A 72089-nucleotide genomic window follows, 5' to 3' on the forward strand; every position below is an offset into this window, starting at 1 on the left:
AATAAAATTCCATTTTTCACAAGAATTTGCAATATATTATACAGAAAGCCAACAATAGAAACAGCACTTCTTTAAGCTTCTGAAGTTCTGAAAGAGTTCCACTTGTGTTTTATTTCAATTAGAAAATACATTGAACTCTTTGGACATGTTGGAAATTATAACATTGATACAAAAAATTATATTGGTTTTTTTTTCTTATTTTTGTGTTGTTCGGTTGCTGTCTCATTTTTATATATGGTTATACATATATCCTAAATCTTCTTTTTTTATATACTTAATCATTAATACACAATGTAGTAAAAATGGGATATTTTTTATTTTGATAATCTCAAAACATTATTATTCTATCAAATAACTTATTTCCAAGTTCACAAATCACCAATGTGTCAGATATTAATTTTAAGACATGTATAAACATGATCAACAAGCAGTTGACAGGATGTCATGCAAAAATCTCACTAATATTAAACTTTCACAAAAACTCCATACTCAGCGAGTACTATTAAAGTTCTTAGTACAGGACAAATTCCTAGTACAGGACACAATGCCTGGCAAACACTAGCATGTGTCAATGTCTAGTCAATCATGTAATCAGGCTCAAAATCTTAGTTTGGCACTGAATTTAAAAATTCACTACATAATGAACATGTGTATGAAATTCAACTTCATGGCAAGCTATGTACCTTAACCTAAAACTTTAACCTAAGAATGTACTATAATTTGACATGATGTTCAGTGATCCATAAAATCAGGGTAAAAACAGTAAATGTGGTGTTTAATGTATACACAAGAGTGCACACGCTGAAATGTTGCGCCTTCTTTACTAATCATTGATATCATGTTGATAGTCCTAAATATAAAGCTTTACTACAACTATCACATAAACTCAACATGATCCAAGAAAATGAATTCAAGGTCATATAAACTTGACAAAAAATATATGTACACCTTACAATCATTCAAATTACTAAATTCAGTTGACCTACCTGTATTGCTTATAGTTTCTAAAAAGCAGACTTAACCAAGAAAACTAAACATTGACCAATGAACCATGGAAATGAGGTGAAGGTCAGATGAACCATGCCAGGCAGACATGTACAGCTTACAATCCTTCCATACAACACATATAGTTGACCTATTGCTTATAGATTAAGAAAAACAGACCAAAACACAAAAACTTAACACTGAGCAATGAACCGTGAAAATAAGGTCAAGGTCAAATTAAACCTGCGGGACTGACATGTACATCATAAAATGTTTCCATACACCAAATATAGTTGACCTATTGCATTTAGTATTGGAAAAAAAGACCAAAACTCAAAATTTAACTTTGACTACTGAACCATGAAAATGAGGTCATGGTCAGATGACACCTGCCAGCTAGACATGTACACCTTACAATCATTCCATACACCAAATATAGTAGACCTATTGCATACAGTATAAGAAAAACAGACCAAAACACAAAAACTTAACTATAACCACTGACCCATGAAAATGAAGTCAAGGTCAGATGACACCTGCCAGTTGGTCATGTACACCTTACAGTCCTTCCATACACCGAATATACTAGACCTATTGCTAATAGTATCTGAGATTTGGACTTGACCACCAAAACTTAAACTTAAATATAAAAAAGAAGATGTGGTATGATTGCCAATGAGACAACAACTCTCCACAAGAGACCAAATGACACAGAAATTAACAACTATAGGTCACCGTACGGCCTTCAACAATGAGCAAAGCCCATACCGCACAGTCAGCTATAAAAGGCCCCGAAATGACAATGTAAAACAGTTCAAACGAAAAACTAACGGCCTAATTTATGTAAAAAAAATGAACTAAAAACAAATATGTAACACATAAACAAACGACAACCACTGAATTACAGGCTCCTGACTTGGGACAGGCACATACATACAGAATGTGGCGGGATTAAACATGTTAGTGGGATCCAAACCCTCCCCCTATCCTGGGACGGTGGTGTAACAGTACAACATAAGAACGAACAATAATAAAATGCTCCGCTGGGGCGCAGCTTGATACGACCGCAGAGGTCGAACCCTGAACAGTTGGGGCAAGTATGGACACAACATTCAAGCTTGATACAGCTCTGAATTTGGATTGTGATTAAATATTTGACACAGCATAGGTTTCTGACACAGAATGAATGTGGTCTAAGAACTTAAAAAATTTTAATTTACCTATTCAAACCATATCATTATTATTTGCTTTTATATATAAATCAGAAATAACCAATTTAAAATGGAAAATTTTAAAGAAAAAAAAAGGAAAAAAAGGGGAAAAAAATCCCCCCCCCAAAATTTTTTGAACCCCCTTATGATTCATCACCCCAAAACTCAATAACAGCCTTCCTTTTGTTGTATGGTACCTTGCAGTACAATTTCAGAGAGATTCATACACTTGAACACAAGTTATTGTCTGGAAACTAGAAAAATGCTTGTTTTTTGGTCCCTTTTTGGCCCAAAATTCCTAAACGTTTAGGGCAATTACCCCCAAACTCAAACCCAGCTTTCCCTTTGTGATATGGAACCTTGTAGTACAATTTCATAAAGATCAATACTCTTACACACAAGTTATTGTCCTGAAACTAGAAAAATGCTTGTTTTTTGCCCCTTTTTGGCCCCTAATTCCTAAAATTTGAGGCAATTACCCCCAAAATCAATCCCAGCCTTCCCTTAGTGGTATGGTACCTTGCAGTACAATTTCAGAGAGATCTATACACTTGAACACAAGTTATTGTCTGGAAACTAGAAAAATGCTTATTTTTTGCCCCTTTTTGGCCCCTTTTTCCTTAACGTTTTGGGCAATTACCCCCAAACTCAATTCCAGCTTTCTCTTTGTGATATGGAACCTTGTAGTACAATTTCAGAAAGATCCATACACCTACACACAAGTTATTGTCATGAAACTAGAAAAATGCTTGTTTTTTGCCCCTTTTTTGGCCCCTAATTCCTAAAATTTTGAGGCAATTACCCCCCAAAATCAATCCCAGCATTCCCTTTGTGATATGGAACCTTGTGGTACAATGTCAGAGAGATCCATACACTAACACACAAGTTATGTCTGGAAGTTACAAAAATGCTTATTTTTGGCCCCTTTTTGGCCCCTAATTCCTTAACTGTTGGTACCATAACCCCTAAAATCAATCCCAACCTTTCTTTTGTGGTATTGAACCTTATGGTAAAATTTCATAGAGATCCATTTACTTAAACTAAAGTTAGAGTGCGAAAACCAATGTGTCTTCGGACGACGACGACGCCAACGTCATACCAATATACGACCGCAAAATAAAAATCAGTTGAAAGAGGCTTAACTCATCAGATGGATAAAAATACAAATACTACAAATACAAGTGGACGTGGCCGGGTACTTGTACATCCAAACAACAAAAAGACACTAAGTACAGATCTGAGAGTACTCGCAGTTACTGACAGCTAGTTAACAAAGCCACTAACAACTAATAAAAAAAATCATGCATCTAAGACTAAGTTCTTGTTCACTGATCCATGAAATGTGGTCTAGGTCAAGTGAAAACTCTCTGACGAGCATGAGGACCTTGCAAGGTAAGCACATACCAAATATAGTTATCCTATTACTCATAATATGAGAGAAATTAACATTACAAAAAATCTGAACTTTTTTTTCAAGTAGTCACTGAACCATGAAAATGAGGTCAAGGACAATGGACATGTTTCAGACAGAATTCGTATCATGAGGCATCTATATACAAAGTATGAAGCATCCAGGTCTTCCACCTTCTAAAATATAAAGCTTTTAGGAAGTTAGCTAACGCCCAAGGGGGGGGGGGTCTCAACATGGGATTTTGGGTACAGTACAGTTGTGCAGCTGGAATTTAAAAAACACCCCCCATTCATATATTGAATAATTGTGAAATCCCTACCTATACATATATTTCACAGCGAAATCATATCCCATTAAGTGAAGATAGTTGCACAACAAACTGAAAAATTATGACCCATTGATATATTTCCTCGGTAAAATTGCACCCCATTGATATATTTGATGCATCAAAATAGGGACCCATTCCAGAGGCACATATGTATATACCTTAATATAGGAAGAGACCCCCCGTGCTAACGCCACTGCTGTAGCCGCCACTGGATCACTATCCCTATGTCGAGCTTTCTGCGACAAAAGTTGCAGGCTCAACAAAAATACATGAACATTTTAAAGTACTAAATTTTGAGTATAAACTGTAAAACCGCAAGTTACTAACTGAAGTTCATGGTGAACTGTAACCAAAAGCTTTAAGTGAATACAATTTAGAGAAAGACAGATGGATGCACAAACACTATCATAACAGAGCATAAAACTTACCAAACAAGATGTTTTACATTTATCCTTCAGAAGCAGGAAAACTGAAGTGTTTCTTTTCTTTCTCTGCCCTCCATGATATAAACTTCAAATTCATTCATGCAAAATATGAAAATCTGCAAAAGTAGGACCTTGTACCTCAGCTTATCCACATTTTGACTTTTGAACTGCTTTGTTCTTTTCATCTTTCTGGCAACCTAAACATAAAAAAAAATGATAAACACATAATTCTGGATTAACTTTGTGTATTTATTTTTGTTGGTACAAACAATTTTTTCCAACTTTAAACTAAATCTGCCTCTGCTTTAAAAACAACTGAAAACCATGTATTTATCTTAATTGAAAACAATTTCTTGAGTTTTTCTCATTTGTATCACCCTGTTATTATATATAAATTTTATTTTTGTCCCCTTTTAAAAATAGGAATGGTTTAAATTCCTCAATGATCATGATAATTCTAGTCAGTCAATTAAAAATGTATGAATAAATTATTTAACCTGTATACTATTAATATCAATATATTTCATTTTTGATAAAAACTAGGCTCTGTGTTGAAGACCATACCTTGACCTATAATGGTTTACTTTTATAAATTGTGTGACTTTGATGGAGAGTTGTCTCATTGGCACTCATACCACATCTTCCTATATCTACAAACAGATTCTATGGGCGAGCAGACATTATACCCTGGAGGTGGTTTTAAAAAAAGCATACGACTTAGATGTACCATAAGCATGGAAAAACAATTCAGCAGTCAGTTTCACAAAAAAACTTACAAATAATATTGATAGTAATTAAGTCATGTACAATACAGTATACTTACGATAAATTGTAAGTTTTTTTTTTGTAAAACCGACTCAAGTATACTTATAATCAATATTAGTCGTAAGTATTAAGTATTATTCATCTTTTGGATAATTTGTTGGTTTATTTTATGAATATACAGTGGCAGATCCAGAACTTTTCATAAGGGAGGGCCGGCTCCAGTCATGCTTCAGTGATCCCTATATAATCAACCAAATTTTTCCCAAGAAAGCCCCCCCTCCCCGGATCAGCCTATGATATATGTTTATATATATCTCTGATATGCCATTTCAAATCAAATGTGTATTAAATAAAACTTTACACTAGAAAAGTAATGGATAGTTACTCATTTGGGAAACTTACAAGTTCACAGCATGCCGGTGCCTGTGACTGTGTTCAAAGTGGTGGGTGTTCACCCTCGTTGTATTGCGGAATAACGATTTATGCAAATTGAGAAAAACATCATGTCTGTGGTTGATAATAGTGTGTGTGCATTAATTTAATTTTCTATACCTTCTTATTAAATATTTTTCCAATTTTGAGTACTGACGGCAAGTGTTGTAACCAATGTCTTGAGACCAATGTGCTATTTACAAGTGCGATCGAGAAATGCAGGGGAAAGAAACTTATCAATTATGTTTATTCTTAAGACAAAACTGAGCCGCCGTAAAAATGAACCGTGTCGAGGAGGTTACTGACACGTAATAGGGCAGAGACATATTTACACATATGTGTATATATGTCTCTGTGATAGGGTCATCCCTCGAGAACATTAACTAGTACATTGATATTTTACTATGCAGTCAGTATCCCAAAAAAAAAGTATGGATGCAAAACGCTTAGTGGTTTCGGCTGACTACTAATACGTGCACTTTGTCTAAAAAATATCCCGGCAGTGTTAAAGTTGAAGTCAGGATCTTGGGGGGGGGGGGGGGGGGAGGGAGGGGGGGCGGGGTTTCTCTTTCTGTGTTCTTTATTTTTTTTTGCTATATTTCTACAAACTTACACTTTTTGCTCATTACTCTCTTCCCTTATATTTTAGCATTTCATTATTCTTTAATCTTTATTGTTTGCCCGTTATTCTCTATTCTGTTAACCCCCATCCATACCCTGTTATGTGGACTTAAGCTTTCGGTAGTTTATTTTATCCTATTTCTGTCTAAATACATTATTTATCACAAAACAAAAACTTACTAAATATTTTTTTATGAAGTCCTCACCAGTTGCGGATCCAAAAAATGTCATAAGGAGGCACTAACTGTCATGCATAAAGAGGGGGCCCGCTTCAGTGATTCTCTAAATAATCAACCAAATTTTTTTTTCCAAAAAAGGGGCGGGCCCCCATGCCCTCACCTTAATCCACCTCTAAACCCTTCCCACTTCGTATCCTCGAATTCAGATTCAATATCTCTCTGACTAAAGTAAGTAAGTCACATTTGCTTATATCAGGTTTTTGAATTGAACTGGCGGATAGTTGTTTCATTACCAATCGTACCACATCTCCTTATTTATATATATACGAAAGCTTTATTCATATTTTTTGGTGTATTGATGAATGCGTAAAGATGCAACAATTGTAATACATTTTAAAATACAGCACAAGAGATGCAGATTATATAAAACCAATCTCACTATACAAAGCCTTGATAAAACTTATAAGTCGAAGACATACTGACAAACGCCATGGCAAAAACTTAAAAACGACCAAATGACGTACAACAGTCTATAAAACTTGACTATAGCATTTAAAACACATAAGAAGCACCCAGACAGTCAAACAGAAATTAAAAGAATAAATAATTTGTAAAGATTTTCAACTAGGCCTACAGCTATATTTTCTTATCGTGTAACAGTAGGCTAAACATAGGTTCTGGTATTATGTGATGTCATTTTTTCATGCAGACCCAGTTTTATTGATACCTTGAACTTAAAATGGTTTTATGCATATCAGCCCAGATTATGTGTGTAATTTTATTGAACAATTCAACAATACACGTTCTAAACAGGTTAAATTCAATTTAAAAATTTACAAATTCAGATCTACTGGCATTCAACACCCAATTACTTACTTGCTGTATATTGCTAACTTTGATTGTATATTGTCAATCCCTCCACATCGTGAATACGCCATGCGAGGTGTTGGATAAGTTTGATACAGGGTGGCGGCTTCGAAGCGTAGAAAAAAATCCAGGTAAATGAAAGTGTAAAATTTTGTTGTTGAAAATTTTAAGTACTAAATTCCTAAATTTGTACTTAACTCCGTTCTACGGGTAACATGGTTGTTTGATATGAAAATAGGATAAAAAGCATCCGGAAAAATTTATTATCACGTTATAAGTATTCGTAAATGGATATGAAAAAACTTAACAAGGAATAAGTATTGGTAAACGGACAGAAAGTCGCAGGACAAAGGTTTAAATTAATTATTTTACAATTGTTTAAATATATGAGAAAAAGTTCTTGACGAATTGACTTTATTTATAGATAAATGTATTTAGTTGAGGAAATGATTAATTCGCCTTCAAATAGTTTTTTTTTTATCAATAACTTATAAAAAGGAGACATTTTTGACAGCATGACTTCAGTTAATTACCAAACCACTTTGGCAGATTGTTTTCTTAACAATCATTGTTCATATTAATATTCAAAAATAAATTTTGTTTACAAGTCCGTTTCCTTTTAAAAATGTTTCAGAAAATACTGAAACGTTTTTAAAATTAAGTTTATTCAAAGAAAAAAATATCCCAAAATTGAATCGTGACTTTTTACTTGTTACTTTTTGTTGTACGTTCTAAGTGTCAATCCTAGCAAACACAAATTTGGAAATAAAATCGTAATTACAATGTAATTTTATAGAAGGAAAAAGGGGGGTAAATGAACAAATTATTACTATACACTCACATACTTCTAAAAAGATTTGCATATGTAAGCTGTCTATAGATAATGTTAAATTATTTCAGGAGTTTCAATTAATTTAGGAGAAAAAAAAAGATTATAAACAGTTTAGTTTTCAACGCCTACTACTACAAAAAATAGTGATTCTTCTTGTAGATTTGGTACTTCAGTTTCGACTCAAAATTTCCTATTGTAATTGTTAGATGCCAAATATTAAGGAAAAGATTGTATTTGTACTTTATGTAATTGTGGTGATATTGGCGACGCGATTCGTTATATTATAGCATGGAAGTAATATTGAAAGGAATAACATCGTCGTCACTTCAAAGGTTTCATCTGCGTTACCGCCCATCTTTCGATAACTCGTTAATTGGTTAAATATATGGCATGGTAATTGACTCTCGACATGTGATAGATCAAATCACTGACACTTTTCGGTCATTTTCGTGTTCCCGGAAAATTACGAATAGACCAGTTGTTGTCGTATGTACGTACGAAGTAACCCGAATAGTTCACTCGTTACATTCCGCTGCTGTACGCTACCGAATAGAGTCAGTCATTCAATGTTGATTTTAGTCTATTTTTCCTATTTATGTCTTTTTCGATCTTAATAGTTTAGGCCGACAGTTATCACATATTGAATTTAAGAAAAAGGGTGGATCATTTTCAATTTTAATACTTAAAACCATGCAGTTAATTAAGAAGACATTTCTGAAAGTTAAGAAGATGATTGTACAAAAAATATGTTTCGACCCCCTTTTATTAAATACGAATAATCCAAGTCCTCCGTGTATACCAGGCAAATTAAATATTCACAATTTTAAACGTTTCTATTCTTTAATTTGTACATAAACAAATTCATATAAAAAAATTTGCGGTTAGACAGATAGCGTCTAGCTCGTATTGTATGGTTGATTTTCTTTTTGCTGTAACGTGCTACATTAATATTAGTATTCAATTGTAAACACTTTTTTAAAATAGATATAAATTTAACATGTTTACGAACTTTTGATCCCGATTTTCATTGTCCAGTTTCAATAACGTAATCAATTACTTGAAAGTAAATATTTTTATAAATCTCGATATACTTGGCACATTTCAACAGTAAAATATTCTATGTCTACATCTGTCTACATTATTTTGTTCAACATCATGTGAAACCTGATCGATTCATCGGTATTTAACTGTTTTACTCGGGATCCGCTTTTAACCGGAAAATACTTTTAGAACAGTTTAAAACAAACGGTAAAAAGCAAAAATATGCTTAATTAAATACAATTTTCCAAGCTAAACTGTTGTAGGTTGAACAATTCTCGTCCGTTTTTCAAGTTTTTTACATCATACAACTTCTTTCTGAAGGTAGAGGTTTTATATGATACAGCGCCACCTTCTTATTAATAAACCTCGGATTTCACACAGGTGCTTTATAATTACCGGACTCGATAAAATCACGTGACTGATAAGAAATTCCAGATGCCATTTTACAACCGCGGTATCACAGATAGTAACCAAAGGGGTCTTGCCGCTGAGACTATAATTGGATAAAATCATATGACTTTAGTACAGAGCTCTGCAGGCTGTTAATACATGCTAATTAGTCGTTGTTATTCCTTTTAAATATTACTTCCATGATTATAGCAAGGATTTGTAAAAATCCTTGATTATAGAATGTTCGGCAATAGACGAAAGTAGACAAACCCTATTTAAACGGGGTTTTGATCTCCAAGGACGCCACATTTTACATCGAATAAGATCTATATTTGTTAACGTTTTCAAATGAAATAACTTGAATTTAAAATTTCCCGACTATGTGAAGATTTCTTATATTTCTAAATGGCTTCAATTATTACATACAAAACGAAAAATTTATTTAACTTTTTTTGTAAAAACAATATTCATGTAGTTTTATAATTTTTCCAAGGAAACGTTTTTTTTTTGTTTGTTTGCAAAGTTTACTTGTATGTGTTTATAACCATCACCAATTAGTCCTAATTATTAAAGATCAAACGTCGTAATCAAAATGATGATTGGTATTGAATATGATCATCGGTCATGCATGACGTATCCCAAATAACTTCTTTAATGTTGGTTTGATTTTATCAAAACCAAAATTATAGAATCAAATATTAAATTATCTATCGAATGTATACCCTCAACGCTCACTAAAACATATATACATGTCCTGAGTGACTTTTTATGTCCTGTCTGCACTCAGGAGGTCCTGAGCGGTTTTTAGACGTACTGTTAATTTATAGGCATATATTTGAAGCTGTTCTTAATTATGTACATTATCTATAGGTATACATGTATCAGACAAAAAGACTTTCCAATGAACTTAGTTCTAGTTATCTTCGTTCCTAGTCACAGGCACTTGTCTCAGATAAAAAATGTCCTATATACTTTTAATGTTATATTAAGCAAGGACTTTCTATACTAAGTTAGTATAGAAAGTCCCTGTATTAAGGTATATAGGAAACAAAATTCTGAGACAAGTGCCTGTGGTCCTAGTGTGAAATAAATCCACTGGGAATTGGCCTTTTTAAACACATCTATATATACGTTTTCTCAAGGGTTTGTACATGTAAAGTGAAATTATGTTTACTCAATGCGTAGTTACATAAGTTTATTTGCTCCTTTTATCTTCTTTATTTTATATAAAAAAAATTTTTTTTTAAATTTTAACATTTTTTTCTTCGAAAGAATTGTAGTGTTGCAATAGGGAATGGACACAGATACTTAACTACATTTAACGAAAAAAAGTTTGTGTAATGTCATCAATCTGTATTACACATAGACAGGATGTTCTCTAGAAAACTATGATATTTCTAATACATTATACACACCCCAGGGTACACGCACTGTCGTAATGGAAAATTACTGCATGCTTTAATTACCTGTAATCAGCCATGCAACAAATCAGTTGACTGACCATGTCATTACAGTTTAAAAAGTTTTTCCTCAGATCAAAACGGAATATTCATTTTAACTTTAAAATTTAAAACTTTAAAAAGTATACTTTGATATAATTATGACGTAAAAGAATTTTACAATTTAATAATCGGATTTTTCCAAAGATTAAGATACAATTATATTTATTATTCTGGGACTGACAGATATATCACAGGCACTTGTCTCAGAATTTTTTTCCTATATACTTTTATTAAAGTATATAGGATTTTTTTTTCTGAGACAAGTGCATGTGAGATATATACATGCATAAGTCCCAGGCATATATAATCGTAAATCAAAATGATTTACATAATTACTGGGAAATAATATAATGTTTCAGTTATGTTGATGTCACAAATACACATGAATTATTTGATGATGCATGCTGGAATTTCTTATCTAACTGCATGACGGTGACCACAGACATATATATATATATATCCATTTACTGATTCTATAATTTCTTGAGAAAAAAAATCAGGAGGGAAGTCAGAGGGAAGTGAAACAAACATTTTAAGCTTTCATTAAAAATTGTTGGGAAAACAATAAAATACGACACTGAGTTTTGAAAAAAAAAGTTTATGATTGGTCTTAATTTTTTTTTTCTAATAAAGATAGAAACAATTTTTTGTCCCAAGAAAAAAAAACAATGCCCCCTTTTTAGCCAAACCGACACACGCTGATGAATGAAGAATTCCAAGTAGGGTCACAAGGTCACATTTTAAAACTTTTTCAGTCGCCCAGTCTCAAAAAAGCAATTTTGACTGGCATTGTTTTTAGTCGAATTATGTTTTTGCAGGTCAGGTTGCAAAGTGGCAGGTCGGATTTGACATTGTCAAGTTGACAACGGTCCTAAAAAATATCCGAAAAAACGTTGAATCAAACGATTTGAACCTACGCAGTTTTATATTATAAGACTGACACACACCAGTGTGCTAACTGTGCTGGGTGAGGTGCTGTAACTTGATATACATGTATCATTAAGTTACAGTACTGTAAGGATTTGCCTGCCTTTTTACAGGGACTTTCTATACTAACTGTTAGTATAGACTGCCCCTGGCTTGAAAGTATGGTTCTCTGCTCATCAACGGGTGCGTGATAAGCAAATCAAATATCTTGTAGCAGTAAAATACCTCCCGGGGGGGGGGGGGGGGGAGGGGCACTTCAATACTTCATTGATAGGGGGTGTCGCTGGGGTTCTGTTACCCCACCCTATTCATATAATTTAGATCTTAAAAATGTATACCTTTTCATATATTGCGTGGGTAAAATTGTAACCTTTTCCCATATTGGTTGGTTTTCGTGGGGTGTGTTGGAAAAGTGGAATATTTAAGGCTAAGATTCTGTATGTAATGTTAACTTACGGCTAGACTTTCGGCTGTGAAAAAATGACAGGGCTTTTCATATACAAGTAATTGGAACTTTATCGACCTTATCATATATTTCTGATAGTTTTCCCCACCTATTCCCATATTTTCAAGCTGGAAAAAGTGACCTATTCCAGCGGCACGTCCTATCACCTTGTATATAGGAAGTGCCCCCCCCCCCCCCCGAGTAAAATACACAAATGTATAATACCTTAATTCAGGAGCACAGTCTGTCTTTACCGTAAATAACTTCGAGAATAATATTTAAGTTTACTTTGCTAATCGATGTTCCTGTAATTCAGATTTAAATTTATTTGTGAGACCCCCGTCACTATTTATAATTCACTCAAAGAAAGGGGTTCTCCGTTACTGGGAAAATACAAGGACGTATTGTGTTAGTTAATCTTATCTAATTCAGGATCAATTTATCGGTTACACTCCCCTATCACCAGTGATTCTTTGTGAACTGACATTCTGAAAAAGGTATACTGTTGACTATCAATTTGCATGATTAGTTACAGATGTCGACTCGGACTACTGCAAAAGACAATAATTCAGTTCACTGATTTAGATTGAATAGTGGTTCGGTTAATCCCCTCTTCCCCAAACAAGTAAGAATTAGGTTACATCTTTTGGTAGTCCAAATAATTATGACGACTAGCAAGGCTATTTTATTTTTTTATGCCCCCGCCGTAGCGGTGGGGGCATTAAGTTTTACCCTTGTCCGTCTGTACGTACATACGTCCGTACGTCCCAAAATTGGTTTCCGTTCTCTAACTTGAGTCTGCCTCAACCAAATGTAAAAGTAAAAACTTATACACAATGCTTATTACCACAAAACACAGATCAAGTTTGAATTTTGGTGGCGTCACTTTAACTGTTCTAGAGTTATGCCCCTTTATAAATGGAAAAATTGCAAAATTTTTAGTTTCCGTTCTCTAACTTAAGTTTGCCTCAACCAAATGTTATAAAACTTATACACAATGCTTATTACCACAAGACACAGATCAAGTTTGAATTTTGGTGGCGTCATTTTAACTGTTGTAGAGTTATGCCCCTTTATAAATGGAAAAATTGCAAAATTTTTATTTTCTTCTTAATATCAAGTAATTTTTAAAATTGGAATTATCTTCCTTTGTCAATTATTATAGTAGAATCAACTACAATCAATGCTTTATACAATGCAATGTTTAATTTTGACTTCCACTGATAAAACACAGATCAAGTTGAATTTGGGTAGTGTCACTTTAACCATTATTGAGTTATGCCCCTTTATAAATTGAAAGATTGCAAATTTTTAGTTTCCATTCTGTAACTTAAGTTTGCCCCAACCAAACATTATGAAACCTATACCCAATATTCATTACCACAAAACTAAGATCAAGTACAAATTTTTTGTTTCCGTTTTCTAACTTTAGTTTGCCTCAACCAAATGTAATGAAACTTATACACAATGCTTATTACTACATAATACAGATTAAGTACGAAATTTGGTGGCGACACTTTTACCATTCTTGAGTAATGTCCCTTTAAAAACATAAAAAATGCTGAATTTTTCGTTTCTGTTCTCTACTTAAGTTAGCCTCAACCAAATGTTATGAGACTTACACACAATGCTTATTTCCACAAAACTCAGATCAAGTTCAAATTTGGGTAGCGTCACTTTTACCGTTCTTCAGTTATGTCCCTTTATAATTTTTCTATCTATCTACCTTCATATTTCCGCACTCAGTCACAACTTTGACTATTACGTGCCCAGAATAAAGTTAAAATAGCCTTGCAAGACGTCATAATTATTTGGACTAATCTTTTGGCAAATATGGTCGTACCACAGGGGTTTGTTACAATTTGCTGGGTTTTCTATCCTTACGAACCCTGAAAAACTTACCAGGCCAGGTGATAAAAAATCTGTCTCCCCTTTTTATCCCACCAGAAAATCAAAAGGTTGTCTCCTTACACCTACATGACAAAAACATATACAAATATGGTATCATTGCCAATGTGACGGCTCTTCAACAGAAACTAAAAAAGTAGAAGTTAACAACTATATAGGTCACTGTACAGATTTCAACAATGGGCTAAAAAGCCAAACTGCGTAATAAGCTACAAAAGGCTAAAATAGATAGACAATATCTGAAAAGGGTAGAAATGTTCAGAATGTTGAAAAAAAAATCTACTGTCCATTTGCATCAAAACTGGCAGCTGACTCATAGGAGTTGTTGCCTTAAATACAGATTTTAACCATTTATTTTTTCTTCATATTTCTTGAATTTGCCTTTTTATCTCGAAAACTGTAATAATTAAAGAGAAACTTAAATCTTATTAAAAAGTTATTGCTTTTCAATGATGATTTTGATCCAGTTTTTGCAAAAACTTGGAAACTTTAAATCTTGGGTAAACTCCTTATGTTATACTGCCTGGTCTCGTGGTAGCGTGTTCACCTCACATGCAGAAGGTTGTTTATTTTGAACACAACCGGGTAAAACCAAAGACTTTAAAGTTGGTATTTGCTGCTTCCCCCCTATGCACGCAGTATTATTAAGAAATAAGAGCAAACACTGGTTTGTTCAGAGTCAGAATAATGTGTCAAGGTAAGGTGACATGTCTCTCTGAGAACTAGTGTAAGAGATAAATTGTCTGGTCAGACAAATATAACTAGTATAAAAAGTCCATGGATACAGAATTTACTAATATATTTAGTCCGATGTCAGTAATTTATGTCCCCAGACTAATTTTCCTAGTCCATGACATCACTATTCCTAGGTAAAAATGTCCAGTTTTTCTAATACTGTATGCAACATGTCAAGTATATTTGGTGTATGAAAATTTTTAAGGATGTACATGTTAGTCTGGCATGTTTTATTCGACCTTGACCTCATTTTTATGGTTCATTGCTCAATGTTATTTTATTGTTTTTTGGTCAGTTTTTCTATTTTCTTATTTTCAAATTAGCAATAGGTCAACTATATTTGGTGTATGGAATGATTGTAAGGTGCATATGTCTGACTGAGAAGTTTCATCTTACCTTGACTTTATTTTCATAGTACATTGGACAATGTTTAGTTTTTGTGGTTTTTTTCGGATACTGTAAGCAAAAACATGAATAAGGCCCCTATATTTGGTGAATGGAATGATTGTGAGATGCACATGTCTGTCTGGCATGTTTTATATGACCTTGACCTCATTTTCATGGTTCATTGGTCAATGAAAAGTTTGCATTGTTTTGTCAGTTTATCATATGCTTTAAGCAACAAGTAAATTATATTTGGCGGATGTAACGATTGTAAGGTGTTCATGTCTGTCTGGCAGATTCATATAACCATGATCGCATTTTATGGTTCTTTGGTCAATGCTAAGTTTTCTTGGTTTTTTATACGACCGCAAAAAATTGGTATGACGTTGGCGTTGTCGTGGTCCGAAGACATATTGGTTTTCGCACTCTAAATTTAGTTTAAGTGAATGGATCTCTATGAAATTTTACCATAAGGACTGATTTTGGGGGTTATGGTACCAACAGTTAAGGGAAAAGGGACCAAAAATAAGCATTTTTGTAACTTCCAGACATAACTTGTGTGTTAGTGTATGGATCTCTCTGACATTGTACCACAAGGTTCCATATCACACAGGGAATGCTTGGATTGATTTTGGGGGTAATTGCCTCAAAATATAAGGAATTAGGGGCCAAAAAAGGGGCAAAAAACAAGCATTTTTCTAGTTTCATGACAATAACTTGTGTGTAAGTGTATGGATCTTTCTGAAATTGTATTACAAGGTTTCATATCACAAAGGGAATGCTGGAATTGAGTTTGGGGGTAATTGCCCAAAATGTTTAGGAATAAGGGGCCAAAAAGGGGCCAAAAATAAGCATTTTTCTAGTTTCCAGACAATAACTTGTGTTCAAGTCTAAGGATCTCTCTGAAATTGTACTGCAAGGTACCATACCACAAAGGGAAGGCTGGGATTGATTTTGGGGGCAATTGCTTTAAAATTGTAGGAATAAGGGGCCAAAGAAGGGGCAAAAAACAAGAATTCTTCTAGTTTCATGACAATAACTTGTGTGTAAGTGTATGGATCTTTCTGAAATTGTACTACAAGGTTCCATATCACAAAGGGAAAGCTGGGTTTGAGTTTGGGGGTAATTGCCCTAAACGTTTAGGAATTTGGGGCCAAAAAAACAAGCATTTTTCTAGTTTCCAGACAATAACTTGTGTATAAGTGTATGGATCTTTCTGAAATTGTACTGCAAGGTACCATACCACAAAGGGAAGGCTGGGATTGAGTTTGGGGTGATGAATCATAAGGGGGTTCAAAAAATTTTTGGGGGGGGGGATTTTTTTTCCTTTTTTTTTCTTTAAAATTTTCCATTTTAAATTGGTTATTTCTGATTTATATATAAAAGCAAATAATAATGATATGGTTTGAATAGGTAAATTAAAATTTTTAAGTTCTTAGACCACATTCATTCTGTGTCAGAAACCTATGCTGTGTCAAATATTTAATCACAATCCAAATTCAGAGCTGTATCAAGCTTGAATGTTGTGTCCATACTTGCCCCAACTGTTCAGGGTTCGACCTCTGCGGTCGTATCAAGCTGCGCCCAGCGGAGCATTTTATTCATTTTATCAGATATTATAAGCATATGTCTACTTGTTGGTGTATGGAATGACTGCAAGGTGTCATATAAAAATAAGAAGATGTCTGTCTGCCAAGTTTAATATTACTGAGACCTTATTTTCATAGAATATTGATAATATCAAGCAAAAATGATGAGCAAGACAAGATACAAATGATCCAAAATTGTCAGTTGCCTACTCATTATGTAATAGTAGTTATTGTCATCAAATGATAATGTTTACCCTTTTATGTGTAGGGCAAGAACATTAAAGATAAAGGGAAACTATAAACAAAAGAAATTATCAACAAAAATAGATTTACAGACGTCAACAAAGCCTAAATGGTAAGTCCACTTCTATAAAAGTTATTGCCCTTGAATAATGATTATTATGAAAATAAGATGTGGTATGATAAATGAGAAAACTATCCACCAGAGTTCAATTAAGTGGATGTAAGCAATGCAATTACTTATTAGAGGCCAATGATGACCTGTAAATAATGACAGGCAAAATATGGCAGGGTTGATATAAAAATAAGAAGCGGTACGATTGCCAATGAGACTTTTCTCCAATAGAGATCAAATGACATTAAATTTAACAAAATTAGTTCACTGTACAGCCTTCGACAATGAGCAAACCCTATACTGCATAGTAATCCATAAAAGGCCATGAAATAACAAATGTAAAACAATTCAATAAGGGCATGGTGTCTATCCATGCTAAACATGCTTGGGGGAAACACCACAAAGGTGAAAGCCAAGTGCCTGATTTTTGCACAAAACAATAAACAAAAAACAAATATGATATATAGCAACAATTGACAACCACTGAATAATAGACCCCTGACTTGGGACAGACACTTACAAAATGTGGCATGGTTTAACATGTTTGCTGGCGCCAAATCCTCTAATTAAGGACAGTGGTGTAAGTGTCAGTTCAATATAAAAACTATAAAATCAGTTGAAAAGGGTTTTTTTCTGCTCTTGGGTCAGGTTATTTTGATACATTCCCGTTTTCATTCTCAATTTTATTAACTCATTAGAATGCAACAAAGCAGAAAAACAGCTACCAAAAACACAGACCGGATGTGGCTGGAAATTTATTCTTTCCCTTTAACAAAAAAGACTCAACATACAGATCTATTAGTACTCGCAGTTACTGACAGCTAATTCAAAGCAAATATCAACTAATAAAATAAACATTTAGTGAGCACCCAACCCACCCCTAACCTGGGACAGTGGTTTTAATAACAGCACAACATTTGAACAAACTGTAAACATTTGTTGCAATTGGCTTAACTCAAAAGACTGCAACAAGGCACAAAAAACAACTAATATGAAAACCATAGACACAAAGCACTGAAATAAGAGTTCTTACAATTTTAAATATTCAAATGAAATTTTTATCAAAATGTACATAAACAAGATAAAATAGCCATTTTATTGCTGTATTTCTCTTCATTTATAATTTTTGAGTTTTGTGTATTTGTAGGTCAGACATCTTGGTTTTCATGATCATCATTCAACAGGTCAATACTGAACAGCAAACTTAAAGTTGATATTTTTCTACATAGTGTGACTTTTTTATTAATTTGAAATGGAATGTGGTTTTTTTTCCTACATAAGAAAGAGGAAATTTCAACATAATGACTATAAACAAAAAGGAGTCATATCATCATGATCATAGATGCTCAAGAACTTAATCATGTAAATGCAACAACGTAATTATCAATTGAAAGAAGGGAGGAATGAAAAAATATATAAGTATTTTGTTGTCCAAATGAACTTGCTTTGTCCACTCATTTAAATCGCTCCATCCAATAAAGATGTACGGAGGAAGATTTTTGAAGAACAGATTGCAAAAATGTTTTGTCTAAGAATTGTAGGAACATTCTAGTGGATGAAATAATTTATTTACTTGACTCTTATATAGTGGACTGAATAATTGTTCATAGCAAGCTGAAACAAGAAAACTAAAACTTAACAGGAAAAGTGTTTATTTTATAAATTTACAAATATAAATGTAATATTATGAACACCACAAAGGAATAAGATTCAAATCGTTTGCATATTCATGTATTGCAATGGAACTATAACAAAGAAAACTTTACCTCATGAAAAGAGTAAACTATTAACTGTACTTTGTCAATTTATTCAGTCAGAATATGAAATATTTTTTTCAGTTCTATTTTTCATAATAAAACAAAGAAGACAAAGATTTCAAATCAATATTTTTTTCTTTTATTAAGACGTCATAATTTTATTTCAGTTAAAGGATTTTATTTTTTGACTTTAAATATTATTATATTTCCAAAATAATAATAATCTTTATTGTCATATAAACAAATTAAAAACATGTTTGTGACAAAATGAAAAAAACCAAAATACACTCATATATATATTATAAACTTTTTACTACCAAACAGAATTCATTGTAACATACACATTACTGTATATTTATAATTTGAATTCCATAGGATTTTATTTTGTCCCATGGGATATTGAAAATCCCATGGGATAATTATAGTCCCATGGGATTTTTTTTGTCCCATGGGACAACAAATATCCCATGGGACTACAATTATCCCATGGGATCCAAAAAAATCCTATGGGATTTAACTAAAATCCCATGGGATAATGGTCAATCCCATGGGATTTGCCCTATCCCATGGGATATTGAAAATCCCATGTTTTTCTAAATCAAATTACAAAATATATATAATAATAACAGCAGAAAAGCAATGAAATTATTGAATCCCATGTAATTCCGCACATTTTGGTTATTTACACGACACTGTAGGTCTAAGGAGAGGCGGCGGCGGATTTGCAAATGAGTGTTTTGCAAATTAAAAGTGTCCAGTGTTGAAAGTTCACAATTCAAAATGGGATTAGCATTCAATCATTTTGCCATTCGGGCCTATTCGTGATGACTTTTACTCCTTTGGGAAGGCTATATGGTGACCTATACTAGAGAGTGTGCACGGGTTGGTTACGGAAAAGAGAATAATGGGCAAAAAATATAAAGAATAGAGAAAATGGACCAAAAATTAAACAAAAGAGAATAATGCGGTGTTAGAATATAAAGAATAGAGAATAATTGGCAAAAAGTATAATGATTAGAGAAAAATGACTTAAAACATTAAAAAAAAAAACCCAATCCAGACCATTATAATAGTTGCCTATACCAACGTTTTCTGTCTCCAGTAGATTGTTATTGGTAACCATACGTTTTCTCTTTATTTTTATTACTATCAATTAAGACGTGAGCTTCAAAAATTTGCTAGCATATGGTTACTTATCTTCTTTTGCTCCTGGTGACAAAATGGAAAAATTTTATTAATTTATTGCGTCCAAAGCACTTTTCTGGTTTAATCTTTATCAGGAGGGTTAGGAGGGGGACAAACAACAGTACATTTCACCTGTTGGTACTGTAGCGTCACTCCTCTTTCATTTTCTTAAGCCTGTTTTTTTTTTTATTTACACCAGGTTAGACTTTTCATTTTCAAAACCTGTCTATCCCCCACTACTCCCCCGTGCAAAATAATATAATTTTATTAATGGTGGCCCTTTATGATTAACAATAATTGAAGAAAAAAAAATAAATATGCATACAGCTACCGACGACAACAACAGAATTAAAGGCTCCTGACTTCAAACAGACCAATATATTCGAGTGATATTCCCCAACTCATACCTGGGTGGTGTAAAAATTAGTTCATAAGAACAGAGTTGTCTTTCACATGAACCACGTAAAACATTGGTTAATAGTTACTTCGGTATAAATGATTGAGAAATTAAGAAGGTAAAAAAAAGCAAATATTAAAATTAAGACAGTATTCATACAATAACTACAACTTGGATACAGTCACTTTGTTCAGTTAAGAGTTTGATTTTGACAAATAGATTTCCGATAATTGTTCTGCATAAAACCCTATGGGAAAGCACATTGACATAGTTTTCTAAACGTTTTTTGGAACCCAATGACATTGCATAGTGTTGCAAACTATAATGTGAAGATGTGCATGAAATTGCGGAGGTTATGGGAATTTCGGTCTGGTCAAACCAAAGTTTTTAAAATTGTTTTTTGCTGCTTCTCTACAAGCACGCGGCATTAATAAATTAAAGCAGAGACTTGTCGGCTCGGAGTCAAAATATTGAATCCGCGTATGATAACATGTCTTCCTGCGAACTATAACATCGCGAAGTAGCACGTCACGCTCAGTGTGTCGGTATAATCAACAGCAGGGTTAATAATTCATATTACAATAACATGTTCTCGTCCTGAATATGCATTTAATTTGCCACTGGACATTAAAAAGCCATCGTTCATTACCATCTCATGCACAACCTTGCATAAAAGAGTGATTTTGCGGTCGTATAATGGTATGACGTTTGTCGTCGTTTTCCGAAGACATTTGGTTTCCAAACAATAACTGGAGTATACATGTAAGTGTATGGATCTTTATGAAATTGTACCACAAAGTTTCATACTACATAAGGAAGGTTGGAATGGATTTGAGGGTTTTTGTCCCAACTTTGTAGGAATTAAGGGGGAAAATACCATTTTTCTTGTTTCAGGACAATAACTTAATTATAAGTGTATGGATCTCTATGAATTTGTATTTCAAGGTTCCATACTTCATAAGGAATGTTGAGACTGATTTTGGGGGTTATGGTCCAAAACGTTCAAGAATTACGGACCAAAACATCGGTAAAAAAAAACTAGGAGTTTCTGGTTTCCGGACAATAACTTCAGTATAAGTCTAAAATGAATCGTTTTAGGAAAAAGGGTTTAAAAACAATACTTTTCTTATACTTTACATACATTGCTCATATCTTGACCAATTCAATGGGGTTTAATTCATAGTCTTGAACTCTTGAGTTTTTTTATATGCAGAATCTAACCGTGTATTTATAGGTTCTTATTTTGGGGTCCGTTTTCAATTTGGTCCACATGAAGGTCCAAAGGGTCCAAAATTAAACTTTGCTTGATTTTAACAAATAAAATAGACTATTATGGTTCTATGCTTTGGTGAATCTAACGGTGTATTTAGATTTTTGATTTTGGGCCCGGTTTTCAAATTGGTCCACATTAAGGTCCAAAGCGTTCATAATCAATTTTTAAATTAGTTTGATTTTAACAAAAGTTGAAATCAAGGGGTCTTTTGATTACTTAATCTACGCATGTATGTTGGATATTGGATCATGATAGGTAAATATCCAATTTCATTTTTTACAGCGGATGACCGTGAGGGCATTCCGGTGTTATGTTGCCACAGACATTTCTACCCACATGACTTGCGTTTTTGACTGACAACCGAACGTATTTCGTATAATTACGCGGATATCATGGAGTGCAAAATAACACTCCTTATCGCTTGTTATATACTAATTTCATCAACAAATATTCATGAAAATAATTTTAAGAACATAGATAAATGAAAATGTTTTGTCGTGAGAAATATATTTATCATACTTGTAGAAAATAATGATATAATTGTACACCTTGATAAAACTTATTTGTACATATATTTATTCATTAAATTTGAAGAATTGGCCTTTTCAGAATCTAAAGAACCATGGGTAATCTCATTGTTTGTACACCAAAAAGAAAATAAATTTACGTCATTGGTTCAATTTCCTTTGATTAGGACGTTTTAAACCAATCATAACGTTTTGGTGTACGCTTTTGAAAATATTACCCAGAATGCATTAGATTCTGAAATGGCGAATTGTCTTAGCCGTGTGATATGACTTTCGTTATCAACTGTTTCCGGTATATATCAACTGCTTCCGGTTTATATCGACTGCTTCCGGTTATTATCGCATGCTTTTCTTAAATGTTATCGCAAAGCATTTCGACGTCATTCTGTAAATTCCGGAAAATAAAACCTCAGTGGTACATTTTAGTGAAAAACATAACTAAGTAGAATAAAAGAACGAATATTTAGAAACAGGAACATTTTTATATTAAAAAAATGAAAAACAAATAATACAATAAATGAATTTTATAAAGTTTTAAAAAGGTTTTCTTGTCTGTATGGCTTCTGCTGAAGTATATGATAAAAAGAACATAACATGTCATTTTTCATATCAGACTCCTTATAAGCCTATGGTCAAAATCATCCCTCGAGCCTGTCGGCTCTCGGACTGATATCATGACCTATTGCTGATAAGGGGTCTGATATGAAAAATGCCATGTTATAATCTATATTTATCATATACTTAGAGCAAATAACATATAGTTTTTACAGTATGATAATAGCATTAAATTTACGTGAATTCCATATTTTTCCGAAATGTTGTTTAGCGGGCTGATATGAAAAATTTATCACATGCTTCAACTATTATCACATGGCAAATTCCGGAAAATACACCTGAATGGTACATTTTTCAGTGAAAAACATTACAATTAAAGTCGGGTACTAAACAATTATTACGATACAATATAATTATAACATATTATGTAAAATGCAAAAAAAATTTAATAAAAATGATACAATAAATGCATTTTTAAAAGTTTCCAGCATAATTTAGAAAGTTACTTTACAAATGTTAACTTTTCCAAACAGTGTTCATTATGTTTTGTTGTATATTTATCGTCAATATAAAAATATATCATGCTGTTGTTCTTTTCCTCTGTTGATGCATATGATACATTGATGATAGAAAGATTTCATATCGGATGTACTACATTTGGCGTCCGTAAACTTTTCACTTTTTGAACTTCTACGTGAGAACCACTAAAAAGTATCAATATATTAAACTATTATTTTCCCCATTGTTGAAGCATATGATAAAAAGATCATAACATGGCATATCAGATGTATAATCAGCCCTCGGTCAATATCAGCCCTCGCGCCTTCGGCTCTTGGGCTGATATTGAACCTTGGGCTTATAATACATCTGATATGAAAAATGCCATGTAATAATCTGATAATATCAATAACAAATCAAGAATACCGAAAATTTGTGTTAACGTATGCGGAAGAATATCTTAGGAACGTTTTGCAACAAACGTGGGAAAATATGAATGCCTACTCAAATCCGATCTATTAGAAAAACTAATTATTACAGAAGAGTGTCCACCATGCACTTACACTGCACTATCATTAGAATAGTAGAATAGAATGATATACAAATGGATGAAAATTATATATAACTGTTTTACAAATATTGATATAATATATAACACCAAACCAGAGTATACAGATAACAAATGATTATATCACTACAATATAACAGTTATTATGGTGAGCTTGAATTTCCTGTCATTTATTCATCATCCACACACTAACTTGTCTCAGAAAAAAAATATATCTATGTACCTCAACCTTACTTTCAGGTATAGAGATGTGATTTTTTTTTCTGAGACAAGTGCTTGTGACCATCCACCAGTACTTGCGGTCATCCGATGTATTCAGTTCTTCAGTACTTTGATTTAAGTTCTCAGACCACATTCATTCTGTGTCAGAAACCTATGATATGTCAAATATTAAATTATTTTAATCACTATAAAAATTCAGAGTTGTATTGCACAATTGATAGAAAGTGTAAGTAGATTCACAGTTAAAAATAGATACCGCATTAAATTTTAATCTTATAGAAGAAATTATGTATAAATAAAGTTTGAAATTTTCTATTCAATAATAGATCGTTTTGAAAAATAATTAAAGGTAAGTTTTATGAATTTTTTTAAAAGATATTGTATTATTGATGAGTGATTTTTTGTGAATTGTTTTTTTTTTAATTTCTTTTGTAAATATTTTTAAGAACTTGGTGGTAGGTTTGTTTTTATTCTATATAAATTAATTTTCAGAATGCTATATATATATATATATATATATATGAGTCTAAAAGATTGTGTAACAATACCGATAAATAGATGGAAAACAAAACACTAAAAAGTGTTGAATATCATCGCACAAATATGGAAAAACTGAACAGATGATATAAATTATAAAATAATTGCAAATATTTCGGCTCAACAAATGGCCTTCCTCAGTGTTAAAAGTTTTAACAATACTGATATATAATGTATAAGGTGTAAACATAGATCAATAATAATACAGGTAAGTTTTGGTCGATTGATTTTAATCCAAAATCCTGAATATCATAATAGACCTTTTCAATAACTCTCGACACCGACTAATGACACCTACAGTTTACAGGTAAAATGAAGGGGTCGTCTCAAAACTAAAAATCATTCATGAATAGTATTACTTTTACACCTTCGATTTATCGTTTTACACTATTTTGACGAAAGAACATATTTCAAACAAATATGAACTATATCTCTATCTTTTGTATAGCATTCTTATTACATGTAGTTATACGACATTTTACGTTGAATTTATTAAACCTTCAAGTAAATAATTACTGCAATCAATTCACATAATCTGCCTTTTTTTTCTTCTTAAATTTCATGATTATGTGAGTATTTAGATAAGCGAGTCTGTCAACGCAGATTGTTCCACATGCCAATTGCGATTAATTCGCTTTTGTAATGCTATTTATGAAATTTGCTGAAGGAACATTGTAACAGGACTACCGTCCGTCCGCTAGAGTTGTGTTTCTCAACCGATCTTCACGTCACTTGTTGAACACATTCAATTTTGGGAGGGGTAAAAGCCTATTTGTTTAAAGGTCAAAGGAAAAGGCCACATCGATAATTTAGTTACGAGAAACTACTCCGCTTTAAGATACCATGTTAAAATTGAGATGTTTCCTTAATGAACTGGAAACATTAACGGCACCATTTTTTTCTGCGCCACATGCGCATTTTTACAATTAATGTCTCTTCAGTGATGCGTATGGTATTTATATCCCAACAGAGCTTGTTGTCATTGCAGTGTCTTTTTGACAGCGCCGAACTGATTGACCGTTATAGGTTGTCCGTGTCCCGAAAGACGTGAACATACCTTTTCCCTGTCGTAGATTCCTTTCCTTTCCTTTCCCTGTTCCTGAAAAATGACCTTCGTGTGTCTTGCAAGAAGCGAGAACTGCTTACCCTTCCCCTTTTCAGGACATAGCTTTGGTTTTCTACTCTTTTCTATTTTTTCCATGCATTAAGGTTTTTAAATGTCATCTCTGACCATACATAGGGGAGATTTAAGATCCCAATTATACTAGTGAAACCCCGCCGCATGTTTTATGTGCCTGAAACAATTCCTAAACAAGTTGGTCATTGCAACTGGTAAGTGTTTGTCACAATAGAATATTTAGTTTACAATTTGATATTTTGACATCATGCTTCGCTCTCATATTTATTTCCTTTTTATTCGATCAAAGATAGTAACTTTGTTTCCTTTTTTTTTTTGGGGGGGGGGGGGGGGGTGGATATTGGGGTTTAAAATCTGCGGTAACTGAATGTCTGTTTTATATGTTGCATTGTGTGATTTTTTTTCCTACTGCAGAAGTCATAAACATAGCAAGAGAACGAAAAAAAGCTTACGATTTGAATCTGAATCTGAATCAGAAGAGACACCAAGGGCCTTTTAAAATCTTGATATCTATTTTGTTATGAGTACCATTGAGACATTGGAAGCCAAAATTAACAGACATTGTAGAAACATGTACCGCCCTAGTCAACAGATATAAAAGATTGATTAATTAAACATCAACTACAAAAATACAGGTATTTTTTTTTTTTTTAATTTTTCAACTCGACGTCTAAAAGAAATGAAACATTGAAGTCCTTTCTTTTCTTCATAGTCAATTCACAAATAAATTTAGTTTTGATAAACAAATACCTAATAAACAAAATAAGGTACGGTACACAACAATTGCTTATATACACGTCATATTGGATAGTGGTCTCATTGGCAATCAAAATAATCATATGCGATCAATAATATTTTTTTAATTTTATTTTTGAGACGACCCTTCATATCTCACCTGTCGTAGTCGTTCTCAACTGTAGGTGTAGACAATTGTTGAAAAGGTCTAATATAAATATATTATGATATTCAGGATTTTGGATTAAAATCAATCGACCAAAACTTACCTGTATTATTATTAAATATATTATGATATTCAGGATTTTGGATTAAAATCAATCGACCAAAACTTACCTGTATTATTATTGATCTATGTTTACACCTTATACATTATATATCAGTTTTGTTAAAACTTTTAACACTGAGGAAGGCCATTTGTTGAGCCGAAATATTTGCAATTATTGTATAATTTATATCATCTGTTCAGTTTTTCCATCTTTGTGCGATGATATTCAACACTTTTTAGTGTTTTGTTTTCCATCTATTTATCGGTATTGTTACACAATCTTTTAGACTCATATAATTTTCCCTGTTTGTGTAGTATTGTCAATTTTGATAATCCAATACCTATTAAGTTTACTGGTTGGTAGATTCTTATAGACTCTATATATATATATATATATATATATATATATATATATATATATATATATATATATATATATATATAAACAAGTCTAAATTGAAAACAACGTTCAAACCTAGTATGATTGCGTTGGATAAAAACCGCAATTTTTATACGTGTGCATGCAAAACAAATTTCTTGTTAGAGGGGTCTAAAGACAGCACAAACAACATTTTCCAAAAGACCAAAAAAGTGGAAAAGTATATTTTAACAAAACGCATTTGACTAAAAGGTCGAACAACAAACGTTCTTAAATCCTGCTGACTGCTATTGGCGATTGCCAAATAAACGGATCACAAGGTGTAGTAAATGGATCTTAACTATAAATTTAATATAAACAGAAAACAATAAACTTGCGGCAAAGATGTTATACCGCAAAACAAAGGTGCAAAGATTTTTTGTACACCATATCTGGATTTCGACAATTAATGTCTCTTCAGTGATGTTAGGAATCGAAACGGTTTTTGGAAGGCCACATAATTTACTTCAATTTAGGATAGACTCTTGAATTTTGAGGAGTCAAAATAGGATGAACGGATCATATAAACCCGAAGGCAAATATAATACAAGCCCAAACGAAAAAATATAAACAAGTCTAAATTGAAAACAACGTTCAAACCTATGATTGCGGTGGATAAAAACCGCAATTTTTATACGTGTGCATGCAAAACAAATTTCTTATTAGAGGGGTCTAAATACAGCACAAACAACATTTTCCAAAAGACCAAAAAAGTGAAAAAGTATATTTAAACAAAACGCATTTGACTAACAGGTCGAACAACAAATGTTCTTAAATCCTGCTGACTGCCATTGGGGATTGCCAAATAAACGGATCACAAGGTGTAATAAATGGATCTTAACTATAAATTTAATATAAACAGAAAACAATAAACTTGCGGCAAAGATGTTATACCGCAAAACAAAGGTGCAAAGATTTTTTGTACACCATATCTGGATTTCGACAATTAATGTCTCTTCAGTGATGTTAGGAATCGAAACGGTTTTTGGAAGGCCACATAATTTACTTCAATTTAGGATAGACTCTTGAATTTTGAGGAGTCAAAATATGATGAACGGATCATATAAACCCGAAGGCAAATATAATACAAGCCCAAACGAAAAAATATAAACAAGTCTAAATTGAAAACAACGTTCAAACCTATGATTGCGGTAGATAAAAACCGCAATTTTTATACGTGTGCATGCAACACAAATTTCTTGTTATAGGGGTCTAAATACAGCAAAAACAACATTTTCCAAAAGACCAAAAAAGTGAAAAAGTATATTTTTACAAAACACATTTGACTAATATATAATTCTTTTATGAACCTAACCCCTTGACAAACTTAGCTGTTTTTGTCCATTGATAAATACTAGTGGATTAAATTCTTGGTGCTGAATCTAACCTTGTACAAATGTATATAGATTTTGGATATTGGACCACATTCTGTACGTGCCTGTCTCAAGTAAGGAGCCTGCAGTACAGTGGTTGTCGTTGGTTCTTGTCTGTCATATTTGTTTTTCGTTAATTGTTTTGTTTAAACTTAGGCCGTTAGTTTTCTCAACCGAATTGTTTCATATTTTTCATGTTGGGACCTTTTATAGCCTACTATTTGGTAGAATGTTTTTTCTCATTGTTGAAGGCCTTACTGTTACCTTTAATTGCTTACATCAACTTATTTGAACCTTGGTGGATAGTTGTCTCAGTGGCAGTTATACCTCATCTCCTTATTTTATAAAAGTCCAATTTTTTAATTTTTCAGGTATTTGACAACATTTATTCTGTGTCAAAAATCTATGCTGTGTCAAATATTTAATCAAAATTCCAATTCAGAGCTGTATCAAGCTTGAATTTAGTGTCCATACTTGTCAACTGCAAAAGCCACCAAGGGACGGTGGTGCATGGCAAACTGGGAGTTAGACGCACATTGTATACATACTAGTATTTATAATTTGATTAAAATACCTCGTACCTGATGAAGAGGGGTTACCATACATTGTATTTTGACTCCAGGCTGCACCAAGGGAACATGTCATACACAATTTACTTGTGAAAAGAACACTGGAAAAAAAAGTGCTTTAAAAAAGCCAATACGTGCAGAATATCAACCGTCAAGTAGCTGAATATGATTAATTTTACGTTAAATGAAAAGACTTTAAACTATATTTCATCTGTAATGCTAATAGCACACTTAAACTTTAAATCTAGTACAGAAATGAACTCCAATAAAGCATGTGCATTATTTAACGTTACGTTCATTTTTAACGACGTTTTTCTCACAATAACTTTAAACCTCCATGATAGAAAGGAAGGATATAGGGTATCCATACATGACACAAAATCAGAACATGTACAGCAAAAAACACAATTCTAGTTCTTACCGTTAGCCAAACTAGTTTAAACACAACAGTTTTACTATTTTTATTGTCGTTCTTTTTCTCCATTTTAAATTAACTTATATAATCGCATTTACTCTCATCAACTCAATCTTAGTTGATCTGCACTGATGTTTAAACTTGTCCGAGATACATATTAAGCTAAGACGAGGAGCATATACGCTTCCGTATATATTTGCTGTCGTTATGTTCTTACATGAAACACGTATCTACTGTACAAAAAGAACGCATCAAATAATTGTAAATAATTTTATAATAGGAAGACTAATGGCCAATTTCCCCCCTGAATTTTATTCACACCATGGCCATTTTAAGCTCACCAATTGGCAAAGTGAGCTTTTCTAATAACTTGGCGTCCGTCGTCGTCGTCGTCGTCTGTTGCGTCCGTCGTCCGTCGTCGTCCGTTAACCTTTATAAAAATCTTCTCCTCTAAAACTACTTGGCCAAATTTAAACTAACTTGGCCACAATCATTATTGGGGTATCTAGTTTGAAAAATGTGTTCGATGACTGAAATAGAACATAGGAGAGAAATGCAAGTTTTTGTCTATTATTTCGTAAACCGTTATCAATAGAGAAAATCTGACATGAGCAAAAATGTTCAGAATGTTGAGCTCTGTTGTCCATACATTTCAAGATTGTCAGGCGACTTCTTATAGGAGTTATTGCCCTTAAATGACAAATTTTACCATTTTTATTTCATTTTTGCCTATTATCTTGAAAACTATAAAAGATACAGAGAAACATTAAAATTCAAAAATGATCAGCAAGAAAAGTTCTACAAATAAGTTCAATTGTCGAAATCGTCAGCCGACTCCTTATTAGAGTTATTGCCCTTGGATGATGATTTATACATTTTTTTGCGTTTTTGCCTTACAAATGTACATCTTTAAAATTATAACAGATAGATAGAAACTTTGATATGCAAAAATGATCAGCAAGACAATATCTACAATTAACAATATTGAGGAAATCGTCCGACGTCGCCTTGGAATTATTGCCCTTTAATGAAGATTTTTATCATTTTTGGGGGGTTTTGATTTACATGATAAAAATTATAATAGATAAATAGACACTTTAAATCTCAAAAATGACCGATAAGGCAAGATCTACTAACGAGTCACTTTCCTGCCCTCTTTTGTGTTTTGAGCAAAAACTAGAGAAGATGGAGAGAAACTGTTTTTTTTTAAGCAGACTAAATGATCAGCAATACAAGTCCAACAAAACAGAGATTTTTGTCATGAATTCTATTCTCGTCTTCTATGTTGGAGAGTGTCCTTTGTTGAATATGCACATAGACCTAGGTTAGCGGCACAGGCTCTTTAGAGCCTCTAGTTAAACAGTATATCAATATGTAACTAAATTCTTAGCACACGTATCGCAACCCAATGTATGTTCTCTATGGTTCTAACAATATAATGGGTAATTCTTAAACAGATTACAAAACTATAAACGCCTAAAGGGTCTGCAAATAGTCCAAACCGGAAAATTTTTGAAAGATGTTGGCAACGTTTAAGTAGTTATCGTCAAAATGAATAAACAAAAATAAAATAGTTAACCAAACCAAAACTCTTGGTTTATTTCAAACCAGGGCCATTTACAAAAAGTCTATCATTCTTAAAGTTTACTTAGATTCATAGTAAAGTGTACATTCTAAGGGTTTTACAATATGATCGCTTAATTCCAAACGTATCACCAACTTATAAACGCCTAGAAAGATAGCTCCAAATCGCGATTTTTGCAAATTTTTGCTCTTTAGTATTTATTCCTAAAACGTACAAGAAGATCATCGTTAACCAAATCCAAAATTGTGTTAGAAGTAAACATATTCCATGTCTTTCACTAATTCATTTTGGCTATCGACGGCCTTCGATGCAAAATTTGACAAAAACATGTAAAAGCAAATTTGTATCTTCAACAGCATGCAACATGTAACGCTGAACTAAACACTAAACTCCGAAACATATAAATGAACTAAAATTACAAAAGATATTTTAGATATACAATTTAAACTTTTTAATATAACATTTCAAGTATGATAAAGATATGAAAAAAACATTTAGGACCCTGCGATTGAAAATAAAAGATATTGAAAATTAGGCTCTGACCCTTTGCAATTTTGTATTACAATGCCTTCAACAGAAACATATAGCACTGAATATATAGTATTTTGAATCCAGGGGAATATGTAAAACATTGTTACAATATAAAACGTCATCTTCCATTTGCAATGTGCAGACCAATTTTAGATTTTGAGTGAAATAAGTCCAGGGAAAATTGGTCTCGTCACTTTCAAAGACCCCCCTACCTTTTTATTCCTAAAAATTGGAAGAAAGCCACATGTTTCTTAAGTGCCTGTGCTTATGGCTATTTCTGTGGTTGACCCAACATGCTGCCAACAATTAAGTTTCGATGCATTACTGCTTGAAAAAGAAATGGTCTAAGTTCACGGTTATGAATGATTATCAAACTATCGTTATTGCCATCACGCAAAGTCAAAACGAACAAAATAAACCACCAATTATTGAGGCAAAATAATAGAAAATGATGTAACTCAACTAGTCGCACAACCTTATGTTTTGTGATTTGTGACTTAATAAAAAAAAGTCGTAGCAATTTTATCACACATATTTTATTTTTTGATATAAGTCAAGTAAGGCGGGAAGTACAATAATGTTCCGAGCATCGTGATAGACATCTTCTTTTGGACTGCTTCCTGGTGACTCATAAGATGGCCTCCTAAACCTCGACTAGGAGTGTGAACGTTTTTTTTAAATAATCTAAATAGCGTATACATATTACCGTCATAAATGCTAAGTTTGAATGTTCGTGTAATATTCGGGGAATGGTCATTATTTATCAGCTGAGGGGGTCGGTTCAAATTTTTCACATAAAATTTGTTGTTGGCAACCCCTCCCCCCCAAAAAAATCATTCTTAAAAACCGCAAAATGACCCCCCCTCCCCTCCCTAACAACATAGTTTCAAAAGTTTGACTACCCCCAAAAAAAAATCCCCATCAATTAACAGTTGTGAGAAGTAGATGACTACCAGCTACATACTAACAGGCTTTGAGAAATCCTGAGTATAACAAAGAGTTTTTCTTCTTGTTTTTTTTTTTTTGTCAAATAAGAATATCTGACACTTGCATGTAGAAAAATTGACAAAATAACCTTTTAAATGAGAAAAAAAAATATTGCAAATTAACTTGAGCCCTCACGTACAGAATGACGTCATACCTATACATATTGTTCCTGATTTTGAAAATGCTAATGTTTAATAAGTAAAGCTATTAAAGTCACTATAAACCAAATTTGTTTCTATACATGAGCATGTACAATGAAAAATGAATGGGATGACGAAGAAAGAAAAAAAGAGAAATTTCTTTTTCCAATTTACATTATTTTACTGCAACCTATAATTCTACAAATTTAATATAGATATAAACTTCCAATAATGATTTTTACTCTTTATTATGAATCAGAACTTTTTATAAGGGGGGGAGCACTGACTGACCTAAGGGTAGGCCCGCTTCAGTCATGCTTCAGTGATTCCCTATATAAGCAACCAAATTTTACCCACAAAAGAGGGGGCCGGGCCACCAGTCCCCCCCCCTCCACCCCACACCCCCACCCCACCCCCCGGATCCGCCTATGGAATGAATGTACATTTGCTGACACAGTATAATTTGAAAATGAAAAAAAGATTACAAAAAAGTCAGTATTCCAATATAGGAAGTGTAAATGGAATAACACATTGCAAATTTTACTGATTTTATGGTTCATTAAATACGTACAAGATTTATTTGAGATAAAGAAATATATATTCAAGTCAGGAACCTCTGGTCTTTGTAAGTCTTGTATATTTTGTATATTTTTAAAATTTTGGTTCATTTAGATGTTTTAGAGTTTAGTGTGATTTTCTCTGAACTAAAAATGTACATTTGGTTTAGGGGCCATCTGAAGCCCGCCTCGGGTGCATGCTTTTCTCACTGTGTTGAAGACCCATTGTTGGCCTTAGGCTGTTTTCTGCTCTTTGGTTGGGTTGTTGTTTCTTTGAAACATTCCCTCTTTCAATTCTCAATTTTGTTATAATATTTCAACGTGAAAATGTTAAATTAAATAATATATTTATAGGGAAGGCAAAGAAATTTTGATATATACCCATTTTAACTGCAAGTAAACTGTACAGTTAGCTAAGCATTCCCAAGGATCAAAACAGTTTTCATTTTAGCAATATCTCAAAAAATAAATAATTTAGAGCGTTTTCAAGGAAGGTACCCTCAGGCGTTTTTTTCAATATTTCGTGCAAAAAATGTTAAGGTCTGCTTATCATAAAAATAAATCTTGAAAATTAAATATTACCTTTTTAATGAACATCAACTGTTTCAACTTAATGTATGGGGACCTGTGCCAAAGTTTTTAACATAAAATATATAAAAACAGCAATGTAAATGTCTTAAATTGAACAAAATCAAAGAAAAGATAACTCTCGTTTTTTAATTTGTCAAAATTTCACACTTATATGTCACTAAAATGTCCAGAAATTTTTGAACTGCAACAAAATTCACAATTGAATGTTAGATTTATTCCTATGTACATGTCTTAGTCTGAATATGAACTACTTCTGGCAATATTCCTCAATTCTGTGTGATATCCTGAAAATACAAAAGAAAAATAACATGAAAATTAAGCAAATATTATTATCATGCAAATATGTGAAATAAAGGAATTCTTATATTTTTGTTTTGTTTGATCAATGAAATGCAAGTGTTATTGAATATGAATTTGTTATAACTCATACTTAGAGTTCTCAAAACAACATTATAATGTTATGAAAAATTAAAATAATGAATAAAATTGAAAATTAAAATGTCAGGTATTGATCCTAAATAATGATAGTTGTCATTTTTTTTCAAACTCAAATGTTTTTTTAAGGAATTGAAAAAATAATTTTTAAAATACACTTTTCATTTGAATAATTATAACCAATTATTAGTCATTACTATGTTGAAGTGTTAGTTATAATGTATTAGTAATAATGTAACAAACAACAAAGTTAAAAAATCATAAGATATCAACATTTGTAAGAGTGTATTTACCATGTTTTCAGAAAACAAGAAAACAAGATAATTCTTTGAACAATTCATGCAAATCAATGTCAGTGTCATAATAGATTTGGAATTGTAACAGAACCGGAACAATAACAAAACAAAAACAGTAACGTAACATAGCTGGAACAGTAACAAAACTGGAACTGGAACTGGAACAGTTGTCTCACCGCCTCAGGAAGAATTTCCAGATTGCCATCTCTGTACTCTTGCTTCAGTTTGTAGGTATAAATGGCTGTGGCACTGCTAATAGTTGCAGTTGATTCATCAAGGTCACAATCATAAACAATGTTATAAAATTCTGGGAATCCTTTTACGACACTTAAAACTCTACCATTCCATTTTCCTTCCTTAAATGTATGAAGAACTTTTTTTCCAACAAATAATGGAACATCTCTAGCAACTCTCTCCTCAGATGGACCTTCAGTGGCATCCACTATCAACTTTATTACATTACTCTTCAGTTTCTCAAGTGATAACGCTTTACCTTTCTCGGAGACAAAATACAATTTCTAATCCACTACAACTTGTTTCAGGACTTTCTGCCTGAATCTTATTTGAGATATCAAGGCTTTCCTTTTCTCTGTAACCGATGTTATTTCATTTAGTATATCATCAACTTCATCTGGTCTTTGCCACAAACCATAGTAAATTACATCACTTGTATGCTTAGTTTTAGTTTTTATTGCAGCTTTTTGTTTTCTTTCCAAGGCAATTTGTTTTTCTCTTAGTTTTTCTTTACGTTTGTTTTCAATTTCTTTCAGTCGCTCCTGATATTTTGTCCTTATTTGCCTACCTTCCTTAATACTATATTCTAACATTCTGTTCCTTTCATCAACAGGTAACACCTCTAACCAATCAGAAGTTTTATTAAAAACAAACATCAGGAAGGCCTCGTTACAAATTGTTGATGCGTTTGGCCTGTATCGCAAGAAAAAGTCAAGTATACCAAAAACACGCTCTGGTATTTTGTTGTGAGGTATTACTGACTTTGTCTGATCTCTGATGTCTTCTGTAGGGCTGAAGTATGCTCCCCTGGCAATTGCTCCTTCATTGCTTTAGCCAAGACTTGATGCAGTCCTTTGAAAGCAAGTTGTGCAAATGCACATGCTTTGTCATCTATTCCTTCATTGGCTTGCACTAGCTTTTCCAACATCTTGTCCTTTTCTACAAGTTCCTTTGGGAAAGGAAATTCTTCGCCAGTAATGAAATCTGTGGAGTCCTTACTCATTCTGTCTAAATATGTTAACAGTGAAAGGTAGTTGGTATTCATATCTAACACATGCATGTTACTTTCTATGAGCCTCCATAAAGGTGCAGTTATCAATTTTGAAATCAGACCAAGTACTTTACAACAAGCCAAAATATACTGTTTTTTAACAAGTTGTAAGGTTAACTTATGAAGTTTATTGTTAGCTCCGTGTACGATTTCAAAAAATGCTTTAATTCTTTCGTGCTGATAGAAGGCAATTTGTCCCATAAGAAAGATTATATTGAACCTGTTTCCCCTGAAATCTACAAACATGACATTTTCATTTTCTCTTTGACAATATGTTTTACATGCGCTATAGCAGCCACTCTTTTCATCAACTCCTCGTCCAAAACATTTCCCACAGAAACGTAAGAAAGATATTGTTTTTGCATCAAAGGCATATATTTGTATATCAGGTCTGTCCTCATCATCAGACGTTTCTGGAATAACTGTTTCTTTTTCTTGCATCCTTTCATTCTGCAAAATTAACCAATAAATGGAGACCACAAAAAAAAAATTATTTACTTTAACTGTAGAGGTTCGTTCTCCAATTGTCAATTCATTCCAATTTTGTAAAAATGTAGGCATTATCTCTGTTCGATAATTTTGTAACAGTTCTGTGAATGCTATATTTGTCTGGGCCCTGTCAGACATAAAATTTCTGATGTTTGAAAGTATACTATGTCCATGTGATGTTATGTCATTGTTTCTATACGTTTCACAAATGTCTGATATGTCATCTAAAATATTTTCAAACATATACAAAGTTGTGCTGGCAGCCTTATCATGCATATCCCGGAGTCCTAAAAAGTACACTTGTTTGTTATCATCACTTAATAAAAATGTCTGGTATGTTTTACCAAATTTCCGTGTTTCGTCCCCATACAAACATGTATCCTGCTGTGCACCAACTGTTAATCCAAGTTGTTTTTGACCAATAGCAATTTTTTCAACGATGATATTGTCAACTGTTTTTCTTGTAGGTACAGCATTCGGTGTTCTATTGGCAAGTTTAAGGACCTCCTTAATAACTGGCCCAACATTATTGGAAGACACATTGAAATTTGTTATGTTCATAATGCACTGTCTTGTATCTGGTGTATAGGACTTTTTGACAGGATCGAAAAGAATAATTTCCTCATGATCAAGTAGCAGTGAATGTAAATAATCTCTCTCCTCAGTCGCAGTTTGTAACTGTACTTTAAGATTAAGTAATGGATCAGGTTGATCTAACAATTGTAATTTATTATTAGGTCTTTCCACTTTTCTGTGGAAAGACCTATTGTATTTGTTCTGATTATTAGGTCTTTCCAGTTTTCTGTGGAAAGACCTATTGTATTTGTTCTGGTTATTATTATTATTATTTTCTTCCGCCAAATTTTGTTCTCGCGTAACATTTTTGTTTCGCAATATGTCGCTAAGATATTTCTTTTATAATATCATACAGTTTATGCGCTTTTTATTTTCACCCATTGTAAGCCGAACAATTTTCTTTGTAAGAGTTATCTCCCCGAACACTGTTTTCCTTGTGACTGCATCTCCTCCGTAACCGCAAAAGGAAGCGACAAATTTATTTTATAAAATTGCTCGTTATATCTTTTGCATGATTTGTCCTATTTTGACCGAAGCGATATGAACACTTCATATGAGAGTTATTTCCCCTTATGCATGTGATATAAGTGATATGCATTTCTATCTTGTAAACCATAAGTGATAGAGACCAAGGATCTTTTGATTTGAGGTTCTTGATCCAAAAAAAAAGAAAATTAGGTCAAGGTCAGAGGTCTAGGTCATATTTTAAATTTTGATTTTGGCTTATTTTCAACGTAATTCAAAAACCGACCGTATAAGATATCGACAACATATTTTTACTAAATTGTAAGTTGCGACATGTCGTAACACATGAATTTTGGTTGAAAGGGTACGCTAACATTAAATTGGAGTTTTCTCCCCTATTATATTAAAAATTAGGCATATAGTGATATAACTCATTAACCATATATAATTAAGACCTATGGTCTTTTGATTTGAAGCCCTTGGTTTATGACCTTGAAATTGAACGCAAGGTCATAGGTAAAATTGACGTTCTAGATTTTGACCTTTGCTTTTACTTCATATGTTTACATGATAAAGCCATGGGACTTTTTGCATTACGATGCAAGACACTTGACCATGGAAAAGCCAACCGGAATGGACCTTGTGTAAACCGGAAGTAGCTATTGTTTGTACTTATTTAATGTAAAAGTATATTGAACAATATTTTTTTGGAATCAGTATCAAGTAAACTATCAAATAAAACCAGAAGTGACATATTTCAAATCGGAAGTAACAATTTATCTCCCTTATTTAGAAAAAAATGTATAGAAACCATATATTTTTGGAATCAGTGTACAATAAGCTATCATTTGACGCTGGATATGATATTTCAAACTGAATTTTCATAGTTTTATATCAAAATTGATCTTTATGGGTGGAAAGACCTTCAATTGTTCTCTGAACAATTGGTTTTTAATTATTATTTTCTTCCGCCAAATTTTGTTCTCGCGTAAAATTTTTGTTTCGCAAGATGTCGCTTAGATATTTCTTATATAGTATCATACAGTTTATGCGCTTTTTATTTTCACCCATTCAAAGCCGAACAATTTTCTTTGTATGAGTTACCTCCCCGAACACTGTTTTCCTTGTGACTGCATCTCCTCTGTAACCGTAAAAGAAAGCCACAAATTTATTTTATAAAATTGCTTGTTATATCCTTTGCATGATTTGTCCTATTTTGACCGAAGCGATATGAATATTCCATATGAGAGTTATTTCCCCTTATGCATTTGATATAAGTGATATGCATTTCTATCTCGTAAACCATAAGTGATAGAGACCTAGGATCTTTTGATTTGAGGTCCTTGATCCAAAAATAAGAAAATTAGGTCAAGGTCAGAGGTCAAGGTCATATTTTAAATTTTGATTTTGGCTTATTTTCAATTCTTTTCAAAAACCGTATAAGATATCGACAACATATTTTTATTAAATTGTAAGTTGCAACATGTCATAACACATAATTTTTGTTAAAAGGGTACGCTAACATTAAATTGGAGTTTTCTCCCTTCTTTTATTAACAGTTAATCATATAGTGATATAACTCATTAACCATATATAATTAAGACCTATAGTCTTTTGATTTGAAGCCCTTGGTTTATGACCTTGAAATTGAGCTCAAGGTCATAGGTAAAATTGATGTTCTAGATTTTGACCTTTGCTTTTACCTCATATGTATACATGATAAAGCCATGGGACTTTTTGCATTACGTGGCAATCCACTTGACTATGGAAAAGCCAACCGGAAGTGACCTAGTGTAAACCGGAAGTAGCTATTTTTTGTACTTATTTAACGTAAAAGTATATTGAACCATATATTTTTGGAATCAGTATCAAGTAAGCTATCAAATAAAACTGGAAGTAACATTTTTCAAACCGGAAGTAACAATTTATCTCCCTTATTTAGAAAAAAAATGTATAGAAACCATATATTTTTGGAATCAGTGTACAATAAGCTATCATTTTACGCTGGATATGATATATCTAACTGAGTTTTAATATTTCAATATCAAAATTGATCTTTATGGGTGGAAAGACCTTCAATTGTTCTCTCAACAATTGGTTTTTAATTTAGTTCTAAGACTGTTCTTTCTTCCTTTTCTAACTGGTACAAAAGTTTTGAATTATTTTGTTTTAGCACTTCAATTTCACGAAGGCAATTTGAAACTTTATTCTTTTCTGAAATCAGAGTTTTTTTTTAAGTTTTTTTGTTTCTGTGTTTCTTTAATGATACTGCTTCGTTCAAGTTTTCGGCGTAGTAAGATATTTTCATAAAATATAAGTTGTTTTGATTTTTTTATGACCTTCAGTTGTTCTAACAGTTTTTCATTTTCATTTTGTATACTTTTGATGTTTTTTGTGAAACCCTTTTGGTTTCTAGTCTTAACCTTTTGGTCTGTGATCGCAGTTCTTCAGATTGCGTTTTCTTTAAACTGAGAAGTTCTCGTTTGTGTTTGGACTCATTTTCTTTTATTTTTACTGCATGTTCAGATTTGATAATAACTACCATTTCAACAGATTTCTTTTGTATTTCAGACATTTCTGTCGCCAAAGATGTGCATGTTTCTTTATACGAATAAAGTTCATCTTTATATAGTTTTCCTTTTGATGCAGTTGAAGTACTTGTAGCCACCGGTATTGAAAACACCTCCTTTTCAAATTCTTCTTTTTGTTTTCCTCGTTTTCCTTTAAGTTTTTCTTTATACCGATGTAATTTTGAAATCAAGGCTGCTTTATTTATTTGGGTTTTGTTGACATCGGAACATTCAGCAAAGTTGCTTATAAGAAAGTCACTATCTGTTTGCAATTTACTTCTATTGAATATGTCTATGGCTAATTTTATAGTTATACTCATCTTGTTCCTCAAATGATTGTATCTAAATTTTTACAGTCATTATAACAATCAAATATTTACAATATGTACAGGAAGGGTAAAAGAATTCAATAATTTGTCGGTAAACCACATGCTCTCTTCAACGCTTTCATCAGCGTTAAATATTGATGTTCCTCGATCTTGTTATCTTTCCATAGATCTTTCAGTATGTTAGATATTTTATTTTTAATATATTCAGACAATTTAATAGTAAGGTCAAATTTCCAATTAGACAAATTATATTTTTTTAAAAATATGAGAAGTCGATCTTTTAGAATTAGAATTTTGTTAGGCAAAATGTCTCTAAGAAACTGATGTGTCACTCTCAGGTCATCTCTACAGATCTCACAATAAAAATAGTCAATTATATTTACCGCTTCGTTTAAAATAATCTCAGGTATCTCCTCAACATGATTATTACAAGTTTGAGTACTTCTGGTCTGTGTTTGAGTTTGTGTTCCAATACTTCTCTGTGACGTGTGTCTTTTAACAGTGTCGAAATCTTTGACTTTGAGTCGGAGACTGCATTGATTTATATTTAAAAACTGCAACTGAAATAAAATGGATTTCAGAATGATTGAACAGGTAATGTTATAACCATGAAAAGACACAGTGGCATAGCATCATTATCATACTTATTCATACTATTAATCATAGCAATTAGCATGCAAAAGTCAGATAACTTTATCATGCAAATTTCCCATTTCTTTTTCAATTAACTCAGTATCACATTATTTGAAAAGGTATATGATAGTTAAATAATGTTACTTTTTTCTTTTTTTTAATTTGTTATCATTCACCACCTGATAAGTTACTCAGCGGTAAAGTTTCCCATATTAAAAGCTTTGTTTACATTTTGTTATTCCTTTCAACTGGGCGCTGCCATATTGAATCGAAAACGAGGCAAATATTTTTGATTTTACCAGGTTTCAAATATATCACTTTAATTATATATACGGGGTTAAAGTGATAAAAAAATATAGTGAATAAATAGAAAAATGAATAATTTTGAATAATTTCATACTTACATTTGCGTATTTCAGTTCCTTATACAAGTTTTTCAAAATTTGACGCTCCAATTACATGTGGTTTCTTATTCTCAAAACTGGTGCCATCAAGTATGATTTTTACGCTTTCCGTAATAATTTATACTAAAGATCCGAAAGATCCCGAACATAAAAATGCAATAGTGTTGACACATTTCAACGTAGTGTATTCCCCCTTTTCAAAATGAAGTTGAAGAAAATTACCGAGAAGTTCCGGACATATTAAACGATGTCAAACGGAGTTATCTCCCATGTGATTTACCGTTACTTTACTTTACACGATTATCTCACCTGGATAATTTTCAGAATTGATGCCATGAAGTCTCGCTTTTCTCGTTCTCTGAATTTCTCTTCACTAGTGGTATCTTGAATATCAAATCTCACAAAAACAAAAGGCTTCTGATGTCTTCTCATTTCTATGTACTCATATAAGAGAACCATTAATGAAATCGTGTGTGGTGTGACCTGCTCCTTCGGTGTTTTTTTTTACCAAAATGTCCAAATATAAGCAAGTCTTTCTGATAATCTGATGCATTTGACATTTTGTCTGTATACTACTGTAAAGCTTTAAGATAAAAGTAATAATGCAATCGTTTGTTTTATCTTGAAATCACCGATTTACAGTACAAATAAAAGTGTATAAATAAGCTTCGATAGTTTGGTAAGCATACTTTATTAGCCACATTCTGTATGTGCCTGTCCCAAGTCAGAAGCCATAACTCAGTAATTGTCGTTTGATGCTGCATTTCATATTTGTTTTTCGTTTATTGTTTTGTACATAAATCAGGCCGTTAGTTTTCTTGTTTGAATTGTGTTCATGGCTTTTATAGCTTTGCTATGCGGTATAGGTTTTGCTCGTTGTTGAAGGCCGTATGGTGACCTATCAGATCTGTACTTTGTGTCTTTCTTGTTATGGGGGATGTATAAATTCCCTGCCAAGTATGATCTGTGTTTTTGTTAGCTGTTATTCTGTTTTGTATCGATCTGATGAGTTAAGATCTTCTCAACTGAATTTTAGTTGGTTGTACTGTTACACCATTGCCCCAGGTTTGGGGAGGGTTTGGCGCCAGAAAACAAGTTCAACCCGTTGAAGGCCGTACGGTCACCTATAGTTGTTAACTTCTACGTCATTTGGTCTCTGGTGGAGAGTTTTCTCATTGGCAATCATACCACATCTTCTTATTCTTATATTTATGTCTGTTCAGTTTTAGTATAAACCCTGCAACTGGTACTATCTTCAGGGAATAATCAATTATAAAGTAATTTATCAATTACAATTTAGATATTACAACATCATTCAATTGTGGTCTAAATCATATGTGTTTTTCTTAATACTATCTTTTTTATTGTAACTTGCTGTAGAAGAAAAGATAAAGGTTGTCTTACAAGGAATACGAAAGAACATGCATCCCTCACAGATGCTAGTGTATTGCTGAAGACAATTTCTGTGGTTTGGGGTGCTGTCTCATTGAAGTATTCCTCACACCTATTTATGTTCAATTCAATTCGTTTTTTTAGATTTTATTTCATGCAATTTTTACATAATTTGAAATTGAATTACTTCTAGCTATGTTTCTCAAATGACCACAAAGTAGTAAGGAATTTTCAAAGATGACATTCAATTCTTTTTTCCGGCCAGGTTTGGTTCAGGTTGGCTTCCTTTCAGAGAAAAAGGTTGCAATGTGATTTCCTTGAGTGCAATGCCACCATGTATGATATCCCTACAAAACATAAGAGGAATTGTTGTCCAGGGTTTCCTTATTTTCATTGCTATAAAGTCTTAAAAAAGACTTTTCCTTACAATCATTAGAATTTACTTTTTCAATTTCACTTATCACAACAGTTTTTGGAAAGAAGATGAAACTGTCAAAGTTTAGAGACAAACAGTTAGGACTATAAGTAATCCTGATAGCTCTCACTGCTCCTTTTGGTCAGGTTTGCTAATAAAGTAGGGTTATCAATTTTATAAATGCATAAACTTTTTACCCCACTCATCCCCCCTTTTATGATAGTGGTTGCATCTTTTAAACAAGTTCTTTAACAGGATTAAAATTATGTCAAGGATTTGATAGGATTTGTACAACACTATATATATATATATGTATAACATTGCTGACAAACTATAAATTCTATATATAAACTTTATTTGTTATGGTTCCTGTTGTACCTGGAAATCGTATTTAGCAGAATTTAAACTACCAAACATTTTTGACATTTGGCGGGTAATTTTGTATCGTTTACATTAGAGACAACCCTCACTTCCGGTGCAAAGTAAACAACTGTGCCGACCTCAAATGAGCAGCAAACTGAGAAAATACATAGCCCAACAACCACAAATCCCAAAAGGATTCAGGTATAGAACACCTATATTAATATCAGACAGTAAAGGTTATACAATTCGAAACGCCTGTGCACAAACGAATTTCCCATCGAATCGTGGTGTAAAGCAGGTGCACGTACATCAGAACTCGTTGATATTATCCAAGAACGTATAGAAAAAGCAATAAAACGCCATAATCAGATCGTAATATATCTATGGTCGGGAACCTGTGATTTGACCATCAAAAAAGGCAAATATATATATCTTAGAAACAGAGACAACAATACCATCGAACAAATAGAAAAACAATACATCAGAGCCATTAAAATAGTAGGAAAATACCCAGCAGCAGAGATTAAACTTATTGACTGTCCAATATTGTCAATTGTGAGCTATAACAAATACAAAGGCCACAACAATCCAGAAACATTTAAAACAGATGATTTTCAAATAACAAGGCAAATTAAACACCTAAACACCAAAATCATCGAAATAAATAACAGGCTGAACAAGAACACGATCAACATCAGCAAATACTTCTTTCGAGGCAGAAAAAGTAAAAAAAGCAGTACACGTAGGTCCGTCAAGATTACAATTAACAAGAGAGACGGAGTACATCCAGGACAACTCCTAAGCCTAGTCATTGCCAAACAAATATTGATAGACACATACAGTGAGTGTTACCATATAACACAGGAATCTGAACTTGTTACACTTAGGGTGGAGGAAGAAGAACTCCTAACTCTTTTCTAAGAGCACCTACCAAACACAAGAGGAATATACTGGAAGAGGGAGCAACAACCGTGGAATTTATAGTAAAGGGTTTAGGTGAGTTTATCTTATCAGTCTTTACTATAAATTGCATATACGGACCAAGTGATGCTATAACTACCATATACCATAACATCAGCACTCTTTTTCAGCAAGATCCCAAGATTGTTTGGTTAACCTTACAGAAATTCGGACCACATATTCAGAGGTAACTATGATCATACTGTTTTACCTAATTATACTTGCCAAAATAACCGAACAGGTACACACCAATAGTATTCTGACCAACAATGATACTTGCATGCCTGTACTCGTAAATGCAAAACAGAACACATCAACTGATATACTTACCTTTAATACTTACCACCTATTTAGGAAAAGATGTCTTGATAGAGTCGAAAGCACTAAACAGAGATCACTGTTAGCATACCTGGCAGTCATACTCATAAAAACATCAAATGACATAAATCTCAACCCAGGACCTGAGTCAACTGTATATCCATGTGGCACTTGTGACCATCCAGTAACATGGGACGATAGAGGAATAGTTTGTGACACATGCAATCAATGGTACCATGTGTCATGCCAGTCGATGAACACTAAATCGTATAATGAATATGCAAATGACAGTGCACTTGCATGGGACTGTATCACATGTGGATGTCCAAACTATTCAACACTATGCTATTCATTAATACTTAGCACATCAAACCATTACAGCGTATTGTCTGACACCTCTCTTACCAGTCCAACGTCCTCAAGAAATATGAGACCCTTACATGCTGCAACACCGGATAAAAACAAGAACAGAAAACCATCAAAGAAATCTGAAACACCACTTAGATTATTAAATGTTAACTTCCAATCAATCAAAAGTAAACAAGGACAAGTACTAAATCTCATAGAAAGCACAAACCCAGATATCATCTTTGGAACCGAAACATGGGTAGACAATAAGATCACTGACAGTCAAATATTCCCTCCTGGATATAACATCTTCCGGAAAGACAGAAACTGTAGTGGAGGGGGTGTATTAGTAGCTATTAAAGATACATATATAACAACAGCCGTACCTGAACTACAAACTGACTGTGAAATTGTCTGGTGCAAACTTGAACTCATTGGACACAAAGCCATATACTTGAGCTCATACTACAACCCCAAAACATCCAACGAGAATGGGTACTTAGAACTTGAGAAGAGCCTAACCAGAGCGAACAACATAAAAAATGCTTTAATCATCATGGCTGGTGATTTCAACCTACCAGGCTGGGACTGGAAAACCAAATCACTGAAGCCCAATACACAACATATCAACATACACCATAAGTTCACTGACATCCTGGACGATCATGGCTTACAACAAATGGTAGAGGAACCAACAAGAGAATCAAACACACTGGATCTCATAATTACAAACTACCCAAACTGCTTCAACAGAGTCGAAACAATACCTGGCATATCAGACCATGACATTGTCTTTGCAGAGTTAAATACCATACCATCTAAACAAACTCAAAAGCCAAGGAAAATATCCTTATATAAAAAAGCAAAGTGGGAAAACATCAGAGAAGATCTCAAATTGATAAATACTGAAATTACCAAGATGAACCATCATGAATGTAGTACACAAGAAATGTGGGACAATTTTCAAGGCAAACTTGAAAATACTATAAATGCCAACATACCGCAAAAACAGCTAGAACAAAAGACGGTAACCCTTGGATTACGGCAGACATCAAACGCCTAATACGGAAAAGAGACAAACATTACAAGAAAAAGAAAAAATCAGCTGATGCTAAGCATAACACCAAATATAAAGAATTGAAAAGACTGGTACAGAGAGAAATAAGACGAGCATACTGGAAATATATAGAGGACATTATAACACCTGATCCCAAAGTAGACAAGCCAAACTGCATGAAACGTTTCTGGACATTCATCAAGCACAAAAGATCAGACGGAAACCAAATACCACCATTAAGGAACAACGGACTACTCCATCCTGACTCAGTTGAAAAGGCTAACATACTAAATAAGCAGTTCCAATCAGCTTTTTCTGAAAAAACCAACTTCACAGAAATAGAATTCAAAAACCGTTGTGACATGACCAACAACAACTACCCTACACTTCAAGACCTGAACATAACAGAAAACGGAATAGCAAAACTATTATCCAACCTAAACCCATTTAAAGCTGCAGGTCCAGACACCATTACATCAAGGGTGCTGAAGGAATTAGCCATAGACATTGCACCAATCCTAACAACCATCTTCAGGCGATCCTATGAAACAGGTGATTTACCGGACATATGGAAAAAGGCTAACGTAAGCCCAATATTCAAGAAGGGAAAACGGTTTGATGCAGTAAATTACCGCCCAGTCTCGCTTACCTGCATTTGCTGCAAAATCATGGAGCACATCGTAACAAGCCACATAATGACCCATGCTGACAAACACAACATACTGTATCCACTACAACACGGATTCAGGAGAGGCCTGTCCTGCGAAACACAATTAATTGAGTTTATTAATGACATCACCATAAACATGGACGCAGGAAAACAAACTGACTGCCTTATAATGGATTTTTCTAAGGCCTTTGATAAAGTAAGTCATAGCCTACTTACACACAAACTGGATCAATATGGCATAAGAGGGAAAACCAATAGATGGATCAAAAACTTCCTCGCCGACAGGAAACAAGTCGTAGTTGTAGAAGGGGAAAAATCTGATACAATCAACGTCGATTCGGGCGTCCCACAAGGATCAGTTCTTGGACCCAGTTTGTTCCTTTTCTACATAAATGACATGCCAGAGGGAATCCGATCAAGGGTAAGACTCTTTGCTGATGATACAATCATATATCTCACAATATCATCGGACACAGACAGCGACCACCTTCAGGAAGATCTGAATAAATTGGCAATTTGGGAAAACAAATGGAAAATGGCATTTCATCCAGATAAATGTAATGTTCTTACCATAACAAGAAAACGTAAGCCTATTATAAAAGAATATGTACTGCATGGCCACACCCTCGAATCTCTAAATTCTGCAAAGTACCTTGGCTGCACCATCAGCTCCGACTTAAAATGGAATGAACACATTAAAAACATATGTGTTAAAGCAAACAAGACCATAGGCTTCCTCAAACGTAACTTGAACATCAATAACAACACAATAAAAGAAACTGCATACAAGTCACTTGTAAGACCGACTCTAGAATATGCATGTACAGTCTGGGATCCTTATCAACAAAACAACAAAAACCGACTGGAAATGGTACAGAGGAGAGCAGCCAGATATGTCACTAACAGATATCATAACACATCATCTGTTAGTGACATGCTTAACATACTAGAATGGAAAACCCTCGAAGACCGTAGGAGAACATCAAGGCTTACAATGATGTATAAACTTGCCAACGGGATGGTCAAAGTTGACACCAGTAATACTCTCATTCCACCAGATAGGCTATCCAGAAACATCAATACAAATGGATATCAAGTACCATCTTGTAGGACCGAAGTGCGGAAGGAATCTTTTTACCCAAGGACAATACGAGACTGGAATGCCCTACCACATACTGCCACCAATACAGGTAGTCTTGAATGCTTCAAGACTTACCTGCATGAGATGAACTAGATCAAGCCAAGATGTTTTTAAATTCACTGTATATATGATGTATAGCACAAATTCAAATCAATTCAATATTTATTTTTTCGTCTAAATTTTAAATGCGCATCCAAAAAGTGGCAAAATAATCAACTTATTGATGGTGGCCGCGTATTGGTAGAAGTAGAAGTAGAAGAAGTACCTGTTATAATAAAGAGAAAAATTATGATTTTAAACAAAAATACTAATTATACAAATAAAACAGTGTTCATACACAGGTAATAAAATTGTTTTTCAAACATAATCTTACTTTAAACACAACTGATTAGACTAAAACACAGAGTTTGCAAAGTATTGACACTTTATGTAAATATACTAAACTATAACAATGTAAAACTACATTTTCTTCATGTATAAAATTTTTTAAAATGTATCAGATAGTGGAGACCTATATCCACTATGCTTGGCACTACAATACAGATAGTGTTATCGGATTATTGGGTGAATTCAATAATCATGCCATCTTAATACACTGTGTCTAAACTACCCCGGCAAAAAATGTTTGGACTCGATGGTATCTAATATCCGGCACGGTGACGGAACATCAATAGACAGAGAAAAGGTAGTTTTCTGTTTATTTATTTGTTATTGTTATGATATCGAAGAATATTTATACATATATAACTGTTTTCTATTGTGAGATGTAATATTTTCTACAACCGTTCTAGATTAACGGAGAAATAAGTAAAAATGCACGTCAAAATGTCGAATTGAGTGAACCTTGCCTCGAATTTGTTTAATTTCTCCTTAAATGGTACGGAAAGAAAGGTACGGAAAGAAAGATATTGACATGGAGATTGCAAAACTAGTCACTTTGAGCACCTCAATACTTGTATTTCTGCGTATGGAACGAAAGAAATGGGTCATGTCAAAATGGAAGCACCCGGTTTTGTCCATGTGTACAACCCGGTTTTGTCCTAGATTTCACAAGGCAGAACCCGGTTTTGTCAAAGAAAAAAAAATGCATAATCGCATAACATAATTGAACTTCAGCAATTAAAAGGATTTTGGTGGCTGGTTGGAAACCGATTTCTTATAGAGGACAACCTGTTATTTATTTGAATCTGCAAACGCTTAACTCCTACTTTATGGGAACAAACATAATTATAATTTTGCTTTGCATTAAAAAAAATACTCTAACTGCGAAGTGGATAGAAATAAAGGTTAAACCGCAAATTGAGTTTTAAGCTCTCTATACGTTTTTTTTTATATGAATTATGTGAATTTTAGTGTTTAAACTTAAAATATGGGTTTATGGTCTTCAAATTTGAAGGACGCACATTTGATATGTGATTTTCGTGCACAACAGGATGGTTATCTTTATAAGTAATCCAATCTACCTAGGGTGTTATATTTCCTATGATCGTTTAAAATAAATCTTCTTATGGCTAAATGTTCATTATAAGGCATGATAATCAAACAAATGTATATATGGTTGCAAAATCGCCATAGAAAATGAATGTTTATGGTGAGAAAAGGATTGCAATAAGCATGCATTAAAAATCAAATCTACATGTATCTATCCCTAATTGTAACTAAAATACTAAGTATAAATTAGTATTATAATAGTCACAGGCCATCGAGAAATCGAATAATGATTAGTTTGTTTTATAAATAAACGGTTCTGTTATCTCTCCATTGTGTTATGATTATCGTACATTGACGTTGGTCAATATATTATTGACAATATCAGAGACATATAATTGTATTATATGTCTCTGACAATATATAGGGACGGATTCAGGTTTTTTCAAAGTGGGCGTAATTCAAACAGCTTACATATTGCAGAGCGTAGCGAAGCGAACAATGTTTTGGACGAATTATGCTAAAAAAAATCGTAAAAAAAAGATTTAATTTTTTTGGGCCATCAAAGGTGGGGTGGGGGCGTGTGACCTATAAGCTGCATGGATTCGCCACGGATGTTATATAACTAAATCGAAATTGGATGTATGTAAGTAGGATTATCATGTTTATTCTAAAAATTCACATTGATATTTTGGAATTGTCGGAATGCGAGACCAAGGGATGCAAATTCGTGGCGGCTTGAACTATTTGTATGAAGCTTCATATATAGATATAGGAAGATGTGGTATGAGTGCCAATGAGACAACTCTCCATCCAAGTTACAATTTATAAAAGTAAACCATTATAGGTCAAGGTACGGCCTTCATATGTCAGAAGTTAGAAGGCCTGACTGCAACATACCTCGCACATAGATCTTTTATGTCACGATGTTTCTATCTGTCATATGTCCATTGCCCTTGACCTCATTTTCATGGTTCAGCGATTTCCTAACAAAATGAATAGCTGATAATGGTTGATATATATGATCAAGGTTAACGTTTCGTGTTCAAGTCCGTATCTCTAATACCATAAGTAATAGATCAACTATATTTGCTCGTATGGCGCACATAACTATTTAGGCACTGGCTACGGTTACATGGAAATGTAACAATAATATACAAATTATTGTTACATTGGAGACTAATTGCCGGGATGCAGGGTTGGGTAAGGAACCGATTAATTACGAATGTAACAATAATATTTGGGTCTACGGTTACATTACGTTATTGTTACATTAAATACTGCAATGTATAATAGATTTATTAAACTTAAACCTTCTATAGTTATGTTGCTTAATTCTTCGATATGTACTATATAATATTAATAATAATAATATTATTCAGCGAATAAGTATTGATTGTTTTGGTGTTGTTAAAAATCATGACTACTACAGTTTAGTTCAATATCACTATTGATGAATACTTAATGAACTGTTCAATAAAGCATGTACTGTCACGACTGATAAGATCACAAAAAAATCTGGACTCTGAAAATGAAAACACTGTTTCCACCAATTTCAATCTGTCGGCATATGTCAACATTAATTGCTTTCACAATTGACTTGTATTTAAACAACCTAACATGCTTCCAAAAAAAATATTGGACGAAAATATAAACATCGCAAGAGTAACAAAATATTTTTTCACCTGAAGCATGGCATTCAGACATTGAAAGTTTCTTAAACTTCATAAAGGGAAAATGCAGAATGGAATTGTACGGTATGCAATATAGAGCGTGCACATTGCCGTATCACTGGTTTGTGATGGCTGCTTAGAGTGGTTTCACCGAAAATGCGTCGGACTAAAACATGCTCCAAAAACAACATACTGGATTTGTAGAAACTATCATTGTAAATAAAAAATCAAAATATTGTATGCAATATTGTAAATATCAAATAAAAGTTTTCAAGTTTTATTTTAATACTTATTTATATAATATTCCAATCGTACATTGCAGTGCGTTAATGTAACAATAACGCAATGTAACCGTAGACCCAAATATTATTGTTACATTCGTAATTAATCGGTTCCTTACCCAACCCTGCATTCCGGCAATTAGTCTCCAATGTAACAATAATTTTTATATTATTGTTACATTTCCATGTAACCGTAGCCAGTGCCAACTATTTAAGTAACCTTGAACTTATTTTCTTGATTAATTGGTAAATGTAAAGTTTTTTTTGGGGGGTAGGTTTTAATGATTGTAATGTGTTCATGTCCGTCTGGCAGGTTTCATCAGACCTTTACTTTTTTTATGGTTCCATGAACAATGTTAATTTTATGAGATACTTTTATTAAATTATTTATCTTACAGACCTTCAAAATAATTTCGATCACGATCATTCCAGCAGTCGCGACATGTCAGTGCGTACAGTCACGCCTGTATAAATAATACGTAGTATTTATTTTTGTTAAAAAAAACGCAATTGAAGTTGTTTTGCCATGTCTGATTAGTTTATCTCGTTCGTGTAAGCCTTAATTATGAAATGTTAGACTTTTTATAATTCAAGAACGGTGCAATCTTGTTTGGAATTCTTGGTTGGTTTTAGCTCACCTGACCTCAAGGGAAAAGTGAGCTTTTTTCATCACTTTGCCCCCGTCGTCCGTCGTCTTCCGTTAATTTTTTACATAATCTTCTCCTCTGAAATTACTAGGCTACAATACATTTAACAAACCTTATCCACAATCTTATGTCGGTTTTAAAAGGTCTAACGAACTTATGTTTAACTGTTTTTCATCATCATTGGGGTATCTATAGTTTAAAAAGTTTTTGATTACCCCCGCTTGTCAACAAAGATGGCCGACATAGCTTGAAATAGAAAATAGGGGGATGCAAGTTTTGTCTATTATTTGAAAACAGCTATAGATAGAGAAAATTTAACAGGGGCAGATATGTTCATAATGTTGAGCTCTACCTTTTGTCCATACACGTCACAACTCTCACACGAATTCTTATAGAAGTTAATGTCCTTGAATGACAAATGTCTCCTTTTTTCCCATTTCTGTCTATTATCTTGAAATATATAAAATAAAAGTTATATAGCAAAAATGATCAGCAAGATAGTATATACGAATAAGTCGACTTGGTCGATATCCTTGTAAGAATTATTGACCTTTAATTATGATTTTTACCATTTCTTTGCGTTTTTGCCAATCAACTTACAAAAATGTTCTCCTCTTTAACAATTTAATTAAACTTGGCCACACGCTTTTTTGAGGTATCTGGTTTGAAAACCCATATGATCAGCCATTTGTAAATTTATTTTTTTCTTTCAGGGTACCTGCAGTGTTAACGTTGTTTTTCATAAAATAAACAAAACCGGGTTCTATACATAGACAAAACCGGGTCATTGTGTAGTAAACAACATTGACAAAACCGGGTGCTTCCATTTTGACATAACCTATTTCTTTCGTTCCATACGCAGAAATACAAGGATTGAGGTGCTCAAAGTGACTAGTTTTGCAATCTCCATGTCAATATCTTTCTTTCCGTACCTTTCTTTCCGTACCATGTGATCAATTTAAGGAGAAATTAAACAAATTCGAGGCAAGGTTCACTCAATTCGTCATTTTGACGTGCATTTTTACTTATTTCTCCGTTAATCTAGAACGGTTGTAGAAAATATTACATCTCACAATAGAAAATAGTTATATATGTATAAATATTCTTCGATATCATAAAAATATCAAATAAATAAACAGAAAACTATTTTTTCTCTGTCTATTGATGTTCCGTCACCGTGCTGGATATTAGATACCATCGAGTCCAAACATTTTTTGCCGGGGTAGTTTAGACACAGTGTAATAACTCTTACTCCTCGAGAAAGTAGAGAAAGAGGGATTGATGTGTCATACCTGATCCATACACCCCACTTCTATTGTTATACTTCATAGTTTCTATTTCTCAAACAAGTGTAAATCGAATAGATCTATTGTTACGAATAACAATGGATTTTGACCACAGGGTGTGACGAGCGGGGTTTCTGGAAACCCCTGCTTCTACATCCCGAAAACAAAGTCCATTGTTATTCATTACAACAGAAATTGATTATTTTTTAAATAGCATGAACATAAGAAATTACTAATAGTGTTCACTACAAGTTGTTTCAAGATATTAAAAATCATATTTTAGGAAATTCCAATAGCGAAAAAAATATTAAGCATCTATTTTGAATAAAAAAAATCCTTTAAGGGAAAAATAATTTGATTGATAGCGTTGAAAAACTAAGTAAAATTGTTCGCAATTTGCGAGAATTTTTTTCTTCAAAAAGCCATAACCCAAACACAAACCCCCCCTTTTGAAGTTAAAATGGTTGCTCCCTAAATACTCCTTTGCTTGAAGGTAATTTTTTTTTTATCAAAGTCATATGTCTCTATTCTAAAGCATTGATCTTTAAAAAAAATCGAGGATTCTAAATCCCGGACCCGCCCCTGGATTGCCCCAAAAAAGGGAATTCCTAAATATTCAATCTGTATTTTTGTATGTTGAGCGTGTCCGGTCGTCGGGTTTTTAATCCAGACACACCTATCCCTCATGAATGTCTGTTTATTCTCGAGAAGAGGGGGCCCTTTTTTTATAAAGCCGTAACATAAAAAATACATTTATGATTACCTTCATTAAACTGATACAGGTAAGTACTTTGGGTTATAATATTGCCTTTATCTTTAGTCTCTTCTACCAAATCCAACGCTTGACTCAAAATGTCGTCCGTCTTATACCCGTCAAATATTGACAACTGCATACAAGGACCATGATGTATTTTTTTTTGTAATAAGAATGCACGAAACGGTCAACCTTGAACTGCTGATCCATATTAGCACCAGGATTTAACGGGAATATGCAAAACAGCAACTTTGGCATTTGTAAAATCTACTCACTTGTCAAAGTTTGAACGAACATAGCCAAAGTAAGGTTATTAATAGGGTTTCATGTAAAAATAAATGTTTTTCTTATAAATCATGGTTTGATTTTGTCAATAAATATGCTATCCGTTCTTTTTCATTTAATAATCAATGTTAACAAATATAGGGTTTAGCATTGGGTGTAAGTTAGTTATACACCTCGGGATACGGTGTGTCTGGATAAGAAACCCCTCCGGCCTCCGTCCGTCGGGGTTTCTTATCCAGACACACCTATCCCTCGGTGTATACCTATTACATACTGAATAAATGCTAGTACAGTGTATCTATACAGAAGCAAAGATTCCCACTAATCCCTGAATACATCAGGGAAAGGCTGGGAAACCATGTTACCGTATAGCTACACTGAACTGGTATTCATTCAGCATGTGTCAGGGCTAAGAAACAGGTGGTTACAAGATCTCTGTTTTTATCGAATTCTTTAAGAATATGCTTTTCCTACTTCAGCCCAATACTATGGTCTACAGCATTGTTTTTACTCTCTTTGCTGTAGATATTATACTATCACAATGTAAAATTTTTGATCATAGTTATCAATAAAAATCAGAAAGTCTGCAAGTATATTTATTTCGACATTTTTTTTATCTAGGAGCCATGGTAATTGGAAAAAGAATAGATTGTTAATAGACAACTTTTGACATTAACCAATAACTCTATTCCATGATCTGAGCATCATCAAAGAACTTTATAAAATATTGATGAAAATTATAGTGCATTAATATATACAAGAACTAGAACACACCCGCGACATCGCGGGTCCGTGACTGAATTAAAGTACGTACGCCCCTTTTTAGACTAGATTTTTAGTATTCGTATTGTCATCTGATAAAGTAATGCTGATCATAAGGTGCACAGTTTTCTCTGCTTTCAAATTTTTTCTTTTTGAACCCGTCCTGGTTTTCTTACTACAACCTTATCTATTATTTTGTATACACTTGTTTTTATATTTTGCATTTTATATATTTTGAGAATGAGCGAATCAGATGAGTGCATGTTCGGTATGTTTTAATGCATAATTGTACTTATTATTTTTGGGGAAGGTGAACTTTCTGGCAGTAAGACCCATCACGGCCAGGCTGGGAAACCGGGTAGGCAAATGCTCACGGTAAATCTGTACCTATATAAGGTGTTAAATGTCCTCCTTTACACCATAACCCATGGTTGTGCTCCTATTAGAGGAGGAAGATACAGAACATACATACAACTGGAAACTACATGTGACATATACTATTGGTATCGGTATCGGATTCGACCCGGAACTTGTTAATTATTGTTAATATTAATTATTCGGAAAACAAAAGGGCCTGGAATGGTGTAATTTTTAATCAACCCCATTGCCCTATCCTAGTTATATATAAAGTTGGATTCTTTGATTCGACGTTTTTACGTCATGCCGACTTACAAATTGGACCTCGTTATTTTAGTAGTATAGATTTGTCACTTGCAATTGATATATCATATATATATATATTTCATATACAATCATATTTTTCAACAAAATTATCACAGGGTCATTTCTTGTCAAATTTCAATCAACTTGGCAGTAATAGAAGCAGTATTGGTGTTTATGTTAGTAGAAAACAAACACAGCTGACAACAAAATTGTCACCAAATATACTTCAAACAATTCTGCTTTTTGCTACAACACGTTTATAAATATCTAACTATAAATGCCTTAAACACTTAAAACCAAATGTGTTATCATATGTAGTACATAGCATAACATTGTTGGTATAATTATAAGGAATACTTATCCATACACTGTAGATGTTTGTACAAAGTGGCACAACTTGATAATCACTTTCTGTTAAATAGAGTACTGTGAGCAAAGCTCTTGAAATGATACTCATTACTCTTTGTATTCAAAGTATTAAAGAAAGCATATTGTCTTTGAAGTTACGGTATGTGTTTTTCACTGTTAAAGATTTATAGCAAGTCAGCATGTAATAACAAAACAAGTACTACTGATACTGGATACACATGTCAAGTATTTATTGTTAAGTCTACTTGTCAACATCTATCCGATACCATTATCTCATATTCTATTGTTACTGAGAGTAAGTTTCTTTCAAACAACATAGTTTGATCAAAAGATAAAGTTTTTTTGTAATAAAGTTTTTCCCTTTGGGTCATACACTAGGTCTTCAACCTTGCCTACTATTTTCTCAAAGTCAATGCTAAACACATCACTATTCTTCAAATATGGGAATGTAAGGTTCAACTAAGTTTTTTTACCATGATTTACAACCTTATTAACATCCCCTGAACAATAATAACAATAATAAGAGGCTCCTAAGAGCCTGAATAGCTCATGTGTATTTTTTGTGTGCAGATCTTGCATCAATGATTATTTGCTGTTAAATATATGTGACTGCGTGTTTAAACATACCTTTAAAAGGTTCTGTCTATCTATCTTTCTTCGAAAAACAAAAACAAAAAATGGAAAAAAATATCTTTTAAATCCTATAGGGGGATCAATTGATGATATTGGTTTTGTATACTTATATGTAGCTTTTACTTTGCTCAACATTTTTGCTGTTTGAAGTTTCTCCCTATATATCATAGTTTTTGTGAGAAACAATAAAATTTGTAAAAAATATTTTTCAAGGGCAATAACTCCTATAAGGGATTAACTGACGAAAGCCTTTCTTGGACTTATTGGTAGATCTTACTTTGCTGAACATTTTTGATGTTTAAAATTTCTTTTTATCTATAACAGTTTTAAAAACAACCAAAAACTGAGAAATTTCATAAAAATTATTATTTCAGGGGCAATAACTCCAAATTTGGTTGTCCGATTGATCTGAAAATTTCCTCTCAGATAGATCTTGACCTGCTGATCAATTTACTCAGTCAGTTTTCTTCCTACTGTTTTAGTTTTTGAGATATAAGCCATAAACAGAATTTTACCACTGTGTTATGTTTTTTGCCATGGTGGCCATGTTTGTTGACTGAACGGAATAAAAACACAAATTTATACAAAATACCATTAGGATCATTCACCATAAGTTTGGTTGAAATTGGTTCTGTTGTTTCAGAGAAGATTTTTGAAAAAGTTTAAAATGACGACGGACGACGACTGGCGCCGAGTGATGACAATACCTCTCATGACCTTGTGAGCCAGGTGAGATTATAACAATAACAAACAAGCATTAATATACTTCAAATCATTCAAAGGTCTGAGTCGGACATGACTGTATATTTGAATATTAGGATGTAAAGTTGTGACCTTGATCTTACAGACAGAAATTCCAACCTTATTTACATCACTGCCTCAGTTGGTGGGCAACAATAAACCAAGTATCTTTAATACCCTTCCATGAATTCAATTCATGAGTTCTGATAGTTTAGAAAGCATACTTCATATTTGGTTTTCGTTTATTGTTTTGTATATAAATCAAGCCGTTAGTTTTCTAATTTGAATTGCCTTTTATAGCTTACTATGCAGTATGGGTTTTGCTCATCGTTGAAGGACGTACAGTACCCTGTAGTTGTTATCTTCAATGTCATTTGGTCTCTAGGGGAGAATTGTCTCAAGGTCAATCATATCACATCTTATTATTTTTATATTTATGTCCGTTTATTTTTTTTTCAACCATTCTTAAAATAATTTGCAGTAGAAGAAAAGATAAAAGATTTCTAACGAGAAATTCCAAGAGCATGCATCACTCTTATGTCATCTCATGAACCCTTCTAAACAAATACAAAACCTATATCCCCCTTGAGTTATGTAGCTACTGACTCTTGATGCTGAGTGCTCAATAAACTAGTTTAACTCCGCCATATGATCATGTGCCTGTTACAAGGTTGGATCCTTGTCAGAGAAATGATTGTATCTTTAAAATAATTTTTGTCCCATAGGAAATTTGCTAATGTATGATACCTGTTAAGTAAACTCTATTCCCTTTTCTATACTCAGGGGATATGTAGTTTGATATATTGTATAGACACTTGTCTATTATAGCTGAAAACCATTTCTGTGTTATTGGGTGCTGTCTCACTGACATATTTCCCACACTTATTCTTATAAAATTTAATTAGGTTTTTTTAAAGACTTTATTTCTTGCCGTTTATTGATAATTTGAAAATGAATTACTTCTAGCTACATGTCTTTCATCTGACCACAGAGAAATACGAAATTTAGAAGGTGACATTCTATTCTTTTTTCAAGAAAGGACTGGTTCAGACTGGCTTCTTTCAGAGAACAAGAGTGCACACGCTGAAATATCTCGTCTGCTTTACTGACCATTGATTTTATGTTGAAAGTCTTAAAGATAAAGGTTTGACTACAAGTAACACATAAACTTAATAATTTTAAAGATCCGTGACAATGAGGACAAGGTCAGATAAACCTGTCAGACAGACATGTACGCCTTACAATTATTCCGTACACCAAATATAGCTGACCTATAATTGCTTATAATAATTGAACAGACCGAAAAAAACACAATTGATCAATGAACCATGATTTTTTTTTTTTGTCATATTAAGTAGCTAATTAACTGTCATTGAACGGTACAAATGAAACAATCGACAGTCAACTAGTTTCTAGAGCTTGGGTGATATCATAATTAATCAATTAAGATATTAATTAAAACATTGGCGTTAAGTGGAGAAAATACAAACACACTAAGTGTCATTTTCGCTTCACGACTTTACGATTTCTACGTGTCATCTTGACATCAATATGAGCATCGTTTGACACACACTGTGTGTAAATAAAAAGCTGCTGTAAAACTATTGAGACATCATTCTGTATTCAGAAATCATTCAATAAACAATCGATAAACTAAGTCTATAAAAAGAAAGAAAATGAATTCTCCACATCTTTGCGCCAAACTAAAAGAGGCTGAGAATAGAACACAGAGAGCCTGTCAGCAGATGTTTCTACTCCATGATAAACTTCAAGACCTAAAGATCAGATATGAAAATGCTGTGAATGCCAACTTTAGGTGCTTACGATATCCCCTACGCATGAAAATTGTTACAGTAGAAGGCGTTATAAACATGTACTACGAATACACAGTAGAGAAACAGAAGCAAGTTGAAGCTATGAGATACAAGCTATTTGGCGAAGAAGCAGAATACGAACCCTTCGAAGAAGATTACGCAGAGCACATGGAACAGTGAAGAGTTCCAGTTACCAGTCGTCAGTCTGTAAAAAGGGCTCTTTTAAGAGCCACAAAACTATTTCAAAAAGAGTCTGAATTGTTGAAATTATTATCTAAGCGTTCTATTTCATAATAAATTTTCATAAACACACTAACAAACCGTATCCAAATAAAACAAAGTATTCAGTTGTATATTATCACATGCCTTTCAGAGGTTTTCTTTGTTTTTTTCTCATTGTAAATCAAGATCAGCAGTTAATTTCGTTTTTTTTTTCCAATAAAGAATAAAAAGAGAATTTTTCATTGTTTTTTTTTGTCATATGAAGAATAAAAGCAGATTTTTTAAGAAATGTTTTCTACAATTCAAGTTAATCAATAAATATCTATTTTTTTACCTACGAAGAATAAAAGAAAGTTTTTAATTACGTCCAGTGGCAAATATTTGATGTAAATCTTGTTAACTGATGCTTTCGTTTCTATCGCAAAAAAGAACACGCTTTCTGAAATAATTAGTTCTGGGTTAATCAAGCTTATCACGATATCAAGCAGCATCGAGCTCATCAAGCTTTTTTGCATATCAAATGCAATAATATATCACGATCAACAATATATCACGATCAACTTAAAGTAAAGTAAAGTAAAGTAAAAGTAAAGTAAAGTAAAGTAAAGTAAAGTAAATGTACTGAGTAGAATAAATAGATATTTAAGGGAAATAAATAAATAAATAAATGTGTCTGCAAAACTTACAAAAATTAGTTTTCTTACATTTATCCGCTCATTGTCTCTGTTAAAGTCTATATGAAAGTCTTTAATTCTAATCAAGTAGCTAATTGACTGTCATTGAACGGTACAAATGAAACAAACGACAGTCAACTAGTTTCTAGAGCTTGGGTGATATCATTATCAATCAATTAAGATATTAATTAAAACATTGGCGTTTAGTGGAGAAAAACAAACACACTAAGTGTCATTTTCGCTTCACGACTTTACGATTTCAACGTGTCATCTTGACATCGATATGAGCATCGTTTGACACACACTGTGTGTAAATAAAAAGCTGGTGTAAACCTATTGAGACATCATTCTGTATTCAGAAATCATTCAATAAACAATCGATAAACTAAGTCTATAAAAAGAAAGAAAATGAATTCTCCACATCTTTGCGCCAAACTAAAAGAGGCTGAGAATAGAACTCAGAGAGCCTGTCAGCAGATGTTGCTACTCCATGATAAACTTCAAGACCTAAAGATCAGATATGAAAATGCTGTGAATGCCAACTTTAGGTGCTTACGATATCCCCTTCGCATGAAAATTGTTACAGTAGAAGGCGTCATAAACATGTACTACGAATACACAGTAGAGAAACAGAAGCAAGTTGAAGCTATGAGATACAAGCTATTTGGCGAAGAAGCAGAGTACGAACCCTTCGAAGAAGATTACGCAGAGCACATGGAACAGTGAAGAGTTCCAGTTACCAGTCGTCAGTCTGTAAAAAGGGCTCTTTTAAGAGCCACACAATTATTTCAAAAAGAGTCTGAATTGTTGACATTACCATCTAAGCATTCTATTTCATAATAAATTTTATAAATATACTTGGAAACCGTATCCAAATAAAACAAAGTATTCCATTATATGTAATCACATTCGTTTCAGAAGTTTTCTTAGTATTTTTCTCATTGTAAATTACGGTTTTTTTATTATCCTATAAAGAATCAAAAGAGAATTTTTCTTTGTGTTTTTTTTTTTGTCATATGAAGATTAAAAGGAGTTAGTATTTTTTCTACAGTTCAAGTTAATCAATAAATATCTTCTTTTTTTTTACCTATGAAGAATAAAAGGAGGCTTTTTAGTACGTCCAGTGGAAAATATTTGATACATGTTCAGGAAAAAGATGAGAAACGTGTTTAACAATTTCGGACGTTCACTACTCAAATAATTTCCCAAACTATGAAATCTTTTTGAACTGTTCCTTTCGTTTCCATTGCAAAAAAGAACACGCTATCAGAAATGATTAGTTCTGGATTAATCAAGCTTGTCACGATATCAAGCAGCATCGAGCTCATCAATGTTATTTCTGTATCAAACGCCACAATATACTTCAGAACAAATTGAAGTAAAGTAAAGTAAAGTAAAGTAAAGTAAAGTAAAGAAAAGTAAAGTAAAGTAAAGTAAAGTAAAGTAAAGTTAATAAAGTAAAAGTAAAAGTAAAGTAAAGTAAAGTAAAGTAAAGTAAAGTAAAGTAAAGTAAAGTAAAGTAAAGTAAAGTAAAGTAAAGTAAAGTAAAGTAAAGTAAAGTAAAGTAAATAAATGTGTTGAATAGAATAAATAGATATTTAAGTGAAATAAATCAATATTTTTTTCTATAATACTTACAAAAATTAATTTTCTGACTTTTATCCGCTCTTTGTCTCTGTTAAAGTCTACTTTAAAGTCTTTAATTCTAATCAAGTAGATGATTAACTGTCATTGAATGGTGCAAATGAAACGACAGGAAACTAGTTTCTAGAGCTAGGGTGATATCATTATTAATCAATTAAGATATTAATTAAAACATTGGCGTTAGGTGGAGAAAAGCAAACACACTAAGTGTCATTTTCGCTTCACGACTTTACGATTTCTACGTGTCATCTTGACATCAATATGAGCATCGTTTGACACACACTGTGTGTAAATAAAAAGCTGGTGTAAAACTATTGAGACATCATTCTGTATTCAGAAATCATTCAATAAACAATCGATAAACTGAGTCTATAAAAAGAAAGAAAATGAATTCTCCACATCTTTGCGCCAAACTAAAAGAGGCTGAGAATAGAACTCAGAGAGCCTGTCAGCAGATGTTGCTACTCCATGATAAACTTCAAGATCTAAAGATCAGATATGAAAATGCTGTGAATGCCAACTTTAGGTGCTTACGATATCCCCTACGCATGAAAACTGTTACAGTAGAAGGCGTCATAAACATGTACTACGAATATACAGTAGAGAAACAGAAGCAAGTTGAAACTATGAGATACAAGCTATTTGGCGAAGAAGCAGAGTACGAACCCTTCGAAGAAGATTACGCAGAGCACATGGAACAGTGAAGAGTTCCAGTTACCAGTCGTCAGTCTGTAAAAAGGGCTCTTTTAAGAGCCACAAAATTATTTCAAAAAGAGTCTGAATTGTTGACATTACCATCTAAGCATTCTATTTCATAATAAATTTAATAAATATACTTGGAAACCGTATCCAAATAAAACAAAGTATTCCATTATATGTAATCACATTTGTTTCAGAAGTTTTCTTAGTATTTTTCTCATTGTAAATTACGTTCAACAGTTAATTTCGTTTTTTTATTATCCTATAAAGAATAAAAAGAGAATTTTTCTTTGTTTTTTTGTCATATGAAGATTAAAAGGAGTTAGTATTTTTTCTACAGTTCAAGTTAATCAATAAATATCTTTTTTTTTACCAATGAAGAATAAAAGGAGGTTTTTTTAGTACGTCCAGTGGAAAATATTTGATACATGTTCAGGAAAAAGATGAGAAACGTATTTAACAATTTCGGACGTTCACTACTCAAATAATTTCCCAAACTATGAAATCTTTTTAAACTGCTCCTTTCGTTTCCATTGCAAAAAAGAACACGCTATCAGAAATGATTAGTTCTGTATTAATCAAGCTTATCACGATATCAAGCAGCTTCGAGCTCATCAATGTTATTTCTGTATCAAACGCCACAATATACTTCAGAACAAAGTATCAGAAATGATTAGTTCTGTATTAATCAAGCTTATTACGATATCAAGCAGCTTCGAGCTCATCAATGTTATTTCTGTATCAAACGCCACAATATACTTCAGAACAAAGTAAAGTAAAGTAAATAAATGTGCTGAATACAATAAATAGATATTTAAGTGAAATAAATCAATATTTTTTTCTATAATACTTACAAAAATTAATTTTCTGACTTTTATCCACTCTTTGTCTCTGTTAAAGTCTACATGAAAGTCTTTAATTCTAATCAAGTAGCTGATTAACTGTCATTGAATGGTGCAAATGAAACGACAGGCAACTAGTTTCTAGAGCTTGGCTGATATCATTATTAATCAATTAAGATATTAATTAAAACATTGGCGCTAGGTGGAGAAAAGCAAACACACTAAGTGTCATTTTCGCTTCACGACTTTACGATTTCTACGTGTCATCTTGACATCAATATGAGCATCGTTTGACACACACTGTGTGTAAATGAAAAGCTGGTGTAAAACTATTGAGACATCATTCTGTATTCAGAAATCATTCAATAAACAATCGATAAACTAAGTCTATAAAAAGAAAGAAAATGAATTCTCCACATTTTTGTTCCAAACTAAAAGAGGCTGAGAATAGAACTCAGAGAGCCTGTCAGCAGATGTTGCTACTCCATGATAAACTTCAAGATCTAAAGATCAGATATGAAAATGCTGTGAATGCCAACTTTAGGTGCTTACGATATCCCCTACGCATGAAAATTGTTACAGTAGAAGGCGTCATAAACATGTACTACGAATATACAGTAGAGAAACAGAAGCAAGTTGAAGCTATGAGATACAAGCTATTTGGCGAAGAAGCAGAGTACGAACCCTTCGAAGAAGATTACGCAGAGCACATGGAATAGTGAAGAGTTCCAGTTACCAGTCGTCAGTCTGTAAAAAGGGCTCTTTTAAGAGCCACAAAATTATTTCAAAAAGAGTCTGAATTGTTGACATTACCATCTAAGCATTCTATTTCATAATAAATTTAATAAATATACTTGGAAACCGTATCCAAATAAAACAAAGTATTCCATTATATGTAATCACATTTGTTTCAGAAGTTTTCTTAGTATTTTTCTCATTGTAAATTACGTTCAACAGTTAATTTCGTTTTTTTATTATCCTATAAAGAATAAAAAGAGAATTTTTCTTTGTTTTTTTGTCATATGAAGATTAAAAGGAGTTAGTATTTTTTCTACAGTTCAAGTTAATCAATAAATATCTTTTTTTTTTACCAATGAAGAATAAAAGGAGGTTTTTTTAGTACGTCCAGTGGAAAATATTTGATACATGTTCAGGAAAAAGATGAGAAACGTGTTTAACAATTATGGACGTTCACTGCTCAAATAATTTCCCAAACTATGAAATCTTTTTAAACTGCTCCTTTCGTTTCCATTGCAAAAAAGAACACGCTATCAGAAATGATTAGTTCTGTATTAATCAAGCTTATCACGATATCAAGCAGCTTCGAGCTCATCAATGTTATTTCTGTATCAAACGCCACAATATACTTCAGAACAAAGTATCAGAAATGATTAGTTCTGTATTAATCAAGCTTATTACGATATCAAGCAGCTTCGAGCTCATCAATGTTATTTCTGTATCAAACGCCACAATATACTTCAGAACAAAGTAAAGTAAAGTAAAGTAAAGTAAATAAATGTGCTGAATACAATAAATAGATATTTAAGTGAAATAAATCAATATTTTTTTCTATAATACTTACAAAAATTAATTTTCTGACTTTTATCCACTCTTTGTCTCTGTTAAAGTCTTCATGAAAGTCTTTAATTCTAATCAAGTAGCTGATTAACTGTCATTGAATGGTGCAAATGAAACGACAGGCAACTAGTTTCTAGAGCTTGGCTGATATCATTATTAATCAATTAAGATATTAATTAAAACATTGGCGCTAGGTGGAGAAAAGCAAACACACTAAGTGTCATTTTCGCTTCACGACTTTACGATTTCTACGTGTCATCTTGACATCAATATGAGCATCGTTTGACACACACTGTGTGTAAATAAAAAGCTGGTGTAAAACTATTGAGACATCATTCTGTATTCAGAAATCATTCAATAAACAATCGATAAACTAAGTCTATAAAAAGAAAGAAAATGAATTCTCCACATCTTTGCGCCAAACTAAAAGAGGCTGAGAATAGAACTCAGAGAGCCTGTCAGCAGATGTTGCTACTCCATGATAAACTTCAAGATCTAAAGATCAGATATGAAAATGCTGTGAATGCCAACTTTAGGTGCTTACGATATCCCCTACGCATGAAAATTGTTACAGTAGAAGGCGTCATAAACATGTACTACGAATATACAGTAGAGAAACAGAAGCAAGTTGAAGCTATGAGATACAAGCTATTTGGCGAAGAAGCAGAGTACGAACCCTTCGAAGAAGATTACGCAGAGCACATGGAATAGTGAAGAGTTCCAGTTACCAGTCGTCAGTCTGTAAAAAGGGCTCTTTTAAGAGCCACAAAATTATTTCAAAAAGAGTCTGAATTGTTGACATTACCATCTAAGCATTCTATTTCATAATAAATTTAATAAATATACTTGGAAACCGTATCCAAATAAAACAAAGTATTCCATTATATGTAATCACATTTGTTTCAGAAGTTTTCTTAGTATTTTTCTCATTGTAAATTACGTTCAACAGTTAATTTCGTTTTTTTATTATCCTATAAAGAATAAAAAGAGAATTTTTCTTTGTTTTTTTGTCATATGAAGATTAAAAGGAGTTAGTATTTTTTCTACAGTTCAAGTTAATCAATAAATATCTTTTTTTTTACCAATGAAGAATAAAAGGAGGTTTTTTTAGTACGTCCAGTGGAAAATATTTGATACATGTTCAGAAAAAAGATGAGAAACGTGTTTAACAATTATGGACGTTCACTACTCAAATAATTTCCCAAACTATGAAATCTTTTTAAACTGCTCCTTTCGTTTCCATTGCAAAAAAGAACACGCTATCAGAAATGATTAGTTTTGTATTAATCAAGCTTATCACGATATCAAGCAGCTTCGAGCTCATCAATGTAAAGTAAAGTAAAGTAAAGTAAAGTAAATTAAAGTAAAGTAAAGTAAAGTAAAGTAAAGTAAAGTAAAGTAAAGTAAAGTAAAGTAAAGTAAAGTAAAGTAAAGTAAAGTAAAGTAAAGTAAAGTAAATAAATGTGCTGAATACAATAAATAGATATTTAAGTGAAATAAATCAATATTTTTTTCTATAATACTTACAAAAATTAATTTTTTCTGACTTTTATCCACTCTTTGTCTCTGTTAAAGTCTACATGAAAGTCTTTAATTCTAATCAAGTAGCTGATTAACTGTCATTGAATGGTGCAAATGAAACGACAGGCAACTAGTTTCTAGAGCTTGGCTGATATCATTATTAATCAATTAAGATATTAATTAAAACATTGGCGTTAGGTGGAGAAAAGCAAACACACTAAGTGTCATTTTCGCTTCACGACTTTACGATTTCTACGTGTCATCTTGACATCAATATGAGCATCGTTTGACACACACTGTGTGTAAATAAAAAGCTGGTGTAAAACTATTGAGACATCATTCTGTATTCAGAAATCATTCAATAAACAATCGATAAACTAAGTCTATAAAAAGAAAGAAAATGAATTCTCCACATCTTTGCGCCAAACTAAAAGAGGCTGAGAATAGAACTCAGAGAGCCTGTCAGCAGATGTTGCTACTCCATCATAAACTTCAAGATCTAAAGATCAGATATGAAAATGCTGTGAATGCCAACTTTAGGTGCTTACGATATCCCCTACGCATGAAATTGTTACAGTAGAAGGCGTCATAAACATGTACTACGAATATACAGTAGAGAAACAGAAGCAAGTTGAAGCTATGAGATACAAGCTATTTGGCGAAGAAGCAGAGTACGAACCCTTCGAAGAAGATTACGCAGAGCACATGGAATAGTGAAGAGTTCCAGTTACCAGTCGTCAGTCTGTAAAAAGGGCTCTTTTAAGAGCCACAAAATTATTTCAAAAAGAGTCTGAATTGTTGACATTACCATCTAAGCATTCTATTTCATAATAAATTTAATAAATATACTTGGAAACCGTATCCAAATAAAACAAAGTATTCCATTATATGTAATCACATTTGTTTCAGAAGTTTTCTTAGTATTTTTCTCATTGTAAATTAAGTTCAACAGTTAATTTCGTTTTTTTATTACCCTATAAATACGAACCCTTCGAAGAAGATTACGCAGAGCACATGGAATAGTGAAGAGTTCCAGTTACCAGTCGTCAGTCTGTAAAAAGGGCTCTTTTAAGAGCCACAAAATTATTTCAAAAAGAGTCTGAATTGTTGACATTACCATCTAAGCATTCTATTTCATAATAAATTTAATAAATATACTTGGAAACCGTATCCAAATAAAACAAAGTATTCCATGATATGTAATCACATTTGTTTCAGAAGTTTTCTTAGTATTTTTCTCATTGTAAATTACGTTCAACAGTTAATTTCGTTTTTTTATTACCCTATAAAGAATAAAAAGAGAATTTTTCTTTGTTTTTTTGTCATATGAAGATTAAAAGGAGTTAGTATTTTTTCTACAGTTCAAGTTAATCAATAAATATCTTTTTTTTTTACCAATGAAGAATAAAAGGAGGTTTTTTTAGTACGTCCAGTGGAAAATATTTGATACATGTTCAGGAAAAAGATGAGAAACGTGTTTAACAATTATAGACGTTCACTACTCAAATAATTTCCCAAACTATGAAATCTTTTTAAACTGCTCCTTTCGTTTCCATTGCAAAAAAGAACACGCTATCAGAAATGATTAGTTCTGTATTAATCAAGCTTATCACGATATCAAGCAGCTTCGAGCTCATCAATGTTATTTCTGTATCAAACGCCACAATATACTTCAGAACAAAGTAAAGTAAAGTAAAGTAAAGTAAAGTAAAGTAAAGTAAAGTAAAGTAAAGTAAAGTAAAGTAAAGTAAAGTAAAGTAAAGTAAAGTAAAGTAAAGTAAAGTAAAGTAAAGTAAAGTAAAGTAAAGTAAAGTAAAGTAAAGTAAATAAATGTGCTGAATACAATAAATAGATATTTAAGTGAAATAAATCAATATTTTTTCTATAATACTTACAAAAATAAATTTTCTGACTTTTATCCACTCTTTGTCTCTGTTAAAGTCTACATGAAAGTCTTTAATTCTAATCAAGTAGCTGATTAACTGTCATTGAATGGTGCAAATGAAACGACAGGCAACTAGTTTCTAGAGCTTGGCTGATATCATTATTACTAGTAATCAATTAAGATATTAATTAAAACATTGGCGTTAGGTGGAGAAAAGCAAACACACTAAGTGTCATTTTCGCTTCACGACTTTACGATTTCTACGTGTCATCTTGACATCAATATGAGCATCGTTTGACACACACTGTGTGTAAATAAAAAGCTGGTGTAAAACTATTGAGACATCATTCTGTATTCAGAAATCATTCAATAAACAATCGATAAACTAAGTCTATAAAAAGAAAGAAAATGAATTCTCCACATCTTTGCGCCAAACTAAAAGAGGCTGAGAATAGAACTCAGAGAGCCTGTCAGCAGATGTTGCTACTCCATCATAAACTTCAAGATCTAAAGATCAGATATGAAAATGCTGTGAATGCCAACTTTAGGTGCTTACGATATCCCCTACGCATGAAAATTGTTACAGTAGAAGGCGTCATAAACATGTACTACGAATATACAGTAGAGAAACAGAAGCAAGTTGAAGCTATGAGATACAAGCTATTTGGCGAAGAAGCAGAGTACGAACCCTTCGAAGAAGATTACGCAGAGCACATGGAATAGTGAAGAGTTCCAGTTACCAGTCGTCAGTCTGTAAAAAGGGCTCTTTTAAGAGCCACAAAATTATTTCAAAAAGAGTCTGAATTGTTGACATTACCATCTAAGCATTCTATTTCATAATAAATTTAATAAATATACTTGGAAACCGTATCCAAATAAAACAAAGTATTCCATTATATGTAATCACATTTGTTTCAGAAGTTTTCTTAGTATTTTTCTCATTGTAAATTAAGTTCAACAGTTAATTTCGTTTTTTTATTACCCTATAAATACGAACCCTTCGAAGAAGATTACGCAGAGCACATGGAATAGTGAAGAGTTCCAGTTACCAGTCGTCAGTCTGTAAAAAGGGCTCTTTTAAGAGCCACAAAATTATTTCAAAAAGAGTCTGAATTGTTGACATTACCATCTAAGCATTCTATTTCATAATAAATTTAATAAATATACTTGGAAACCGTATCCAAATAAAACAAAGTATTCCATGATATGTAATCACATTTGTTTCAGAAGTTTTCTTAGTATTTTTCTCATTGTAAATTACGTTCAACAGTTAATTTCGTTTTTTTATTACCCTATAAAGAATAAAAAGAGAATTTTTCTTTGTTTTTTTGTCATATGAAGATTAAAAGGAGTTAGTATTTTTTCTACAGTTCAAGTTAATCAATAAATATCTTTTTTTTTTTACCAATGAAGAATAAAAGGAGGTTTTTTTAGTACGTCCAGTGGAAAATATTTGATACATGTTCAGGAAAAAGATGAGAAACGTGTTTAACAATTATAGACGTTCACTACTCAAATAATTTCCCAAACTATGAAATCTTTTTAAACTGCTCCTTTCGTTTCCATTGCAAAAAAGAACACGCTATCAGAAATGATTAGTTCTGTATTAATCAAGCTTATCACGATATCAAGCAGCTTCGAGCTCATCAATGTTATTTCTGTATCAAACGCCACAATATACTTCAGAACAAAGTAAAGTAAAGTAAAGTAAAGTAAAGTAAAGTAAAGTAAAGTAAAGTAAAGTAAAGTAAAGTAAAGTAAAGTAAAGTAAAGTAAAGTAAAGTAAAGTAAAGTAAAGTAAAGTAAAGTAAAGTAAAGTAAAGTAAAGTAAAGTAAAGTAAAGTAAAGTAAAGTAAAGTAAAGTAAAGTAAAGTAAAGTAAAGTAAAGTAAAGTAAAGTAAAGTAAAGTAAAGTAAAGTAATAAATAGATATTTAAGTGAAATAAATCAATATTTTTTTCTATAATACTTACAAAAATTAATTTTTTCTGACTTTTATCCACTCTTTGTCTCTGTTAAAGTCTACATGAAAGTCTTTAATTCTAATCAAGTAGCTGATTAACTGTCATTGAAATGTGCAAATGAAACGACAGGCAACTAGTTTCTAGAGCTTGGCTGATATCATTATTAATCAATTAAGATATTAATTAAAACATTGGCGTTAGGTGGAGAAAAGCAAACACACTAAGTGTCATTTTCGCTTCACGACTTTACGATTTCTACGTGTCATCTTGACATCAATATGAGCATCGTTTGACACACACTGTGTGTAAATAAAAAGCTGGTGTAAAACTATTGAGACATCATTCTGTATTCAGAAATCATTCAATAAACAATCGATAAACTAAGTCTATAAAAAGAAAGAAAATGAATTCTCCACATCTTTGCGCCAAACTAAAAGAGGCTGAGAATAGAACTCAGAGAGCCTGTCAGCAGATGTTGCTACTCCATGATAAACTTCAAGATCTAAAGATCAGATATGAAAATGCTGTGAATGCCAACTTTAGGTGCTTACGATATCCCCTACGCATGAAAATTGTTACAGTAGAAGGCGTCATAAACATGTACTACGAATATACAGTAGAGAAACAGAAGCAAGTTGAAGCTATGAGATACAAGTTATTTGGCGAAGAAGCAGAGTACGAACCCTTCGAAGAAGATTACGCAGAGCACATGGAATAGTGAAGAGTTCCAGTTACCAGTCGTCAGTCTGTAAAAAGGGCTCTTTTAAGAGCCACAAAATTATTTCAAAAAGAGTCTGAATTGTTGACATTACCATCTAAGCATTCTATTTCATAATAAATTTAATAAATATACTTGGAAACCGTATCCAAATAAAACAAAGTATTCCATTATATGTAATCACATTTGTTTCAGAAGTTTTCTTAGTATTTTTCTCATTGTAAATTAAGTTCAACAGTTAATTTCGTTTTTTTATTACCCTATAAAGAATAAAAAGAGAATTTTTCTTTGTTTTTTTGTCATATGAAGATTAAAAGGAGTTAGTATTTTTTCTACAGTTCAAGTTAATCAATAAATATCTTTTTTTTTTACCAATGAAGAATAAAAGGAGGTTTTTTTAGTACGTCCAGTGGAAAATATTTGATACATGTTCAGGAAAAAGATGAGAAACGTGTTTAACAATTATAGACGTTCACTACTCAAATAATTTCCCAAACTATGAAATCTTTTTAAACTGCTCCTTTCGTTTCCATTGCAAAAAAGAACACGCTATCAGAAATGATTAGTTCTGTATTAATCAAGCTTATCACGATATCAAGCAGCTTCGAGCTCATCAATGTTATTTCTGTATCAAACGCCACAATATACTTCAGAACAAAGTAAAGTAAAGTAAAGTAAAGTAAAGTAAAGTAAAGTAAAGTAAA

At 32.7% G+C, this 72089-nt stretch overlaps 3 long non-coding RNA genes across 5 annotated transcripts in view; 1 reads left to right on the forward strand and 2 right to left on the reverse strand.

Moving 5' to 3' along the window:
* Positions 1 to 4788, reverse strand: part of LOC127710102 (uncharacterized) — a 5415-nt gene extending 627 nt beyond the window's left edge. Inside the window, exon 1 of the long non-coding RNA XR_007985937.1 lies at positions 4363 to 4788. This is a non-coding gene — a long non-coding RNA (uncharacterized LOC127710102). The remainder of the gene's footprint in view (positions 1 to 4362) is intronic.
* Positions 4789 to 12547: 7759 nt separating this feature from the next.
* LOC127710101 (uncharacterized) lies at positions 12548 to 19205 on the forward strand. Of its 3 annotated transcripts, none has more exons than XR_007985935.1 (3): positions 12548 to 12857; positions 17245 to 17331; positions 18479 to 19205. It is a non-coding gene; the product is annotated as an uncharacterized LOC127710101 (long non-coding RNA). The 3 variants fall into 3 exon arrangements; XR_007985936.1 differs by lacking the exon at positions 12548 to 12857 and adding an exon at positions 14939 to 16146 and having other exon boundaries at positions 16470 to 17331; XR_007985934.1 differs by lacking the exon at positions 12548 to 12857 and having other exon boundaries at positions 14939 to 17331.
* A 15064-nt stretch (positions 19206 to 34269) lies between these two features.
* LOC127710103 (uncharacterized) lies at positions 34270 to 41110 on the reverse strand. The gene is made up of 2 exons (XR_007985938.1): positions 40986 to 41110; positions 34270 to 34441 (listed from the first exon to the last, which is right to left on the reverse strand). It is a non-coding gene; the product is annotated as an uncharacterized LOC127710103 (long non-coding RNA).
* Between the last annotated feature and the right edge of the window lie 30979 nt (positions 41111 to 72089).

Source organism: Mytilus californianus, unplaced genomic scaffold, assembly GCF_021869535.1.
Source record: "Mytilus californianus isolate M0D057914Y unplaced genomic scaffold, xbMytCali1.0.p SCAF_7, whole genome shotgun sequence".
NCBI lineage: Eukaryota > Metazoa > Mollusca > Bivalvia > Mytilida > Mytilidae > Mytilus > Mytilus californianus.